Below are 72,089 nucleotides of genomic sequence, written 5' to 3'. Positions count from 1 at the left end.
GTTTATCATCTGAACAAGAGGAGCTGCATATATAATGCTCATACTGTCCCTTCTTATTCTCAACATCCGCAGCATATTTTTTTGTCTGAAAAAAAATGAGGTCATAAACTCTTACGACTAAGCGAAAAAAGTAGAATTGAAAAATTTAAGTGATAATAATATGATCAAAGAAAAACAAACCTTGTCATCGATAGTTCGATGAGCTAGAATAGTCTTCAGTACTTCATACAAGACAGTGGCAATCTGAACATTCGTAACCATCCCCTCCCTTCAAGAGAAACATCAGAAGAAGAAGAAGAATAAGACATTGTAAAATCACACAACCTCCAAGAGCAAGTTTAAGAAAAATCAAGCCTTACGGTTCTTTAGTAAATTCACCATCCCTGATTCTAGTCTCGTAGAAAGTTTGGTAGTAATTCAGTAGCTCTCGGGGATCAGTTCTGTTAGTATGTTTCTGTGTTATCTCCTCTTCCTACAACCATGAATGTTAATCAAACCACTTTCAAAATATGAAAGAATTGCGAGAAATTAAAATTAGGCTGTGTACCCTTTCGACCTTGCGCAGTAGATTAGTCTTGAATTGTCGGACGCCATGGCCACTTGATGTTGGATCAATTGTATGAGCCTTCTCAACTGCATACCAGCGACCTGTAATTAGTTAAGCAAAGAAAAGTTATTGATTAAGCAAAAACAACAACAGCAGCAGCCAATGGAAAAAGAACTCACAAAGAAAGGCAACTCTAGGATTCTCCAATTCAATACTATTGGCAGCTCTAAGAATAGGCACAAGAACAGCAAGTGAAGAAGGAACAATCTCACCATCCATAATATTCTCTTCACTGGTGCTACCCATGTTTCTACCACCAGAAACACCGAAACCAATGCAAGTTTATATTTTGAGAATTGGGGGATGAAACTTGCATGCAAAGGAAAGCACGTGGAAAGTGAAAAAAGATGAATGAAAAAAGGAGGTTAAGGCATACACTCACACATCACATTGCTTTTTTGAGAAAAGTTTTGTCTTTTGGAATTGAAAATAGGATTAACGAATTGGGGATGAAACTTACATGCAAAGGAATGTGAAGTGCTTTGGAGGTTGAAGTTGCTATCACTTTATTCTTTTCTTATGTATTAAAAAATATTGAAAATTCTATTCATTAAAATGACTTCTTTAAAGAAGTTACATTCTTACAATTCAGAATTATGTCATAAATCCTAAAATGCCACATAGGACTATATCATAAAGGTCATTTATTGTACAAAATGTACAAATTTATGCAGGTGAAATGAGGTATCAAGGTGGAAACTGAGTGGTATTGAGTCAAGGATTTGTAGAAAATCTGGAGGAGAATTCTGATTAAATTTTAGCAGCATAACAGTATATTATTTCTCCCCCTCCTTTCTCTGCTGTGGATTAGCTGTTATATAGGCAGAGATAGGTGAGAAAATTGTGAGCAAAAGAGAAGGAATTTGAGTGAGATGAGAGGGAAAATCATAACAGAATTCTGAGTTTTTTTGGAGAAATTTTGAAGGAGTGAATCCGTGTGAAATGTGAGGGGAATTCTAAGCCTTTGATTAAAGTAAATGGAGGGTTGAGATTGGTTTGAATTCAGAATTTTGGATGAAATTTGTTTTGTTGAAGCTATGTTAACATCATGAAGGAAAACGTGTTTTGCTGAATGTGTATAAAACGTAATTTGCTTTCTGCTTGGACCCACCTTGCCATTTTTGCAATTTCTATTTTTATGTCATAAAAAATAAAAGAAAATGGTAGTAATAATAGAAATAATAAAAGAAAAAAAATTAATAACAATTGGAATAAAAAAATAACAATAAGAAAAAGAAAATGATTTTATATTAAAAATTAATCTAAATTTTAATAATAATTCAAGTTAAAAAGATATTTTAATTTTGAACGAAAATTAAAATTAAGACTAACAATTAATATAAAATCATAAAATGGTGGAGAATGGAACTCTAAACCTTCAGTTTTGAATGGACCCAAGATATTGACTTTTGCATTGACTGCTTCGCCTCATCTCGCAAACACCCTGATATTCTTGGTTCAGTCCCTGTCTAACAAAGATAAAAGAGAAACAAGACATATTTTTGTAATTTTGAATAAGGGTTAGTAAACATAAAATATAATCTGATGAAATGCATGATGCAAATGAGCTGGAATCGTAGGGTAAAAATCAAGGTACAACAAAGAGTGCAGGGTTTTATTGAAGAAGAGGGTTCTGATTTGTATAGAGTAAGAGTAAAAGGGTTCTGATTCTCAGTTGATAGTTAAGATATGGCATTTTATAAGGATTTAGTAAAGGTTATTGAAAAGCCTCTGATGTCATACTTTAGGTCCTTGATGCTTGAGATCCCTTGGGTACTCGTTGCGTTGGCATAGAAAAAATGGTAATGAAAGTAGAGCCTGAGAAATGTCTTGCGTTGATTTTAAATAAAATTGGTAACTTTCATGATCACCCTTTTCTCCTCTTTCTCCTTCTACAATTTTTTTCTCGATGAGTACTCATTTATGCTTTTAATTCAAATCTTATTTCCCGAGAATCTGTCGTGAAGTGGCTTAAATACCTTTAGGAAGAATCACCTAATGTCATTTTCAAGTGCAGCACATAACAATAATGATCAAGCGTGTGATGGAAATCTTTTAAAAAAGTCAAGCCAAGTATTACTTTGCTATTGAATGATTATCTTGGAGATGAGGCACAACTAGAACTATTGAAGAATTATTCAAGAAGCTACGAGGTATTAGAAGATCGTTTTTATGTGTAATGTTAAAAGATTACCTGTTGTCAATATTTCTACTGTCAATTTAAGTACATTCGTACATGAAAGTTGCTTACATTTCCTTCTATTAACTGTCTAATAAATTGAAGAAAAGTGTTTGTGTGTCATTAACTGCATTAAAATCCCCTGGCCTCCATTGTAACTCACAGATTCTACACTTTTGGGTCTATTACATGGATGCTTGAGTGGTGGTTCATTAGAAAATAAGTGATATACGAAAAACTCTAGATAGATGGTTGTCATGATTTTATGCAAACCTGAAAGTTGAGGGAGTTGTGATCCATCAGAATTACTAGATATTCATGCTCTAAATGTGTCCATGACAATTTGTATTGATTATGTTCACTTTTACTTTTAATTCGTGATATGACTCATGTATCATTAGATACTGTTAAGTGTTAACCATGGGTTGTTTGAATCCTTTGTTTCTCTATTTTACAATGTCATAATTACACTTTCATATGCATTTTGGGTGATCAAACACTCTAAGTGGCTTTTAGTTACTGTTGTATTTTTATAGCATATAAAGTTATATCTCCTTGTCATTATGTCGGGTTCCAGTGGCCATGGTTGCTTTCTGGTACACTAGCTAGAATGCTCTTAATTTACTATGAGCAAAATAGTAGCCATTTTTCACGCATTCTTGTTCCTATCTTTGAATTCTTGTGTTGATTTAATTATACTATTAGTTTGTTTTATATTTTCAGCCTTCTATTCAATATACTTGGATAGACAACATTTCAACCTAGGGCACTCAATATGTCGGATGATTGTTTTGAAAGATTTTGTAGTGTGAGTGCTGCATTAAACATAGAATTCTGATTAGTGAGTGCAGTATCACTTCTGTCATATTTTTTCATGACTATATTGAATCAACAACATCCTCAAAAGGAAAGAAATCAGATTTATATTATATGCCCTTCTTCTTATCATGACCACACTGAATTAATTGATAAGTAAATAAACCGTTGGCAGAAGAATACTATATATATTATGTCTTTCCGAGATTAGTAGTACCGAAGTTCAAACATGGTACATACATCTTAGCAATACATTCCATATTCAGATACATATTGACTCTAGTTATAGCTACTTGAAATTATTTTATTTTGTGCACCTATTAGTTGCGTAATTTTGTTCTTGACTCTTTGCAGGTGAAATGGCTAAATAAGCTCTTGAGAAAACTTTGGCCATTTGTGGCAGAAGTGAGTATAGTATAGATTTGTTGCTAGATTTATTTTCATATGTTATGTGTTAGAACTTAGGAAGGGTATAGAGGGGTTTGAATAAGTGGTTTCTTTTTGCAATATAAAAATGACACAATATTTTTATCTTGGTTCGTTATAACTCAAATACTCCAGTCCACCCGCCAAGGTTATTTTGCCTCTCTCAGTCGAGGACTTAAATCCATTAATCAAAAACTGATTACAACAATCCACGAAGGCAACAGCCAACGTCTTATTGAGAATCATAACCACAACTTGGTTACTCAAGAAACAACTACAGAGAGAATTTCTATCAAGTGATCTTAAGATCTTCTTAATCTAAGCTGTATCACAACTGTGATTTTTTACTAAGTATATGTAACTCGGTGAACTGACTTTTATTTTTATAAGCAACAATGTTGCGGTAAGCATGAGTCGCCACCGACTTTTATTTTGTCCAATGTTAGGAAAGGTAAAAAGTACAAAAAAAGACCTTTTGAAAAAGAAAACGGGCTCGGGGGGTAAGTTATGAAAAGGGAAGGTGTAAGCACCCTTTTCATCCGTAGTTATCTACAGGCTCTTAATTTGCTTAGCTCATGTTTGTTTGTTTGTTTGAAAAGAGGCATAAGGACTTTAGCGTAAATGCGTAGCCTAAGTTTTTTGAAAAAGTATTGAAAAGATGTTTTTTAATTGAGCTAGGCATATTAAGAGCACTACCCTAATAGTTGGTCTTTTTCTATACCTTTTAAAATTCCTAGGACTATCCATACTATATAGAAGTAGGTAGTCCTTGTTTATATTGGACGTGTGTGTCATCGAGGTCGTTTGAAGGTAACAAGTAGAGGGACACGACCTTATAATCGAAGACAACCAAAGAGGGGCGTACCCTAGGGGTGAGTGAGGTGCAAGTGTATTGGATTCGATTATATTATTTATCTTGGAGTTAAAAGTGATCTAGCGATTGATTATTATCTTCCCATACAATTCTAAACATACATCTAACAAGTATATAGTGTAGAAAGTAAAAAGCAGAAAATAAATCCTAATTATTACAAGGCTTCGGGGATGGGGGATTACAATTTTACCAAACGGGGGATGAAACTAACTATAAATTATTACAATAAACTCAGATGAAAATTAAGATGGAGATAAAGAGAATAATATATACAAATTTTATAATGAACTATAAATATCCGCAAGAAAATCCAACGCCTCAATGATAGTACCTTCTGTATCTCCATTCTCACAAATTTTAAGAACAATAACTCCATAATAAATCCGGATCTGTGTCGGCGGCAGTCGGTGGTGTTATTGGTGGTTGATGCAAATTGGAGGCGGGGCTTCAGGTGCGGTTGTCGGTTCTCCGTTGGTCCCGTCATTTGCGCAGAGGGAGTGGATCGAAAGTTGTGTGGCGGTGTCGTTGTGTTGCTGATTTGCAGATCTGTTCCCATTCGTTGAGGCTTCCATTTCTTTGTTTCACTTCTTCCTCTTTCTTTTTGTATGTTGCTTTCTTTGATAACCTGTAAACAAATCAATATTTTTTGCAGTAAAAGTGGCGTGAAATTAAGGTTAGTGTATGCGAGAATTTTTTTTAGAGGCTCATGTGTTTTTCCTCTTGGTCAACAATAAAGAATTTGTACAAAGTGGTGATTTGGTTTTATGATGAGGTTTATGGACACCAAGATGGAAGATTGTTAGAAACAAGGTGATTAGTTTGTATATGAGTTTTTTTTAAGGTTAGATGGTTATGGTGATGTTTAAAGTTTGATTTATTTAAAGAAAAAACAATGGAAAGATGGTGGTTATGTGTAGTACTAGTGAATATGGTATTAGTGTTAAGTTTAATGATGAAGGTAGGAATTTGATGGTGATGAAAGCATGGTTTTATAAATGATTACGAGTTTAGAAATTATGCATTGTTGGAAAAAGGTTTTGTGTTTGAATGAATGGTTATGTTGTTCTGAGTTTGTGTTTGTGTGGTTAGTGTACTGAAAGTGGGATGGTGATTGTTGCTTCACGTGAGAGAGAAAGAGTGGTAAAAAAAAGGTAGGGTTGATTGTTAGTACTGTACGTGTGGTCAGTGGGAATGGAAATTGGTCTATTTTACCATCAAAAGAAATAACCAACCTGAAATCAATTAAAAACACAGATTAAATGTCATTATGTTTTGGTATTCATGTGATTCTTACTGTTGGAACATTGCTTTGGAAAGAAATAAATTGCTTTGGAAATGTTATTGATGTTGTCGGGCATGTGTTTTGGAAAAGTTAAAGAGATTGATTTGTGATTTTATGGTTAAATGATATTTAAAATAAAAAACTAACTTCTAGAAATAACCTAATATTTAAAAGATAATTAGCTAATACATATATATTTTTTAAATAATAACATAATGATAATGCAAGATAAAAAAACCAATATTTACAAAAGAAGTAATAATAATAAATTCTTTTTGTTATTTTTGATATTTAATAATAATATATATTTCCAATAAAGGTTAAAATTTAAAAAACGAAAATTAATTCTAAATTGATAAAAAAAAGTATTTTTGTGATTTTTTGAATAAAATAAAGTTAGAAACAAATAAAAGGAAAAATGTCAACTATGGGATTTGAACCCGGAACCTTGTTCTTGCAAACCTTTCCTCCTTACCATTTGTGCTATGTTATTTGTTCAAAATGAAATGCCAATTGAAAGCATATGAAGCATCGGCCAGTATTTTGCTATTTATAAAAATATAAATAATTTAATAGTAAACTATTATATTTTAAAAATAGACTTTAAATCGAATATTTATAAAATTTAGGATGTCAATGTAAATGAACTCAATATTTTATAAAAATCCAATTTTGAAAAGAATTTTGAATTTTTGAAAAGTGTGGGCAAATTTTGGGGTACAACAGTTGCCCCTGTTCAATCTTCTTAAACCTGAAGAGGTAGATTGGCTCGCTTGCCAATTGTGATCTGAAGGTGTAAGAGGATTGAACACTAAAGTGCCCAAAAATTTGCACTCGCCGGTGCAGGAAATAATATTGTAGATTGCTTGCATCGAGAATGGGCTTAAAGATGCCATTTGTCGAATTGACAGAATGTTGTCGGAGGTGGGCTTAAAGATGCCACCAGTCTTTTGATAGTATGAAGGTCAGAGGGTAGTCGTACGTTAGACTACATCTAAAGATGATGAGTATATGAGAACATCAGAATGAACCGTTCGTTAGGCTATATCTGACTTGATTATCCTCAATCTCCTCTGAATTGTTGGCTCCATTGCCGAAGTATTAAGATTAGATCGTTGACTCCATTGTCTTGACCACCTCTTGTTACTAAGAATCGAAACTATATTGGTGGCTCCATTGCCTTAACTCCATTGTCATGATCACTTTGACTCCATTGTCGTGATCAATTATGAATCCATTGTCGGTGGCTCCATTGCCGTGATCATTTTGACTCCATTTTCATGATCAATTTGTGACTCCATTGTCGGTGGCTCTATTTCCGTGATCATTTTGACTCCATTGTCTTGATCAATTGTGACTCCATTGTCGGTGGCTCTATTGCTGTGATCATTTTAACTCCATTGTCATGATCAATTTGTGAATCCATTGTTGGTGGCTCCATTACCGTGATCATTTTGACTCCATTGTCATGATCCATTTGTGACTCCATTGTCGCTGTATGAATGGGCTTAAAGATGTCATTCAGTGAGTTTGATAAGATGTTGTCGGAGACGAATTTACGGATTCCGTCTAAAAGAGATATTTGTCAGAAGTCTGGAGCGACATGCTTTCCAAAAGGTGTGTCTGACGTAGAGGTTCAGAATATTCGGGGTTCAAGCGTCCATAACGTATATGGCCTAGAGGTTTAGAATATTTGGGGTTCAGGCTTCCGGAATGTGAATCTGAAGAAGATCACTGCCAAGGAGCTAATTTAAATATCATTGCCAGGGGACTGATATGATAAATAAAGATGTAGATATCACCGCCAGGGGACTAATGTGATAGATAGAAGTAGATATCATGGCCAGGGGACTAACATGATGAATGGGAACCAACTAATCGTTACCAGGGGATTGACAAGATGAGAAGGATTTCAGTTACTTCCAGGGGACTGATGTAACAGATAAATGTAGATATCACTGTCAGGGGACTGATATGATAAATGAGAACCTACTGATAACTGCTAAGGGACTAACATGATGAGAAGGAAAATTGTTACTGCTCGGGGACTGATGTAACATATCATTGCCAGGGGACTAACATGATAGGAAGATAACTTACTGTTGCTCGGGGACTAATACAATAAGTTGTAGGTGTATATCATTGCCTGGGGACTAACATGATAGGAATAGACATTGGTTACTGCCATGGGACTAACGTACCAAAGAGATGTAGCTTCATACCACTGCCAAGGGACTAATGTGATAATGAGATAACTTATTATTGCTCGGGGACCAATGTAATAAGTTGTAGATTGGTGTACATCACTGCCGAGAGACTAACGTGATGGGAGTTTGATGGGAGCGCTTATTAGAATGAATCTTCGTCTGGATTGAATTTGAATGATCCGTTGATAACGTTTGTGAGTTGCCCTGAAAAACAGAGTTCACTTTTTTGCAATGTCATGATGTATGAATTGCATGATGAATTTTTCGAAATGAATGAGAATGTTATGCATATTCCATGAGGTATATAATGTATGAATGCAGAATGTTGCTAATGACGATTGCAAATTATAGCAGTGTTTTGCGGGGGGAAATAAATCCTTGACTGTTCAGCGCCTTGGAGAGATTATTTGAATCTTGACTTGAATGCCCCTGATGAATTGGACAATAACATGTCATGCCCCTTGTACATATTGGTGTTTTAGCCAACTGGGTCATTCGTAGGAAATATTTTTGCTTTTCGAGCACTTATGAAGCATGCCTGTCGGGAGGGCTTCATGAGATTTGTGTTGTTATAAGCAACATGCCCCAATATCATGAATTTAGGAACAATGGCCCTGATTGATCCCGGTCGACGGTAGTTTCGACTACCCTTGGGTGAATGCCCCTGGTTGTTCAACAGTTTTGAGAGATCTCGTGATTGCCCCAGATATCTGAACACATACTCAATGGAGTATTTCGACTGCTTTTATGCCCCTGAGGGTGATCAGAATTTGAGATATCCTCGCTCGAAGTCAATGGAGTTCTGAAGACAAATTGTCCTTCTGGAGGATTAAACTTTTCTTCTGCAGTTCATGATGGAAGCTTTCCTGGTGTCAAGTACTTGTTCATATGCAAAGAAGGTTTATTATGAAAAACATAATTCTAATCCAAAGTTCATGTTTGTCTTGCAATTTTTTTTTTTAAAAAGAAATTTTTTGAAAGGATGTCAAAATATCGATTTTTTATGAAAGGTGGTGTGATACCAACTCAATGTTTTAGCAAAACTCCTAGGAGTCGGTTTACCGTAATCTCGTTACAGTATGCTTTCGAATTAACCCTACTTCAATTAGGACTTTTGAGGGTTGTAACGTGGCCATGTTCACGGTTTTATAAAAAAGGATTTTTAGGCTCAAAATTTTATTGGTGCCCACCCCCCTTCGTGATGTTTTTCAACCTAAGTTCAGTTAACTCGATGCGAGTATTCGTCCTTCAAGAGGAGCTTAAGACGATTGAGGAATCGATGGGTGTTTGGACATGGTGGTCACTCTCCCTTTTGAATTTGGTGTCTGATCATACGACTTTGTTCTTTGACTTGATTGTCACACGACCTCGTCCTTTTGCTTTTGCCTGGACAAATTCTTTTGAATTCTGGTTTTGACGTCCAACGGGATGCCCTAATTTTTTCTTAAGTCACTTGTTTTCAAGTCGTTGACTTAGCGGGCATTCTTTTCTCTTTTTTTGGTTAATTTTTTTTGAACAAGTCGTATGAACCCGAGATGTCTTTGATTCGTTGGAACGATTGTGACTGCCTCATTCCTTTGCTGACGAAGGATAACCATTGCGGTATTGACTTTCTTCAACCTTTGGAGGATAACCATTATTGTGTCCTTAGATGTGTACTCCTGATGAATTTTGAATGCTCGATCAAGTTAACTGAACACTACCCTGCCCCTGGGTTAAATGTGAGGGTTTTCGTATAAAAAAGAAACTCCCACTTCAAGGCTCAAAGGGGTTGACAATGGATTAACTTCCTTATATCTCAAGTGTTTAGGGATTTGAAACAATGCATGTACATCATCAATAGGGTTTTACTCGAAAGCACACCAATTGAGGTTATCGGCATTATGTGCTCGTCATTCTCCCTTCAGAGTCATCATGCTTTATCATTGAGAAATTGGTATCACAAGCAAGGAAAAACATATTAGAGCGAGAGCGAATGAATTTTTTCAAGGAAAACATATACAATGCATTATTATTATAGTTCAAAAACAAACAAGTATTGCATATAAACAGTATTGAATCAAAACAAGAAAGGTTACGCATGAAAATGCATGAAGATATAGAGATTGCCAATGTTGAGGAGATTCTCTCTGTATGGACTTATCGCTTCAAAACACCCATTGAGTCAAAGGAGAACTTCAAATCTAGCTTGCAGGTGTGAATGTGATAGCCTTTGCATCAATCAGGTCTCGAACCTTGTCTTGGAACGGCTGAAAATCATCAATCGAATGGCCAAATGCCTCATAGTATAGAACAATCCAAATGTTCGTATCTGAAACTGCAGATTACTCCCAGGGGAAGATACCGATGAAGCCACACAGGAGTTATAAGTATCCAGCTTTAGAGATTTGAGGAAGAAGATGAGAAACTCGTTGTTTGGAAATTTGTTATGCAATGATATGTATGTATGCAGATGCAATGTTTTCAAGGATCTTTTATGGAATCTAATTTGCAACATTAAAACTGAATTTGTTCGCAGCTTTGTCTGAAGAACTTTGGCTTTCCTCTTTGAACGTTCTTCTATAAGAATCAAGCTCACCATATCAAGTGGGTCATAGCCTCTGATTCAGGAGACCGTAGTTTCGAGTTTGAAGGCATATGGCTAGAGGAAAATAAATCCTCTTGCTCCTTGATAGGAAATTGGCTTTTGATAATCTTTCCCCAATAGCACTTGAAATTGTGCGTCCTAAATCCATAAGATCCTTGAAAAGGTTAGTCAATATGCTATTTTATGATGTCATGATGTTATGCATTAAGTACAAGGTGGCGAGGACGAGTAAGTTTTACAAATAGTTCAAACAAAATCCTGCAAGGAAATCAAATTGTTAGGGTATAAACAAATCCTGCAAGGAAACCAAACAGTTAGGGTATAAACAAAATCCTCAAGGAAACCAAATTGCTAGGGTGTAAACAAATCCTGCAAGAAAACCAAACGGTTAGGGTATAAACAAAATCTTGCAAGGAAACCAAACAGTTAGGGTATAAAAAAATCCTGCAAGGAAACCAAACGGTTAGATAACAATCACGTTACGCAAGTGTCCTTAAGTTTAAAGGATTGCATGGAGTCCATAGGTAAGTACCCTCCCCACTGAAGTTTAGTTGGCTCAACCTGTCCTATATAGAGATCGGGTTCTAGGGTGCTCATATCATTGACCTTTCTCGAAGGCGCTTATCTCAGTTCGGCAATCGAATCACCAACCGAAAAGGTCTTGAAAGTCCAGTCCATATGAGTGTAGCTTCGAGTATCAAACAACTTCAGTCGGAACCAAAGCCAGCCATCTCGCTACTTTATAAAAGGCCAAATTTTAGTTCAACTAAGGTTCTAGGGGCGAATTAGTGCTTAATGACACCACGCAGCAGCCAAGTGTTTCCTCGAGTCGGGTCCTAAGGAACACCAGGACACACCAATGTGTCACACTAACGATGGCCACCATATCAACCACATTAGTATACGCTGTGCAGTCTCCTTGGTCTCATGCCATTTACCTAAGGTACTCAGATCCGGGTTAGGATCTTCCACACAAGTAAATACCTAAAACAGCCATTAAGAATAAAGCATACAAACAAACAATTAAAAACATTTTAATGAACTAAGCCCTAAGGTAAACCCTTCTTAAAGACTCCCCAGCAGAGTCGCCAGTTCTGTAACTCGGTGAACTGACTTTTATTTTTATAAGCAACAATGTTTCGGTAAGCATGAGTCGCCACCGATTTTTATTTTGTCCAATGTTAGGAAAGGTAAAAAGTACAGAAAAGACCTTTTGAAAAAGAAAACGGGCTCGGGGGTTAAGTTATGAAAAGGGAAGGTGTAAGCACCCTTTTCATCCGTAGTTATCTACGGGCTCTTAATTTGCTTAGCTCATGTTTGTTTGTTTGTTTGAAAAGAGGCATAAGGACTTTAGCGTAAATGCGTAGCCTTAGTTTTTTGAAAAAGTATTGAAAAGATGTTTTTTAATTGAGCTAGGCATATTAAGAGCACTACCCTAATAGTTGGTCTTTTTCTATACCTTTTAAAATTCCTAGGACTATCCATACTATATAGAAGTAGGTAGTCCTTGTTTATATTGGATGTGTGGGTCATCGAAGGGTCATCGAGGTCGTTTGAAGGTAACAAGTAGAGGAACACAACCTTATAATCAAAGGCAACCAAAGAGGGGCGTACCCTAGGGGTGAGTGAGTGCATGTGTGTTGGATTCGATTATAGTATTTATCTTGGAGTTAAAAGTGATCTAGCGATTGATTATTATCTTCCCATACAATTCTAAATATACATCTAACAAGTATATAGTGCAGAAAGTAAAAAGCAAAAAATAAATCCTAATTATTACAAGGCTTCGGGGATGGGGGATTACAACTTTACCAAACGGGAAATGAAACTAACTATAAATTATTACAATAAACCCAGATGAAAATTAAGATGGAGATAAAAAGAATAATATATATAAATGTTATAATGAACTATAAATATCCGCAAGAAAATCCAACGCCTTAATGATAGTACCTTCTGTATCTCCATTCTCACAAATTTTAAGAACAATAACTCCATAAGAAATTCAGATCTGTGTCGGCGGCAGTCGGTGGTGTTATTGGTGGTTGATGTAATTCGGAGGCGTGGCTTCAGGTGCGGTTGTCGGTTTGCTGTTGGTCCCGTCATTTGCACAGAGGGAGTGGATCGAAAGTTGTGTGGCGGTGTCGTTGTGTTGCTGATTTGCAGATCTGTTCCCATTCGTTGAGGCTTCCATTTCTTTGTTTCACTTCTTCCTCTTTCTTTTTGTGTTTTTCCTCTTGGTCAACAATAAAGAATTTGTACAAAGTGGTGATTTGTTTTATGATGAGGTTTATGGACACCAAGATGGAAGATTGTTAGAAACAAGGTGATTAGTTTGTATATGATTTTTTTGAAGGTTAGATGGTTATGGTGATGTTTAAAGTTTGATTTATTTAAAGAAAAAACAATGGAAAGATGGTGGTGAGGTTTAGTACTAGTGAATAATGTAGTAGTGTTAAGTTTAATGATGAAGATAGGAATTTGATGGTGATGAAAGCATGGTTTTGTAAGTGATTACGAGTTTAGAAATTATGCATTGGTGGAAAAAGGTTTTGTGTTTGAATGAATGGTTATGTTGTTCTGAGTTTGTGTTTGTGTGGTTAGTGTAATGAAAGTGGGATGGTGATTGTTGCTTCACGTGAGAGAGAAAGAGTGGTAAAAAATAGGGTTGATTGTTAGTACTGTACGTGTGGTCCGTGGGAATGGAAATTGGCCTCTTTTATCATCAAAAGAAATAACCAACCTGAAATCAATTAAAAACACAGATTAAATGTCATTAAGTTTTGGTATTCATGTGATTCTTACTGTTGGAACATTGCTTTGGAAAGAAATAAATTGCTTTGGAAATGTTATTGATGTTGTCGGGCATGTGTTTTGGAAAAGTTAAAGAGATTGATTTGTGATTTTATGGTTAAATGATATTTAAAATAAAAAACTAACTTCTAGAAATAACCTAATATTTAAAAGATAATTAGCTAATACATATATATATATATATATTTTAAATAATAACATAATGATAATGCAAGATAAAAAAACCAATATTTACAAAAGTAGTAATAATAATAAATTCTTTTTGTTATTTTTGATATTTAATAATAATAAATAATTTCTAATAAAGGTTAAAATTTAAAAAATGAAAATTAATTCTAAATTGATAAAAAAAAGTATTTTTGTGATTTTTTGAATAAAATAAAGTTAGAAACAAATAAAAGGAAAAATGTCAACAGTGGGATTTGAACCCAAAACCTTGTTCTTGGAAACCTTACCTCCTTACCATTTGTGCTATGTTATCTGTTCAAAATGAAATGCCAATTGAAAGCATATGAAGCATCGGCTAGTATTTTGCTATTTATTAAAATATAAATAATTTAATAGTAAAGTATTATATTTTAAAATAGACTTAAATCGAATATTTATAAAATTTAGGATGTCAATGTAAATGAACCCAATATTTTATAAAAGTCCAATTTTAAAAAGAATTTTGAATTTTTGAAAAGTGTGGGAAAATTTTGGGGTACAACAGTATAGTATATTGAAGATGAACTTTAAACTAATACTTTGAACAATAATATTTTCCTTTAGTATAAGTGTTTAAGTGTGAGATTATAGCTCTCTTGTGAGATTATGAGCTCTCTTGTGTTATCTCTTTCTTTTTTCAAATGATCTTCTATTTATAGCGTTTTGAAGATTTCGTCCGATGCTGGATAATAGGCTAGCATAGCCTTTCATGTTTGCGTGTTATCTTGGATAAACTTGCTTTCCACGCTTCTTGAGACTTGTTACTAAATCTGCTTTTAGCCGTTAATAATCATTATGTCTCCAACAGTAATCTTTCTTATGTCAGAGTATTTTATCTTTGTATTTTTTTCAAGAAAACTTCTTTCTGACTTTGTAGAGATAACGTCTATCAGAATTATGCTTCAGCGGTTGATGCTTTAAGAAGTTTCTTCATTAGATTTTCTTTAGACTTCAGCGTGACTTTCTTTCAGCATTTTTATGTAGTCCAAGTTCGGATGGTACTTGTTTTGCTTGAACTTCAGCATATGTTTAGAACTTCTTCTGAAATAAGAGATATAATTATAGTATCATATTTACTTATACAAAATTTATTTAATTGTTATCATCAAAACACTAAGATAAGATTAGAACCAAACTATGTTCTAGCAATCTCCCCCTTTTTTATGATGACAAAACATTTACGTTCTGATCAAAAAAATTTTATATAAGAGAAACAATCTCCCTCTGAGATGTATAGTCTCCCCCTGAAATGTATAATTAGAGAGAATTGTAAAAGATAACATGAGATGTTATGAATTATGATAAATTGTTCCTTAGTGAATGCATGACAATGACGTATGATGTTTTATTTGTTTTTGAATTGTGGCACCCTTGTTTTATGTTTACTCTGATTATTATTATACTTGCCGCGGGGGTTTAGAAGCGTGTTACTGTTCTTGAAGGATCCTTTCATAAGTGATTTGAAAGGTAACGACATAATACTTCCAAACGATATCAACCTTACTATAGATCAAAAATCAGAATATGAATTCACTACAACACGGAAGACATACAAAAGCGCTTATTTTGGGCTTTAAAAGCGCTGTCAAAGGCAGCGCTGGCGTAGGTAACAAAAGCGCTTTTGAAAGCGCTCTGGTAGACCCCCCTATAAGAGCGCTTTTTCCAGAAAAGCGCTCTTGTAGACCCCCCTATAAGAGCGCTTTTCTAGAAAAAGCGTCTGGTAGCTCCCCCTATAAGAGCGCTTTTTCCAGAAAAGCGCTCTGGTATCCCCCCCTATGAGAGTGCTTTTTCTGGAAAAAGCGCTCTGATAGCCCCCCTATAAGAGCGCTTTTCCAAAAGCGCTTTCGTAGGTTGCGTATTTTTTTATTTTTTATGCCTTTTTTTTAATCTTTAGCAGCGCTTTTTGTAACAAAGCGCTTTCGTATGTGGCCCTTTTAGAGCGCTTTTTAAAAGCGCTGTCGTTGCTAAATGAGGTATTTTAAAGTGCAGCCTATAATTTGAGCCTCCCAGTTCGACCTGTAATATTTTCGACCTGTAATATATTTTCAACCTGTAATATTTTCGACCTGTAATATATTTTCGACGATATATTTTCAACCATCGGTAGGACAATATATATATATACTAATATAATACCATTATAATTAATATCCAAAATTATATATATATATACATCATTATAATTCCTGTCAAACAAACTAAATCTGTAACATCAACAATATAATTTGATATTTCAAATCGACCATATATCCTAGAGTACTATAATTTGATACTTCAAATCGACACAAATCCTACACGAAAAACTGATGAATATAAAATTGACACAAATCCTCTTTGATTTCTTCCAACTTAAGTCTCGTGTAAGAAGCAACGCAGAATTCGTCAAAGTACTACAGAACAAAAACATAATATGAATGATTTAGTTAAATGTAATAAATTATAAGAAATTAAGTTCACTAAGTTATAAGTCCATACCGTGATTGGAATTTCTAATTGATTCGTTTGAATGATTTCTTTCATAAACCTCAAAACATAGTATCCGCAGTCTGAACTGTTTCGCTGTATCGGACACTACATAGAAAAACAAACAACATTTTATAGTTGTACGTCTTGTTTTATCAAGTAGCATAAATATTATAAGCAAAATTGTGAAAAATAATGTACCTGCACTTTGATCCAAGTAATGTTGTTTGATTTTGTCCGGGATACCTGTGCGTCTCGTTGACTTCAGAACACTTGTATTGATCTAACAAAAATATAAAAGCATATATTTAGATCAATCTCACAAATAATTAAATATATAAATATACAAGAATATTTAGAACGATCCCACTTACAAATCAATCATTTCCTTCATAGCCGGATAATTGTTCCACTCACCATCTACCGAATTCAGAAAATATACAACTTCTCTTATCGGGTTGATAGCAAGCAACAACCAGTGTGCTCTATAAATTAAAACAATAGGTTATATGAAAATTTTGCTACGCAAAAGAAACAAAGATTAGATGAACCAAGAATGAGAAACTAACCCTACTGGTCGGGTATTATACGCCCAAAGAATCAGACTTTCTGTATTGCCGGAGGACATGAATCTATCGACTAAGCGCTGTCTAACTGATTTTGGTTCCGAAGCAATTGTCATTCCGCTGCAACTATAATGAGATCCTATAAAGTGTGAATAATAGAATGTTATGCAACTATAGTACAAAAAATATACTATAGATAGGAAGTTACAGTTGTCTCGATTGTTTGAGTCTCTAAAAGAATACAGTACCTTATTTCAGCCTACCCCCGATTTCTTAAAGAAGACATTACCTTATTTCAAGGTAATATAAGTCCACAAACCAAAAAACTGATTGAGAGACACTAAATTGAAATTAAATAGAACCATAAACAATAAACTACAAGCAGAAAACAACAAACTATAAGCAAGAAGAAAGGGCTAGTAACCTGAGTTGGACTTGATGTGGGAGACGGGTAGGTTTGAATCGGCGTTGTACAAGTAGAAACCAGAGGCTTCAAAGTAACTGTAAAATTAAACACACACACGATGCTGTTAAATATACTACTACTAACACAATATCAAAAAAACCCCAATCTAGATTGAACATATTAAAATTAGTTTCTATACTGCGAAATTCATCATAATACCAGTAATTTGAGAAAGAAATTTACCTCGGATATTACCGAACTCAAGAAAACGCCAAACGTCGAACTAGGTCGGGAAACGATCAAACTTTCACTCTACACAAGTTACCCCTATAGCAAATTCACAAAGTTAGTAACCACTAAGACAAAATTGATTGAAAGATTCTAAAAGAACCTACATCCTAATAGACACATGAAATTCAGTCCTTCAAATTCTAATTTAAACATATAGAAAAGAAAACATAATTCTCATATCTATATATTAAAGATGCTTGCTTGAAAATCACACACACTAAATACAGTGAAAATATTAGTAACTGAGACTAAATTTGTGGCGCAGGACACAACAAAACACATACTGTCATCGCCATAGCAGCGCCATTAAAAAAACTATCTTATTTAACTTGGTTAATGTCCTAAGCTAACAATGAAGAATACGAAGACGAGAGAGAAGATGAAATAATGGTCATTGAGTCATTGCAATTTAGCTTTGATACGAAACAAGTTGCTACAAATCACTTTTCAAATTCAAATAAAATTGGGCTACTAATTCTCAGTATTATAATGCTGATATAATATATCATTTTCAACACAGGACATTGGTGGAATCATGACAAGACCAAAAATGGGTAACAAAACTGTTCTGTTTCTTTCTACTAATAATAAGTTCTTCAGAGGCTAATTAGTATCAGTTTTCATTCGATTCTGCAAATTTATGGCTTCTGCAAATTACTAATAATAGGATTCAATAATACAGAAAACCCATTCATTAAAACCTAACACAAAACCCGAAAGAACGATGAAGAAGAGAACAGTGAGGGCAGTGAAGAACAGTGAGAACGATGAAGAATAATGAAAGACAAAACGCGTCTGTTTTAATTTGTTTTAAAAATTTTATTTTTAAAATGACCTACGTCAGCGCTTTTCAAAAGCGCTTTCATAGGTAACCCCTATACCAGCGCTTTTTTGCTAAAAGCGCTTTCGTACCCTATTCCTATACCAGCGCTTTTTGAAGCGCTTTCATATCTACCCCTATATCAGCGCTTTTACAAAGCGCTTTCGTAAGGTGGCCTATGCCAGCGCTTTTTCCAAAAGCGCTTTCGTAGGGGTGCTGCTAAAAGACAAATTTGACATAGTGATTAATGAAAAGAGATTTAGAACAATCGTGATGAAAAGAAATTTGACAGATTGATTACATGTCCAAACTCCAAACTCAGGAATTGAATAAAAATAAAATATTTTTGTAAAAGTTTAAGAAAATATGAAATAAAATGTTGAATAAAATTTAAATACATATAGCAAAATGACTAATTAAAAAATAAATAAAACTTTAAACACCAATTCATAAGAAGGTTAAACTTCAAATTCTGACAAACTTAACTTTGTCAATATTATTATAATATTTCAAAATTTACCTGCTCATGTCATATCTTTATATGTCTAATTAAACTAAAGCTACATCCTTTAATTTTTTGTTAAAGAAAGCTGCATCCTTTGTTTGGCGTGACTGATAATCTTTTATTATTTTAATTTGCCCCTTCTTAAAAACCCATATGCTTCCAAACCAATCAGAGTTTCTTATATCATACTAAACCTTAAATAAAACATTTAGCAGTTTATACAACTTTGATAGAACTTGGTTATTATTATCCTAGTAACAAAAGCACTTTATCACAGAGTAAAACTAAGTATATACCTTTGTCCAGATTCTGTGCTTCATAATATAAAAAGTTAATATGCATAGTACAAATTTTGTTTCTTTTTACAAAATGTAATAAAGCAAAGTATAAGAAAATTACACATAGCTGTTATTTACTTAGTGCTTGACATCATCAAATCATCACCCTTGAGATTTAGATAGTTCCTTCAAAGCATTATCAATCTTTTCCTCAGATGGTTCACTAATGCATGCCACAAGAGGACTCTCATCTGGTACTACATCATCGCTTTGGTAGCTTCCTGTCCCTTCTTATTCTCAACATCCGCAGCATATTTTTTTGTCTGAAAAAAAATGAGGTCATAAACTCTTACGACTAAGCGAAAAAAGTAGAATTGAAAAATTTAAGTGATAATAATATGATCAAAGAAAAACAAACCTTCTCATCGATAGTTCGATGAGCTAGAATAGTCTTCAGTACTTCATACAAGACAGTGGCAATCTGAACATTCGTAACCATCCCCTCCCTTCAAGAGAAACATCAGAAGAAGAATAATAAGACATTGTAAAATCACACAACCTCCAAGAGCAAGTTTAAGAAAAATCAAGCCTTACGGTTCTTTAGTAAATTCACCATCCCTGATTCTAGTCTCGTAGAAAGTTTGGTAGTAATTCAGTAGCTCTCGGGGATCAGTTCTGTTAGTATGTTTCTGTGTTATCTCCTCTTCCTACAACCAAGAATTTTAATCAAACACTTTCAAAATATGAAAGAATTGCGAGAAATTAAAATTAGGCTGTGTACCCTTTCGACCTTGCGCAGTAGATTAGTCTTGAATTGTCGGACGCCATGGCCACTTGATGTTGGATCAATTGTATGAGCCTTCTCAACTGCATACCAGCGACCTGTAATTAGTTAAGCAAAGAAAAGTTATTGATTAAGCAAAAACAACAACAGCAGCAGCCAATGGAAAAACAACTCACAAAGAAAGGCAACTCTAGGATTCTCCAATTCAATACTATTGGCAGCTCTAAGAATAGGCACAAGAACAGCAAGTGAAGAAGGAACAATCTCACCATCCATAATATTCTCTTCACTCGTGCTACCCATGTTTCTACGACGTACCACCAGAAACACTAAAACCAATGCAAGTTTATATTTTGAGAATTGGGGATGAAACTTTTTTTTTTTTTTTTTTTAATCAAGATATATTAAAAGAACCAAAAGTTCTACAAGAGATTACAAAAGAGCGAAGAGCTCAAACCGAAAGAAAATTACCCACCAAATACACCCTAAGAGAGGTAAAGTAAAGGATCTTTACTAAAATCATAAAAGTTATAGTTGGTACGAGTAATTTTCCCAATATAAGACCACCTCCAAACAAGGGTCTTAATACTCCAAACGGTGTCGGAAACACTCCACGAATCATTCCGGAAAATAATCTCATTTCTACGCTTCCAAATTGACCAACAAATAGCCAACCATATAGTTCCTTCTCTACCGGATTTCACCTTCTTGGATTTACAAAAATTACACCACTTCAAGAAACTACCCATGATACAACCATAATCAAAGGAAAGCACGTGGAAAGTGAAATAGATGAATGAGATATGACAATGCAATATTTGCATGTTGATTTCATTTTCTCTACTAAGTTTCTCCAAATCATATTTTTCAAAAAAGTTAGGAGTTAAGGCATACACTCACACATCACATTGCTTTTTTTGGGTTAACTTTTTTGAAAATGGGATTAACGAATTTGGGATGAACCTTACATGCAAAGGAATGTGAATGTGAAGTGCTTTGGAGGTTGAAGTTGCTATCACTTTAGTCTTTTCTTGTGTATTAAAAATATTTGGTTTATGGTTTATTAATTTGCTCTCATTAATTATTAATTTATGGTTTATTCATTTTATAACTTGCTATGATTATTGGTAATGGAAAAATTAAAAATATTCTCAGATTTCAGAGATACATCTCCATACGCACCCAAAATACAACGTTTCAGATTCAATAGTTAGATTCTGGCTTTAATTAAAAAAATTACGAAGATGCATCTCCGGATACTTTCGACATCTAGATTTTACATTTCCTACTTACGAAGATACATCTCTTATGTTTTGCACCTAATGAAAAGAAGGTTTTATTGTATCAGTTTTGTTGTTATTCATAATAAATTCTTCATTTTTTTCCATTTATCCTTCCAACACTTCATTAACAAAAATACTTTTTGATGTTTACATTACAGTTTCAAATCATTTTTTCTTTGTGTATATTTACTACATTAAAAATTGAAGAAATTAAATTTGAGACTGAATGTTGCAGAAGTAACAAAGGAGTCTTAAATGATATCCAGAATAAATAAAAAAATTAGAGTGAATGATACATTGAAATCAATCCTTAGTATATATTTACATAAAGTTAGCCAAAATAATTGAAATAAGCAAACTACTTAACAACATATTGTAGTTAAATACTAACTGAACTAAAATTTTGTATTGTTTTAACTAGGTGAGAGTCAAGCTAGATCATTATTCAGCAACACTATTTCATCATTTGGGCTAGAACTGCCGGCTACTTGAGGTTGGATTTCTTTCACATCCTTGAAACTTTGTAAACATTGGAGCACAGATTCCATTGGAGACAAGAAAGTGCTAACTCGGCAACCCCATTAATCATTTGCTTTACCATGGAATCTGTATCAAAACTGAGGGTATGATCCACAATAAAATACTTCTGCACTACCTCCATTTCCTAGTTTTTTGTCAAAGTGGTTTGTCGCCTTGTAAAGATCTTTATAGATGAAGTGTTAGACTCCGAAGTTTTGACTTTTACGAATGCGTTGACTATCAAGTCTAAAAGGTTGTTAGGAGAGGTTGCGAGAGTGTATATTATAGCGCTTATAAAAGTATATGGATGTGATGACAGCGAGTGTTGCCAACACAATTAAAATAACACCTTCCATAAAACATAGGAAGTGTAAGTAATTATATTTGTATATAAAGTATCTACATGTAAAAAAAGATGAAATATATTAAGGAGAGTAGAATTTATTACCAATGATGATTTTCTTTTTCAAATTCCATGTTCCTGCAACAATTAGTTATAAAAGCAAATATGAGTTAGAGTTGTGATGATTTAAAGAGAATATTGAGTATTCAAATAGAATATTTTACTTCATGGACCTTTTGAGGCGGAAGATCTCTTCAAGAGACACATAAATGAATTTTCTACTCTTTTGTATCCACATCTCCCTCCATATTTTGTACAAGCACGGCACCTGTCTTTCCCAACACCGTTCCATCTCACCTCAAATCCTTGGACTAAAATACCCTCCATAACGCGTGATTTGTTTGGCAAAGATTTCTTTTTTCTAGGTACTGTGATACTATGCTTGCAGTTCACCGCATTAAAATCAGTCAATTTAGAACTTGAAATTACGTATCTACTATGAAATTTTCCGTCGATATAACAACCAATTACTTCAAAAGGAATTTGAAACGAGGGAGTAAAGTATGAATTTGGAAGATCACCACACTCATACAATATAGTATACATTTCATTGTTGGAAGTGTAATAGAAGAAATGGGAATCTATTTCCACATTACTATAATGTTTGGGACAAGAAAACTCATTTCCAGGAAGAAAACTCCATAAATCGTCTCTTGCAATCCTCAAAACTTGAGAGGATTGATTTATATGAAGGATGTAAAATTTTTTAGACATCATTTCCATAGTCAATCTACCATTTTGGCAGTCAAGATAAACTCAGGGCGTCCACAGTAGCTAGATTGTGTGTTAAGGTTCCAGAAAGGATAGGTTATATTGATGAAATTAACGCAGCTAAAAGGTGCACAAGATGTGTAAATTTCATCTGCGATAACGTGAAATTAGGTTAAGAAGAGTGGGAGAAATATAAAAGTGTTACTGGTGAAAGAAAAAGGTAATGATATTTGAGAATAATGTTTCTCCATAATGACTTTGGTAATCAGAAAGTGCGACAAGCAACCTGAAATTGAACTACATTTGTTAATATACCGAAAGAAATAGGATAATTTAAGTTACTCAAATATTGAAAAGTATACTTTTATAATTATAAAAAAAATACACTTAAAGTATTCATCCAAGTGATTTACATAGTTTAAAATGAAACGTTTTCTTTCTCTAATCGACAAGTTCGTAAAGTTTATTTTTAAATCTTATATACATGAATGTAAATTACTATGAATTGATTTTTAGATTGAGATTATCATTCTAAAACGAATGAAAACTCTAACATCCACAAACAAGAGTTTAATAGCCTAATTTTTCAAAAATGAGATTTGTTAAGAATTTACCATCAAAAGGTTTTTTTTCTTCCAGATTTATCATGTAGAGGTTAACAATCATTCATAATCTCTTTTAATCTACACAAAATTCGATTATCAAATTTTTGTCTCTATCTACCCAATGTAAAGCTGTAAACATCAATATAACATATCATTCAATGTTATCGATACTAATATTTAGTAATGTATCTGCTAAGAAAAGGTAGAAAATATTCAACAGCTGGTTTTAAAATTACATGTGATATCAGTGTCTTTGTATGTCTAAAACACTTTTATTTAATGATTCAAAGCTTGTTATTAAATTGGTGCCAGAGCTATAATTAAAAATTAAAATTTTCAAATCACTATGACAAAAGTGGATTGTGTCATTTAACGTTTGAAAGATAACTTATGAAAAAGAGTGAGACAATTGGAGAAAAATTGAGAAAGAAGAAACGATAAGTTATAGGTATTGCATTGGTCTCAAAAAATAAGTGGAAGCATGTTAACATGTTGAGAGGGGAGTTTGAACAGATTTCTTCACATTGCATACCGTCTCATTTTGTGTTAGTAAGCCATGCATTATCTTCTATTTTGTTGCTTGCCTAATTTGAGAAATGAAGAATAAGCCAACTTTAGCATCAGTCTTCTAACTTTACAGATTATTTTATTGGTTTGTATTAATGGAACTTTTGTTTTTTATGCTCTGCATAAAATAAGAGCATCTTATACTACGTACGGTGGTCTTATAGTTATTATTAACTCCAAACATAAAATAAGAGCATCTTATACCAGCACCATTCCTTTTCAAAGAACACACACATACACATGTTGCATGCCAAATGAAATGGCGCAAACCCTTAAAATTTAGGGCAAGAATATATTAGCCAAAGCAAATGGCGCATAAGGCCATGTCCTAACACATAGGCGCCATTTCATCTGGCTCCTATGTGTTGGTTTTTTTTTTTTAAAAAAAAAAGACAACACCCTTTGTGTATTTTCGCGCACCATTTTTTATTCCAGTCTATTAATTTCCGAAAAATGTCTGATAAATCGATTTCAGAAAATGCGTAGTAACCCTAAATAACATTTGCATCGTCGATTTCGATTTTTTACTAAGGCACACTTTATTGATGAAGGAGTGAGAAAATGTTACAAGAGGTGGCAAGCGAAAGTGATACATTGTCGTAAAAAAAATACAGAGCAGATTAAACTTGCGACGAGGTCGAGCCACGATTAGGACATCTTTTTATATTGTGCCCCACTTGACGACAAATGCTGCATTTTCTTTCCATTTTGTCGTGGACGTCCATTTCGGTTCTGATTCGCGTACTATTGGGGCGACCCTTTTTCTTTCGCCGCATTGCGTCATTTTGCCAAACTACATCCCTATCATACTCAGGCCAGTAATCCTCCTTCGCAACCACTGGAAATGCAACGCTGTAAACTCGGAGCAATGTCTGAGTCTTGTAAATTGGAGACAACAATGATATTGTGTCGCGGTGCACAAATGCACATGCCGCTATGACATGTGAGCAAGGCATATGGAAATCTTGAAACCTTCCACAATCGCACCAATTCTCGTCTAGCAGAACCCGATATTGTTGTCTTGGCAAACCCTCATTGTGGTCAATTGTTTCGCGAACACTGAAGGTGCGGTTGAATCGGTCGAAAGAAGTTACCTAATGAGTGTTTGCTTTTGCCGATTGCTCTTGCATAAATTTCATGCAACTATCACTTAGCATTTGACCCGATAACAGCACCCCACTTCCTTCCTCTCGTTGAGAACAACGAAGCCAACCTAAAGTAGGTTGCCTCCACTAGTGCGGTGACAGGAAGGTTACGAATGCCTTTGAAAACTCCATTCATGGATTCTATCAGATTTGTCGTCATGTGGCCCCATCGCACGCCTTTGTCATAAGCTCTTGTCCATTTCTCCCTGGAGAGGTTATCTATCCAATTTCCCACATCTAGATTTGTCAGTACAATCTCACTCCGATAATATTGGAATGTGGGTTGGGTTAATGCATAACCAGCATTGACCAGGGCCTTCCTGAGCTGCCTATCCTTGATCTCCCGCATGAAGTTCTGGGCGATGTGGCGAATACAATAGACGTGAGTCGATGGTTGGTCATGCCATCCGTTTGCTGGATTGTTATAAGCACTCTCAATGGAAGCGTGCCTATCAGAGATTAAACAGAGGTCAGGTTGAGGAGCAACATGCTATTCGAGATCTTATTTTTTTCGAGTGTGTAGTCTTATGCACACAAGAAACCCTAATTTATAGAGGGACGGACGCCTGGCTTGCGGTCTATAGCATAACTAGGGTTTCCACCACAAGAAAAAACAGAAACCCTAATTTTCAAAAAAAAAGTAGGGTTTGCACTAATGTGCCAAATGGAATGGCGCATAGGTTATTTTTGTCTCCTGTAAGGCGCCAAATGGTTTGGCGCATATATGTTGCATTTGAATGAATGTGCCATTCCATTTGGCGCATATGTGTTGTACATGTGGTCCCCACCTGGTCCCCACCTGTTAACATCTTAATAATTTCAGGTTTTCGCATGCGTCTGAAACGATTCCTGCAACTTCGCATGCGTCTGAAACGATTCCTGAAACGATTCCTGAAAAGATTCCTGCAACAATTCCTCCTAATACTGCATGCATGCAACCCTATCTGGCACCTAGTTCTGCTCTACATGCATGTCACCATGTCTTGTCACCGAAAGTTATGTTGCATGCATGCCAACCACTTCTGCACAAGCAACACCTAGCAACATTGAATGTATTGACATGTCCTGCATGCAGGTTGTTACCGTTTCAGCCTCATCACTATATATACTACCTAGGCCTATGCAGATTTCTCATCACTTTCACTCGTTTACTCTCACAATAATCATTTTGCTTTCAAATTCCATATTTCCAGTGTTCAACCATGTTTCTCTTAACAATGGGTGATACGCACCGAGGAACCCCCGAGAACATTGCATCCTATGTAAGTATTTTACTATTACGTTATTAACATGCATCTGTCTATTATGAAATAACTGAATACTTATGCATACATAATTATTTCCAGGACCCTTACCGTTTCCGGACTCGGAGTCACTCGATCATCGCTCCGGACGACCGCATAATACCCTACTTTGAAGTTGCTAGTTTCGGACCAATTAGGACCATCGCTAAGGCTTCCATTGATCACAAATTTGTTCTGGCCTTGCTAGAACGCTGGAGGCCAGAGACACACACTTTCCATCTTCCAACAGGGGAGTGCACCATCACCCTGGAGGACGTTCACATGTTACTAGGCCTTCCAGTTGACGGTAAGGCAATTAATGGGTGTGTAATGCAGGCAAATTCCCTATGCTTTCAGGCATTGGGCATAGACTTGATAGAGGGACAAGTTGGTGCTAGGGGACAGGGTATTAACCTTAAGTGGTTAAGGGAATATTATGATAATTTTCGGTTTGACGACGAGTCTCCCCAAGAGACCATACTTCAAAAAACCAGGTGCTACCTTATCTTGCTAATTGGAAATGTTTTGTTTCCAGATAGTACTGGTAACACTGTTAATTTTATGTATCTTCGTTTATCAATGGATTTTTCTAGAGTCGGACTATATAGTTGGGGGTCTGCAGTGCTGGCTACGGTGTACCAATCCCTGTGCAAGAACGCAAAATACGATTCTTGCACATTCTATGGGTGCACTTTGTTGGTCCAGGTCTGGGGGTGGTGGAGGATGCCTATAATGGCCCCGATTAACAGAGCCAGTTGGACCTTTCCGTATGCAATGAGGTAACTTTTTAACATACCATATTTTTCATGCAGAATTAGTGGATTATAATTTACTCTAACTAACACATTTACTTTGCGTTTTAGATTTTGCGTGAAAAAAATGGACTTCACAAAAAATCTGCGGTTAAACATCACAATGTACCGCCAGCTGATTGATCACTTGCGACCCAAGGATGTATTATCCCTAATCTTTTGCTCTTTTATATGTGTATTTTTTATAAATATTTTCCCTAAATAATGTATAACTCTTATGCATGCAGTTTAAATGGAGACCGTATCTCGATTGCGAACATGAGCCTAGAGGTGCAGATGCGGCCATTTGGACTATAAAATGTTGCTTGATCCGGTACAACATCATCGAATTTCATCATAGTGACTGGGTCAAGCTACAGTTCGGATTGCGTCAAGGTATACCCGACCCTCCAGTTAACTTGGGAGTGTGGCACCTCAGACGAGTCAACCATCAGTGGAATCACCAAAACTGGAAGGATTACGCACCCGAATGGCGCCAAATATGGAAGGACCGTCGCCAATATGTCCTCAACTTCCCCGTGAGTGATCATGAGATGAAACCGTCCGCAGAATATATGAGTTGGTACCGTACGGTTACCACCCCTAACTTATTTATTGCAGATCCGTTCTACTTAATACACCCCCGTGCTCACAACTACATCCTACCCCAACAACAACCTGAAGAGGAACAACAACAACAACAACGGCAACAACAACGGCAACAACTACAACAACGACAACTACAGCAGCAACAACAACAAGGAGAACAAGAACAAAATCAAACTACCGACAACCATATCTGTTCCAATCACAGTCTCAATCTTTCCAAGAAGCTGAAGACCAACACCATTCCGCTAGCCAATATCATACCCAATCACAACCATTTGGATTTGCAGCGTTCGCAGGGTCCACAAGGTTGTTCAGCCAAAACATTACACCCGGTTCGTCAAGCCTACATCTAAGTCCCGACGATGGTCCTCATGGTGAATCCTCTCACCGCGGCACCCCTTCAAGCTATGCAACACCGTCGAACCAATTTGGCTTTAAGCAAGGTAGTTCTAGTGCTGCTGGGTACTACCAACCTGAAGTCGTTCCCCTACCAACTCCCCCACCACAATTTAACACTTATGAGGGCTTGGGTAACCGACTTTACAACAGTCAGTTTCCGGAAAATTATGGTGGCGTGGACGAATTCATAGACAGCGACCAACAGAACAACCCACTTCCAGGCCCAGTTACACAGACCCAGCAAGAAGCACGAAGGGGTAGGGGTAGGGGTGGTGCTAGGCTTCGTGGCGGCATCAACAAACGCGGTAGACGTGTGATAACAAGACCTTCGTGCGGAACAAATGGCTATCTTGGTGATGGACGCCATTAGGCATTTTGTTATGTTTTCTTTAATCAATTGTTGTCGATGTATCGTTTCTTTAATCAATTGTAACCGATGTATTGTTACTTCCGGTTTTTATATATAGGCCGTTGTTTCGATTTCGATTACCAAATGTCAATATACGTTTTCTACATTAAATTATAAAAACTAAAAAAAAAATATTGAAAAAAAAATTATATAAAAGCACTTAACTAATAAAAAAATGAAAAAATAAACGAAAAAAAAACCCTAACACTTATGCGCCAAATGGTTTGGCAATTAGGGAAAAAACATGACCTAATGCGCCATTCTATTTGACGCCAACTTTTAGAATATTAGGGTTAGCCATTTCAAATGGCGCATGCACCCTAATTTTACACCTATGCGCCATTTCAATTGGCGCATCCACTTAACCGGGTACCCAAACCTAGACATTTTAGTAAATAATTTGAAAACATGGTTTTTTTTGTAATTTTTTTAATAAACCTGGTTATTTAAGTTTTTTTTTCAAATAAATCCTCTTCTCCAATATGATTACTCTATTTTCTGAACGTCGGCTCGACTGGTGTTGCTATAGATTGCTTGCAGCAGGGGCTGAATAATGTTAAAGCCGGTAGACACAATCAGAAAAACAACAGAATTAGCGGAAGGTGGGTGAAGGAGATAAGGGAGTGTGAGAGGAGTGGATTTTGAGTGAGACATAGTTGAATTTATAATGGAATGGAGCCAGAATCAAACCACTACTTTTTCTTTAATGTCTATAGGCGATAATATAGTACTACTTTTTTTTTAAATTCAAGATGTTGCCAGCTATAATATAGTACTACTTTTTCTTTAAATTCAAGATGCTCCCAGCTAATCCTTTGTACCATTCAATACTTTTAGCACATTAGTAAGTTCGGAAGAAAATGTCTTCAGCTAGACTTTATTATTTTAAAGAAATAAATATTTGGAGGTGAAATTTTATAGAGAAAATTATCCAACCCTATTTTAATTTCTACGAATTCCACAAAATCACTCTGTTTTATTTATCATAGGTTTCAATTGGAGTGTAATTTTCTTTTCCAAGATTTTCCTTATCCTTTAATAAACGAGTTTAAGAACTTTTGTTCTCCTATCAATATTATCTTGCTTTAAAAAAATTAGTATATATCAAAAACACAATTCTTAAAAAATTGTTTGAAATTGATGAAAGCTAGTATACTTTCAACCTTTTCATTGAAGTAGCAAGAAAAATAGTGGGGGAATCGATTCTTACAATTTTACCAAATATGATAGAGCAAAAGTTAAAAGAAACAACGAAAACTATACCCCAAAATATGTAGTCACATGTCCTTAAAAGTATTTCAAACACTCTCTTAACTGTCTTAGAGTTTGGAAAGCAAGAATACCCAGGATAATGTCAGCCTTACTCGAGTCTACACAAGACCGGTGAAGAACTCGAATGCAAGGAAGAGTGTCTGGAATAATGAAGAGGATTTATTGTTTTTGTTTTGTTTCATTTTGGATTCATAAATGTGTATTTATAGGTCATGCATGTGTTGTTTCATAAGTTTGCAACTCTGGATGAAACAACACCTTTTCACCATATATTGCAATGGTTCATCTATAATGACACAAGACACCCCTTCATGAAATGTTGTAAATTTGAATTCAAAAAACAAATTTATGCAACAACAAAAAATCTATTCCATTTTTTGTCTTTAATGTAAAATATCTTGGAAATAATAAATAATTATATTATTTTATAAATAATTAGATATTTTAAAATTAGATGAAATGTTGTGATTGATTGAAAGTGAACTTCCCAATTTTTAATAATTGCTCTACTAGATACATCATCAAACATCAATATCAAAAGCATCTCTTAACAAAACAACAACTTTTAAGTGCCTTTATTTTTTACTCTCCTGAAAATTTCTATTTCTTGAATATTTTCTTGTGATGTACTATAAGGTAAGACATCTTAAATATGCATTCATTCACATGTCATTTTCAATGAAAGCATCTAGGTAGTCAATTGCTACATATGTGATGTCAATCACAAAAAATGATTTTGAAGCTTTAAATTATTATGGTCTGTTTGTCGTTGGCTGGTTTGAAATTCAAACTTTGAACCTTGTTATGTTTGTTACTTTCATAAGATTTATTATTCAGTCTTGTGCTTCTTGTCCAATCAATGTGTTGTCTAATCTAAATCCAAAAGTTTTTGCGGGTTAGAGGGTCTAGTTCTCAATGATTACCTTATGCATTATGATTTTAGATTTTGGATTAGATTTGTTTATGACTAGTTGTAAATTTATTATCTATATTATTTTTAGTGTGTTTGGCTAGTTTTGTCAAAGTTGGGTACTATTTGTTTCAGAAAATTGTATATTTTATCGTTTTTTACTAATTTTATTATTAATATAATTATACTGTCTTTTTAAAATTAATTAAATAAAGTTTGACTCCTATGATTTTTTTTCTTCTTGAATATTTTGCGGGGCTAAAAACCTCCATTATAAAACCTCCTTAGATAAATTGTGCGAATCATATAGGCGGCGGATTTTAAAACTGCCACAAAATATTTTGCAGAGGTCGAAAATTTCCGCTAATTGGTAAAATAACCCGCTATTTAGGCGTGATTTTTGTAGTGCAATATTTACAAGAGGTGAGAATGGAAAGGATGGAATTGTTGAAAATGTAGTTAGAACTAAATGTCGCGATAAGAAAAATACTCGAGCGCACAAACACTCGAAATACAACAGATTCGCCACTGAGTTTATTTTTTAAAGGGAAAGTGTCAATAAAACACTAAAAAACATTTTTTAGGTCGCATTGAGTGGTTAAACATTATTTGTTACTCGTGCTTGGAAGCTGAAGTGTTCGATTATTTCGTGTCGAAATTAATAAAGCATCAGTTATTTGTGAAAAGGTTTTGTGTCTAATGGCATGAAGATTTCATTCTAATGAATTTTTGCATGTTATTTATCATAAATTCTTCATTCCTTTGTTACATCATTACCAAAAAATATTCTATTGATATTTACATTATAGTTCTTAACAGGCTTGGCCTTGAAGAGCAGTAGGCTCTACAGTATAGAGTTTTAAATTTTGGAGGGCCCAAAGTTTTAGAAACTTTAAACTTTTTTACATTAAAATCAATAAATATAAAAATATTATAAAAATATTTAATAAATAAAAAATGTTATGATAAAGATTCAATAAATAAATAAAAAAAGAGATTGATCAATGTTAAGATAAATATAATTAAATATTTTTTATTAATATTTAATTTTATTTTTGATATTTTATTTTAAATTATTACAATACATATTTTTTTTTTAAAAATTGGATCCATTTTTTAAATTAAAACGGAGCTTCCAATTTAATTGAACCAACCCAGGTTCTTAAATAACTCTTTCTAAAGTAAAAAAATAAATTGTTTTTGTGAATTTATTTTTGTTGATAAAATGTCATCATGAAGATAGATCACTTGAGATGAAGTAGTAAACTTAGTGTTCCTTACAATTTAACTCATTTGTATATTACGAATTTATGATACTCATTTTCTTAGTGGCTAGCTGGACAGGCTGGTGCCTAATTATCAAGCCCAAATTCTTCAAAAATGGAGCGTTATCTTTGCTATAACTCATGTCAAGATGAAATTTGTCATCCTAGTATGACTTGCAAATATTTTGATCCATTCTCAGTTTTTTTTTTTTGTCTGTTATGTAGTCTCATCATTCTTAGTTGAACTTCATTGGTCACAATGACCTCCTAGTCTAAATGCAACATCACCCAAATGATTTTCCACTACTAGTAAATGACAATTGGGTTGTGGGCCTAGAGACATCATGGTTGGTGATGCTATCATTACAGAAAGTGGTATTGCACCTTTAGTTGCATACTAAGTGGTCTAGAACTGGTTTTTTATTAACTCTGAAGACAAATATTAATAATGGTGTCTCACCTCATAGCCCACCCAACTAGTGTGGTTTTGAAAAGATTTATTTTAATAACAATTTTTTTTTAGAAAAATACAAAACAAACTCATATTTCAAAAAAATTATTTTAACAATTCCCGCTCCTATTTTTTAAAATTGTTTCTAATTTCCTGCAGATTTACATGAGAAATAATTTAATGTTTGGTCTGCAGATAAATCCGTAGGAAATAGTTAATCCGCATGTAACTGAAAATTTTTAAAATAAAATAGGAGGCGTCATCCCATGTGTAAAACACTCTTAAAAAAATAGTTATTAAGGTAATTTTTTTGAAATATGAGTTTGTTTTGTATTTTTTTAAATTGATTATTAAAAAAATATTAGTGAATTATACAATCTATACAATCCGAATATAAAAAGGTCAATCAATTGTGTTGTCCTTAAATAAAACAAAAATAAATTTAGTTTAACTTTATACAGATATTCCGCTTATGTGGCAACACTGTTGCTCATTTTTTTCATCTATTAAAACTAAATTTAGTTTCATCTTTTATCGTATTATTCAGCATATATGCTTCACAGCTCATTTTGCTCTCTTCCTAGCTTTGTTGTGTTATGTGTTGCTTCAAAGAAACCAAGCAAAGCAATAGTATTGAATGGAACATATTCGGCTAACATGAAATCCGGTCTTTTCTCGTACAACTTTTTATCATCACAAGCTACTACTTTTAATTAGCATGTGATTCCACTAGTACACGATAAACAAATTCTGACTTATTTTGTACAAAATTCTTCAGCTATATGTCCATGATCATTGAATGAATATGTTCTTCTTAAATTGCCACTCACTTTTTCTCTCTTTATTAAGCTTAAATTTTGATATCTTTCTCACTCTCCTTTCCTCTCTCTTTCTCAATTTTCCTACATCTTCTCCCTCCTTCGGAGAACGAACAGAATATTGAAACAAGTAGTGCCACAACGTGTTCTTAATAACGGAAGGAAAGTGTACAAGGTAGTAAGGTCCATATTCTTTTAGTTAGATAATAAATATTTTGTTTAGTAAATAAATGTTTTATCTTCAAAATATTTATGTTTAATAAGCTAAGTAGTTGATTTTTTTATAGCAAATCATGGATATTAATCAGATGTTTTGTTGTTATTTGTAGTTTCTACCAAGAATTAGTGGAAAGGTTACATATTTGTTTTTCAATGTTTCAAAATCTGTTCCGGTTCAACAACTACCAGAAGAAATCGTAGCTGAAATTCTAAAAAGATTACCTGTTAAAATGCTGGTCCAGTGTAAATCTGTATGCAAATCATGGGCTAGACTCTTAAAGAATCCAATTTTCATAAATATGCACCTTCGTTTCAATTCTCCCACGCATAACATACTCTCTAATCAACACTATATACATTCCTTATTTATATCTTTACCTCTTAACCCTAACCCCAACTCTGTTCTCAACACTCAACGACTTCGCCCTCCTCCATGCGAATGTAAATTCTCCATCGAATGTTATTGCAATGGTTTATTGTTTATATCAGTAATCCATGAAAAATCTGTCATTCTTTGGAACCCTTCTATTTCACAATACAGGGTGCTACCACCCTCACCATTCTTTGAAAATCATTGTTCTCGTGGGTTTTATAGGTATTTTTGTGCAATTGGTTATAATTCTTTTGAAAATGATTATAAAATTATCACATATACTACTTTTTTAATCGCACTAAGAAGTTGGACCTTCTATCTTTAAATTCCAATTCTTGGAAGCAGCTTCCCGATGCAGAATATGCTCCTTAGAACATGGAAATGCTTCGTCAACGACCTGTATCAATAAATGATGCCATATATTTGATTGCGTCTGATAAGGCATCCTATGAGGTGTTGGGCGAAGTTTTCAATATGATTATGCGTTTTGATTTATGTCAAGAGAGGGTTTTAGTCGTGTCACCACCACCAAATGATACTGGACTAAATATATATTGGATTGGTGATATCAACCAATCTCTCTGCATGCGTTACCATAGTAATAAGAACTACTTTCATATATGGTCTACACGCGATAATATCAATTGGGTAAAACTCATCACTGTTTCAAACATCCCTGAGCCTAATCTCAGGGATCCAATACTTTGTTATGTTCCTTTGTGTTTCAATGAAAATGGAGAACTACTGATAAGTATTCGTAGTTATGATACTTTTGATCGAAGGCGTGGTTTGGTTGCTTTTGATCCAAATGAACAAAACTATTGAAGATTTGGTTTGGAAGAAAACACAATATGGTGGGAACAAACTATTTACAGGGACATTTTGGTTTTTCCTAATGAACCCTCAAATCAAACATGTTCTCATTATTTTTCCGGTTCCCTTAAGAAAATGTTGCTCAGATTTTCACACACCATCTTGAGTCGTTTCGCTTGTAATGCTACCTCTAGGATGAGGTTGTGAATCAACAAAAAGAATCACGAGGTTGAACATGACAAAATCACCCTTGTCAAATCCAACAAAGATCATCAACGGTGTAATGCTGCTACCTCTAGGATATTGACTTTGTGGAATTATTTTATCAAACCATGTTGTTAGTGAAGTAAGAGTATATTGCTATTTTCTTATAAGAAGTTGTACGTGAGTTGCAGTCAACCTGTGCCATTGGTTTGTATTTTTAATGTAATGCAATATCATGACTTTTTCAAATCATATACTTCCTCTTAGATACAAATCCAGCAACTGCAATTGTCATAATTTTTGTTATAAGATTTACAAGAATATAGATCAAAATAGCATTTATTAAAACAGCTATTGAGAATTAATCCAACAGAAACTCAAAATTAAATTTAATGGACATTCTTTTAAATAACTTATTTATAAAGATAGTACATAGTAATTTTTAATTGTGGTTAAATTTAATGGACATTCTTTTAAAAAACTTATTTATGTTAAGAGATGTTGTTTCATATTGATGCTAGATGGTCCCCACTTAAAGGTAGTGCATTTTCTATCTAGCCATGCAAATCCCCTCTTATACCAAGTGTAAGAGTCCGTTCAGGTTTTCCTTGTCATTTGGAATTTGCATTTACTCTACATCACTTAAAGTGTCTAGGTTTGCCTTTAACGAAAACAATTTCATTATAATTTTATCATGAATGCCCACAAATTTTCCACTTACTCTTACTACACTTACTCTTAATTATATTATTATTATTAAGAAGAAGTTATTATTAGTGTTTTATGAACGTTATGTTTTTTAAAGATTTAAAAGTTAAATATTAATAAAAATGACATGTGAGTGTGAATGAATTCATATTTCTTATAGTACATCACAAGCTGTCACGAGAAATAGAAATTTCACAAGAGTAAAAAATAAAGGCACTTAAAGGTGTTGTTATGTTAAGAGATGTTGTTTCATATTGATGCTAGATGGTCCCCACTTAAAGGTAGTGCATTGTCTATCTAGCCATGCAAATCCCCTCTTTTACCGAATGTAAGAGTCCGTTCAGGTTTTTCTTGTCATTTGGAATTTGCCTTTACTCTACATCACTTAAAGTGTCTAGGTTTGCCTTTAACGAAAATAATTTCATTATAATTTTATCATGAAAGCCTACAAATTTGAACTCTTTATCCTTTAATGATTGGCTTCAAAATTCTATCATGTGTTTTAACCAATAGTGAATCAAGACTCTTGGTTTGTCCTTCATGCGTTCAGTAGTTTGATGTCGTTTCCTTGAGATCTTGAATCAGATTTGGTGGCCTTGATGTTAGAGCTCTATCTTGGTTCTGGTAGGGCGGTGTTATGCTACGTGGAGGATGTGGGTTTGTGAGTTGTTTAGTTATTTGTAGTTTTTTCCTTTCTTCATTTCTTTTGTTCTTTATTTATATTGTCTTCTTTTGCTTGCTTTTTTCTAGTCCTTGTGTCTATAGACTCTTTTTGTATTTTTTATTTATTTATAGGGTTAAATATGTTTGTGGTCCTTATAAATATGTGAACTTTTTGCTTTTAGTCTCTCTAAAATTTCCCTTTAAACAATTGTCCTCTTAAAGTTTTTCGTCCCCAATTTTAATCTCCGCCGTCTATTTGCTCTAACGGAAGCTGACATGTGAATGTGAATGTCACAAATTAATGGTTGGAAGCGAAATAACTTATCCTTAGCTGGTAGGATTACACTTGCCAAGAGTGTTATCGAAGCTATTCAGTTATAACCGATGACACAACTGAGAAGAAGAAAATTCATGTTGTTGCATGGAGAAATGTTACTAGATAGAAGCACTTGGGCGGCACGGGATTGAGGGATCTTTGTACCCTGAATAATGTGTGCTTGATGAAGTTGGGATGGAAGCTGTATTCTAATGCAGAGAACCTGTGGTGCAAGGTTTTACGGAAAAAGTATAATGTAGAAACTGCTAGTGATTATTTGAAAGTGAGGATGTCCAACTCTGCATTGTGGAAAGATATTTCTAGAACACTTCCTATAATGCTAGATATAAGTATGTGGATAGTGGAAGATGGCACTAGCATTAAAGCTTGGGAAGACAATTGGCTTGGCAAAGAGTATTGCTTGGACAATTATGATGTGTGTATTCCTCAAAATCTCAGGGGAGCTAAAGTGTGTGACTTAGTTAATGAGAAAGGAGAGTGGAATGTAACATTACTGAACTCGTGGCTGCCTAAGTCGTGGATGGACAAGCTACTATCGTGTGTTCCTCCAAGTGTGGAGCAATTTCCTGATGTTTTCTATTTTGCAGGTATAAATCATGAGCAATTATCAGTAAAGTCAATGTATAAGGAATTGGAAGGAAAAGACGAAGATGTTGATGACGGGGAATGGGTGAAAATCTGGAGAGCAGTTGTTCCAGAGCGATGCAAGACTTTCGTTTGGCTCCTAAAACATGATCGTCTTCTTTCTAACCTTAGTAAGAGCATAAAGGGGCTGGGCAATGTAGGATGTAAATTATATGGGCATGTTTGCGAATCTACTCTCCATGCAATCAGAGACTGTACAAAATGCCTTCCTATTTAGAAAAGCATGGTTCCTAGCGATTTGATGACAGAGTTTTTTGCGGTTGATATCAAGCATTGGATCACGCTAAATCTAAATTACAGTGGGAGAGGAAATAATGAATGGAGCAGTACATGGATGATAGCCTGTCATATGATATGGACATGGAGAAATATGGAGGAACATGAAGAGCACTTTGTAAGACCTCCTAATCCTATTTGGCATATACTAAGAAGATGTAAGAACTATGAGGAGGCTGTTCGGCTTACTAAGAGGTGTCAGTATGAGGAGATTGGTAATGAATACATAGGTTGGAAACCGCCTACTTCGAATATGTTAAAGCTCAATACAAATGGGACTAGCAAAGGAAGTATGGAAGCTGGTTGTGGAGGAATTATTAGAGACCATAATGGTGAGTGGATGGGAAGCTTTTACAAGTACTTGGGGAGATGCAGCGCTATCCTTGCAGAATTTTGGGGAGTATATGAAGGTTTAAATTCACTTTGGCCTTGGGAGTTAGGAGGGTTCACTACTACATTTTTGGCCTAAGGCCACGTTAAAATTTTCCATGGCCCAGAAACTGTGGCCACGTATATGATTTGGCCAGGGTTTTCAAAGCGTAGAATTATGTTATAAAATATTGAATCCGGAGTATGAAACTGTAGCCTTTACTTCAATTACCACAGTTAGACAACAGCAGATATTTTTAGCCGCAAAGGAAAACTGCGGCCTCATAATTTTCACTTCAAACTGTGGCCCAAGCCTAAAAAAATATATCCCTCCAAAATTTCCCTCTTTTTTTTTTGGTTTCCCTCTTTCTCTTGTTATATATATATATATATATATATATATATATATATATATATATATATATATATATATATATATATATATATATATATATATATATATATTTAAGATTAAAAAAAAACTAATATACATAAAACATAATCTCTTCATTTCAATCTCTCTTCCTGAAACCTCTCTCATCAGTTTCCTCTCTTCCCGTCAAACCACCTCTCTTCCTCCATTTCTTCTCTTTGTTAAACCCTTTCCTCTCTTCCACCGTTTCAATCACGCTTCCTTTCTTCATCTACGAGTTTCCTCCATCAAACCCTAATCTTCTCTGTTTCTCCCTAAATTTTCTCTGAAAAAATTCCTAATTTTTTTCATCCCAAAAAATTGTTCGATTCTTCTTCATCTTCGCCATCATGTGCCGTCATGTTTTGATAACCCCACCATTGATTCGCCACCTTTAGCCATCGATACACCACCTTCTTCATTTGTGTCTTCGATTCACCACCTTCTTCATCTGTGCCATCGATTCTCCCTTGTCAGCCATCGTAGGAGGCGCCACCGTGACCGAGGAGCTTATTCGAGGTTTCAAGTTTTCCCGTTGCAGTTACCTCCAAAGCCTTTTTCCGGCCAGAAGTTATCAGTGAACTCGATCTGGCAAAGCACAGATTGAAGCTTCTGAAGAGAAATCCTTCGTCGTTTTCGCCTTGTCTGGATGGTTCAAGATATTACAGCTTTGGGTTTGTCATTTATGGTTCTCTCTTTTCTTTTATTGTACATGAATTTGTTTTTCTTAATTTCATTTATATTCTTGTCTCTACAAGTTCTAATCAGGACATTATGGGGTATTATTCTTCATGGTTTGAAAGTGAACAGTGTACATTCAGATGGAGATATGTGATCATAATTTATCCAAATTCAAAGACTCTGAGTTATTATCATAAGGACAACTCTTAGAAGTTTTATATCAGGTAAACTTCCTTGTGTGACTCTGATGCTTATATTTCTACATAATCTGTTGAACTTGTATTATTTGTTCATACATATAAACTTGATAGTTAAGTATGAAATTGATATAACCAAATATGCTAAATATGAACTTGAGAGTATATCGGGATTTGATAACAATGATGCTAAATATGGAGAAACTCTTAATGTTTCCTTTCATTTCCTTATGTGGAACTGCCGGAGAATATATTTGTTAACCGGCATTCTTGGTTCTCTTTTGTTTATTGACAACATGATTTGATTCATAGAGATATTCTTGTGTTGTGGAGAAGTTTAATATTTATATATCATTTGTTGGAAAAGTTTCAGGTAAGATTGGCTGCTGATGCTATATTGCAAGATGCGAGTGCTGAACGGAAGGAGAAAGTCTCAGCTTAAACTGCTGATCGGAAACTCGAAAGTATCTATGTTTTAATCTTTTAAGTCACCCTCCTTGAAAATTATTCATTGTTTTTATATATGAAAGGAATGCATGTTTATCTAATCATCATTTTAATATATGAAAGGAATCTGTAAGTTTCGTAGTTTTCTCTGCAAAAAGACGTTACCTTGGTAGAAACTAAGAGAAACATATCTGATTGGCACATATGATTGTGAATTCTTCTAAACTTGGGAGCCTTTATTGTGAAAGACTTGTCTTTTCTGTGTCATATAGAGGTGAGTTATACATTGTTTGATTCTATAGAAAAGACTCAAATGCCTGATGTAAGGCAGTTGTTTAAAAATCTAATCTTACTCAAATGTGAGGTTAATTTCTCTATGCTAGGTTTAATAAGGTGAAGTGGTTTTTTATATGCAGTCTGGACCTGATGAGAGAAGTACCCCTGGTAATACTGTTTCTATCCAAGCAGACATGCCAATTAGCGGACTTACGACTTTTGTAGGTTGTTCCACATATCACAGATGCCATCCAAGTGTGGATAGAGCGTGTAGCGAAAACTGCGGTTTATGGAAAAGAAGAATTGAGTGGTATATAAGATATAGTATTAGTGTAAAGGTGTATTGAAACATTTAAATTCTACTATTCTTAACACCACTTTATTTTATAATGATATTATCAACTACGTGCAAATCTTGGTATCTTTTATGAACATCCTAAATTGCAATTCTATTTCACAATCTGTCATTTGTATAAGGCTTTTTTCCATGTGCCCTTCAAAGAATAACTTAAGGTTTGTTCATGTCTTATCTCCATCTTTGTATTCTTATCTCCATTTCACTTTATATCTCCCTGTATATTTTTTATCTACGAGTAATATTCTTGATCTGCAGCTTGCTAGGAAGTGGAACCATTTAATTGATGTTGCGCTTCTTGAGGAGTAACTCCATCAGATGCTTCGAGAGTGGATAGCCAGGATCAATCTCTTTTGCAAAGGCATATGGAAAAGACGCTCGCATCCATGAATGTGAAATATCAGAAGAAAGTGGTAACATTCAAGTCAGATCCACTAAGTTTATTCAATTTTTAAAATCATATTATGTGTTTGTGGAAATTTTTAGTGAGTTTTATTATTGTTATCATTATTGCATAAGGACACATTTTTGGTGGCAAGATAGCTCTATAAATTTATAAAATCTGAAGTTTGAACAGAGCAATCCATTTTCTGTTTGTGATAATTACCTTTTAACTCATCTATCATGAAAAGATACACTTTTTTTTTGCTGTAGCATGATAAAGTTTTATGTAGAGATTGAAGCTCACACTTGGAGGCAATGGTTTTCTCTTGGCACTACCTTCCTATTTTAGATCTAGTTTATTTTATATGAATAGTTATAGTATTTTATGTGATAATGGAAGCATATATGTTTTATCACTGTCCTTATGATTATTCTTTACTTATTTTTTCTTGCTTTCAAATTTAATCACTTCACATAGTTAACTTCTTTTTTTGTTAATTGCATAAATAAATGGCTCAATAACAAATAACATTTGTTAATTCTGGCAACGAAAGTAAGTAAATCTTTATCTACCATAAGGTGCATTTTTATTTCTAGTTGACTCACATGATCTATTAGTAACTAGAGAAGAGAAGACAGCTATGGAAACTTGTTGGTTGGTAGGTAGAAAATTGATTTTGTTATTTTATGTTTCTTATAAATAACATATCTTTTGTTCTAAACTTGAGTGGTAAAGGATTTTGGTTTGTTTAGAACTTGTTCATTTTCTTTTGTTTGTTTAGAACTTGTTCATTTTCTTTTTCTTTTTTAGAACTTGTTTATCATCATTATATTATAGTTTGACTATTGTCTTGTTGTTTATGTAGGCAAATCTTGTTTACAATATGAAAATTTTCCTGTACTGGATCCAAAATTTGTGTAATAGTTGATCATGACAAGTAATACAAACTTCAGTAATCTAACTTTTATAAAACACTAACAGTTTAATGTGATTATCTATGATGGCTCATGTGTATTGATGACTGAGTATCTATGACTGGGTATTATGAATGAGTTGTGTTTCCAGCAATAGAGCCGAATACTTTTCTGGAGGAAATAGAACTAATCTTTGAGCATTTCATTTTTTTATCAGTAATTTCAGATCAACATTATTCCATTGTAAGTGTTTTAGTTTCTTTGTTTATTATCTTGCTCATAAACTACAACTCATTCTGCTAGAGATTATAACAGCTTTCTCACAAACTACTTCAAAGAATCACGTCCTCAAGCTGAAAAAATCATTCTTCAGGTAAATATAAACTCTCCACTCCTTAAGTACTTTTTTAAAAATATTTTTTTATTTAGAGTTGATTGATGGTCATACTTAGCAAAATCTAAATTAATGGTTTTATGTTAAATAAATAAATGTGTTTTTTTTCTTCTGATAAATATCATTTTTCTGATAAATAAACCACTACTCTTATTTATACAGTTTTAGTGGATGATGCAAATCAAATATTGATCATTCATTCAATATTAATTTATCATTAATTGAATTGTTTTTTTGTTGACAAAATCATTAATAGAATTTAAATTATTGTTACTATTAGTTATTGATTAACTTTTGGATTTTATCATTAATATTGATCTTTTATTCTATTTATTTATCAATAATTGACTTTTTTTGTCAAAATCATTGTTATTATTTTTTCAATTCATAGTTTATAACTTTTGAATTGTATTACTTGATTTTTCATTTTTGATGACAGGTATTGCAAGAATGAGTTGGAAGAAGGATGGACAATTGCATGAATTAGTTGGAAAAATATGGACAAAACACTATCTCACAATAGGACTGATTTCAATTTTGAATAAGTCGTAATAATATTATAGATTTGAATATTTCTAAATATTATAATAGTTAATTTTATTTAATATGATAGTTGAGTGATAATTAACTACAAATTTTAAATTGTGAATGATTTTAGTGTGGGCCAGTAAAATAAATAAATTTTCATAGATTTTTTGGGCTTAAAATCAAATTGAACTAGTAACTTGTTAACCGAAAAAAACGGATATTGTTAACCGAACCATTCTAATCCGAACTCGAAAAAACCGATAAAAAAAGCGGTCAGAATTTGGGCCCAACCATCTCACCCGTGGATTGGTTCGGTTCTGTAGTTTGGGCCCGAATTCGAACCGAACCGAACCGTTGTCCACCCCTAGTGGCTATATCTTGAACCAAAACTGTATGGTAAACGTTAAATTGAAACAGTGGCTTACCATATGGCCACAGTTCTGTAATCGTGACAAATATAAACCGTGGCCTTAATCAAACTACCTAAATTGTGGCCTATAAAAGCCACGGTTGTTAAAAAAGCGTGGTATATACCAAAAAACCGTGGACTATACTTTAGGTCACGGCCGCATATCCCACAGTTGGATTTTCGTGGCCAAACCGTGGCCTCAGCGTTACGCCACAGTTATTTTGCATATAGCCTCGGTTTCTTGGGCGTGGCAGGAGACCTTTTTTTTGTAGTGGTTGAGGTGAATATTGACTCAAAGGAGGTGGTCATCGCCATTGAAGAAGGGACAACATGAGTCGTTGAGTGTGTCGCTATCCTTCGTAAGATTAAGGATATCATGGGTCTTCATGAGATCGTTGTCATTTCACATGCTTATAAATCCACTAATATGTGTGCGGATGCTCTTTCTAAGTGCAGCTATAGTGATAAGACTTTCACCGTTCATAAGGAGGCGCCTATTTTCTTAAGACCCCTTATGGCGGCAGACTCTCTAGGGATTAGTAGTTCTCTGCTAGATTTGTTGTAGTTTCTTGTTTTTCGGGCTTCAGCCCTCCCTATTATAAAAAAAAAAAACATTGACAACAAATACTATAATTTTAATAACATTGATTACAAATACTATAATTTTAATTTTAATATTTTCATGATAGTTTAATATGTTCAATAGGATGATAGTCTCAACCAATCAATATTGAAAAAGAAAAATGAATGAGGAAGGGATATTAAAATATATATATATATATATATATATATATATATATATATATATATATATATATATATATATATATATATATATATATATATATATATATATAAATTTATCATTTGGATTTTCAAGTCGTATTTTTAATAAGTTAAGATTGAAATTAGGATTTTTCTTAAAATCATATGTTAGTCTTTCGTTAATAAAATAATTTCATTTATTTTAATCAATTTATTTTAGTCAATCCGTGTTTATGAAAAATGATCTAAAATAAAAAGTTATTTTATAAGATGGCTTATATTAACATGTGATGAAGTAATTAATTAAAACAAACCTTCACAAATTAATATACTTTTGGTACATAAAAGTATATTGCAAATGTTTGTTTGTATATAGCAACCTAGCCTATATAGACTCCATGTAACAATGTTTTTGCCTGACGCTAGAATTTACATTTCATCAATCTGCTTAAAAATAAAACTCAAATAAATATGAGGAATCAATTTTTATTGTGAGTAATCAATTGTAAAATGATTAATTATTTTTTAATGATATTCTATTAATTAGTAGATAAGTAAATATAAGATTTTCAAAACTTTTTAGATTCCAAAAATTTGGATTAATAAATTTTTCAAAGTTTTTGTAATTTAAATATTCAAAACTAGTACTGAAAAGTTTTGAGTCATTTTTCAAAGTTTTGAGTAAAATAGGCACAAAACAAATAAAAGCCTAAACATTATTCTATAAAGAAATCTCTTATCCTTCATGAACAACCATAACTCAAATGAAATACTAAAACACCAAGAGACAAACACAACAAATAATTAATGGAAAGCAGAGACAAATAATTATGGTTTGTATGGATTTTTGTTGTTGTCTTTTCTGATTCAAGATAAGGTAAGTCTTACTTTTGTCTTTCTTTTTTCTTTTGAAAATTTTGCACTCTCCTCTCTCCTTTTCTTAACGTGTATTACTGTTGTACCACTTTCTGATGCAATTTTATTGTTGTGCCATTTTAGGAAATTCTTGGATAGCAAAGGACATGGTAGGGCAGCAACATTGAATGGTTATGCTTGGTGATCTGGACAGCAATAATATTACTCTATATGTGTTTGGAATATCCTCCTCTGTAGCCATTGTGGCTCTTTTTTTTTTGTTACATTAATTAATATTATAACAGTTAAACTACTTTGAGAAAAACGGAAGTATGGTTTCTCACCTATCACAAAATCTATGGTTAGTGTCTCGGTTTTTATTTTATTGTTTTGACATTTCTAGTGGCGTTGCAACTCTTTATATATAATTTTAGGATGGACTTGAATCTAACAGTTAAACTACTTTATCAGTACCTTGTTTGAATCATGTTGACTTTAACACATCAAAATATGATGTTGCAACAAGACTGTTATTTTTTCAATTAAGAAACCGATGATTGGTTAGATCTTCCGATCAGTTTTATACTCATTCAATCATCACTCTAGATTTCATTCAAAACTAAAATTATAATCATGCGAACTTAAAGAGGAAAAGTATAGCTTTTCCAATAAAATTAAATTATTACACAAAATAGAAGCCTAACAATAAAAACTAGTATCAAACCAAATGTAAAACAGTTAGGCGATAGTAAAATTTGTTTTACCTTTGTGGTTTAGTATGACAAGCATTAATAGAAATTGATTTTTTTTCAATAAATTGCACTATGTTTTGCACCTAATGAAAAGAAGGTTTTATTGTATCAGTTTTGTTGTTATTCATAATAAATTCTTCATTTTTTTCCATTTATCCTTCCAACACTTCATTAACAAAAATACTTTTTGATGTTTACATTACAGTTTCAAATCATTGTTTCTTTGTGTATATTTACTACATTAAAAATTGAAAAATTAAATTTGAGATTGAATGTTGCAGAAGTAACAAAGGAGTCTTAAATGATATCCAGAATAAATAAAAAAATGAGACTGAATGATACATTGAAATCAATCCTTAGTATATATTTACATAAAGTTAGCCAAAATAATTGAAATAAGCAAACTACTTAACAACATATTGTAGTTAAATACTAACTGAACTAGAATTTTGTATTGTTTTAACTAGGTGAGAGTCAAGCTAGATCATTATTCAGCAACACTATTTCATCATTTGGGCTAGAACTGCCGGCTACTTGAGGTTGGATTTCTTTCACATCCTTAAGACTTTGTAAACATTGGAGCACAGATTCCATTGTCGGTCTCATATCACCGGAACTTTGGAGACAAGAAAGTGCTAACTCGGCAACCCCATTAATCATTTGCTTTACCATGGAATCTGTATCAAAACCGAGGGTATGATCCACAATATCATGCAAAGTGTGATCTTGAATTTTTTTAATAGCCATGTCATATAGATTGACACCATCATCCTTTTTGTTGCGATCATAAGCACGCAAAGATGTTATGAGTTCAATCAACACCACTCCAAAACTGAACACATCACTTTTGTAAGTAAGTGCATTAGTCTGATTGTCCTCGGGGTCTACATAGCCTGATGTCCGTTGTGGAATTGTTAAACCATGACTTTGATCTTTAGGAAAGAGGCGCGAACGTCCAAAATCAGCTACTTTAACATGGTATTCGGCATCTAAGAGAATATTACTTGTTTTAATATCCCTATGAATGATATGAGAAGCATGAAGATGGTTCAATGCATCTACTGTCTCCACGGAAATCCTCATCCTAATGTTCCAAGGAAGTTTATTAGGTGTATCTTTGTCACCATGAAGATGATCACTCAAAGATCCATTAGGAACATACTCGTAGACAACCAAAGCACGACGACTTTTGAGTGATGTTCAACCATATAATAAGATGAGATTACGATGAAAAGTTCTTGCTAGTATATTTATTTCGTTAAGAAATTGTTGTTCATTATTGACGCCGTATTTAAAAAGCCTTTTCACTGCCACTTCACGCCCATCTGGTAGTTTTCCTAAAAATAATCAAATGATAGAAAATATTTGTTAAGATTATTAAAAGTTAAAAAAAGGCAATAGATGCAGTAAACAAAATAGACTCAATTTCTTGCATTCAAGGTTTCCCACAGTCATTGCAACCATTTTATATAAATTGTTGGATATACACCAAACAACTAACATCACAAGTTGTCCATTTGAGATTTTGGAGTCTTAGCCATTTGATCATGATCAATGGCTGAAATCAGTGATTGCAATGACTGTTGACCTTAAGGACTATATTTTGACTATAAAAGTGTTATCTGTTACCATAAAATACTTTGCATTGCCTCCATTTCCTAGTTTTTTGTCAAAGTGGTTTGTCGCCTTGTAAAGATCTTTATAGATGAAGTGTTCGACTCCGAAGTTTTGACTTTTACGAATGCGTTGACTATCAAGTCTAAAAGGTTGTTAGGAGAGGTTGCGAGAGTGTATATTATAGCGCTTATAAAAGTATATGGATGTGATGACAGTGAGTGTTGCCAACATAGTTGAAATAACACCTTCCATAAAACATAGGAAGTGTAAGTAATTATATTTTGTATATAAAGTATCTACATGTAAAAAAAATGAAATATATTAAGGAGAGTAGAATTTATTACCAATGATGATTTTCTTTTTCAAATTCCATGTTCCTGCAACAATTAGTTATAAAAGCAAATATGAGTTAGAGTTGTGATGATTTAAAGAGAATATTGAGTATTCAAATAGAATATTTTACTTCATGGACCTTTTGAGGCGGAAGATCTCTTCGAGAGACACATAAATGAATTTTCTACTCCTTTGTATCCACATCTCCCTCCATATTTTGTACAAGCACGACACCTGTCTTCCCCAACACCGTTCCATCTCACCTCAAATCCTTGGACTAAAATACCCTCCATGACGCGTGATTTGTTTGGCAAAGAGTTCTTTTTTCCAGGTACTGTGATACTATGCTTGCAGTTCACCGCATTAAAATCAGTCAATTTAGAACTTGAAACTACGTATGTACTATGAAATTTTCCGTCGATATAACAACCAATTACTTCAAAAGGAATTTGAAACGAGGGAGTAAAGTATGAATTTGGAAGATCACCACACTCATACAATATAATATACATTTCATTGTTGGAAGTGTAATGGAAGAAATGAGAATCTATTTCCACATTACTATAATGTTTGGGACAAGAAAACTCATTTCCAGGAAGAAAACTCCATAAATCGTCTCTTGCAATCCTCAAAACTTGAGAGGATTGATTTATATGAAGGATGTAAAAAATTTTAGACATCATTTCCATAGTCAATCTAAAACGAATGAAAACTCTAACATCCACAAACAAGAGTTTAATAGCCTAATTTTTCAAAAATGAGATTTGTTAAGAATTTACCATCAAAAGGTAATTTTTTTTTCCAGATTTATCATGTAGAGGTTAACAATCATTCATAATCTCTTTTAATCTACATAAAATTCGATTATCAAAGTTTTGTCTCTATCTACCTAATGTAAAGTTGTAAACATCAATATAACATATCATTCAATGTTATCTATACTAATATTTAGTAATGTATCTGCTAAGAGTATAATTTAGTACACATTTTATAGTTTTGTATTAATAGGACTTTTGTTTTTTATGCTCTTGGAATTTATACTACGTACGGTGGTCCACTGGCGGATCTACATACATTCATATGTGGGCTCAAGCCCCCACCAATTAATTTTCTCTCTACTTGCAATGTTAGTATTTTTTTCTATGCATGTGAAGTAATTAAGGAGATGCTTGCCCCCACAATTTTTGTTGTTGTTCATATTTTCTCCACTTTCTCACTATTTATTGTATTCTAATAATTTTCTACTCTTTTTTCAAATATCAAACAAATATATAGAAATTTCATGTTGTTTACCTCTGACATTTTCCTCCATAAAATCTCGTTTTAATTTATTTTTTAAAATAAAATGGAAGAGAAAAAATCTAACGACTCATATCATAATATTAAATTATTAATATATATTTTAAAAAATTTAAAAGAAAGTAATTATTTTTAGAAGAAAAAAATTCTAACGACTCATACTGTAATATTAATTTATCAATATAATATTAATTTATTAATATATATTATAAAAAAATTTAGAAGAAAGTAATTTTTTATCAATTAAAGTAAGATTAATAGTAATTTTACATTCTAAATAAAATTTACTCAACTGCATTTTGCCCCCAATAGACAAAATGTCTGGATCCGCCACTGCGGTGGTCTTATAGTTATTATTAACTCCAAACATAAAATAAGAGCATCTTATACCAGCACCATTCCTTTTCAAAGGACAAAACAAAATGTTTATTAAGAAATTTCGGACTCAGATTTTCTTATAATGTTTGTATGTTCGACACGTGGTGGAAAAAATGGTTTAAAATATAGTATTATTGTATGTATTATAATCTGACCAAATAAAAGTTGGACAGTCATGGAAGTAAAGTAGAATAAGGCACCTTATCAAGGTTTTCCTTTTGTTTTATAAAAATATTTTTCAATTCTATAACACGAAACTTCTCCATCAATTTTTAGTAAACATTATTTACGATACTCAATTTATAAAATTGACATTTTATTTATAAAATTCTTTGATATCCTAACAAACTTCAATTTTTAGTATACATTATTTACAATACTCAACCATAATTTATATCCCGAATTACATTGAAGCAAAAAAAAATACTTAAACTATTTAAATGGTTAATAAACTGAACCACATATTATAAATAATTCAGTTAATTAAATTTAAATTTATAAACCGGTTTTAACTTATTTAAAATTTTTACCCTTTTATATGCAGTCAATTATAACTTTCCAAATTGCAAGTCTCTAGTTTTAATTTAAGTTCTATGGCCACTTAAAATAATAGTTTATTTTACGGAACCTAATAAGATTTATTTTTTTTATTTTTTTATTGTGAGTAATCAATTGTAAAATGCTTAATTATGTTTTAAATAATCATAATCTCATATTATGAAGTAATCTGTAAAGTTTGTTTCAGCAAGAAAATCTGGGATAAATAAAACTTACTTATCGGGTGTGTGCTATACATATACTATAAACTAGTAGATAAGTAAATATAAGATTTTCAAAACGTTTTAGATTCCATAAATTTGGATTTTCAAAACGTTTTATAACTGAATGAAAATTGTTTTATTGAAGGAATAAATATATTTATAGAAGGAATAAAGAACAAGATGAGCAAAATAACTAAGAAGAGGAAAAAACACAGTAAAAGATACCTCTTGAAGAATCAAAATAAATCCTCTTCTCCAATATGATTACTCTATTTTCTGAACGTCGGCTCGGCTGGTGTTGCTATAGATTGCTTGCAGCAGGGGCTGAATAATGTTAAAGCCGGTAGACACAATTAGAAAAACAACAAAATTAGCTGAAGGTGGGTGAAGGAGATAAGGGAGAGTGTGAGAAGTGGCTTTTGAGTGAGACATAGTTGAATTTATAATGGAATGGAGCCAGAATCAAACCACTAATTTTTCTTTAATGCCTATAGGCGATAATATAGTACTACTTTTTCTTTAAATTCAAGATGTTGCCAGCTATAATATAGTACTACTTTTTCTTTAAATTCAAGATGCTCCCAGCTAATCCTTTGTACCATTCAATACTTTTAGCAGACATTAGTAAGTTTGGAAGAAAATGTCTTCAGCTAGACTTTATTATTTTAAAGAAATAAATATTTAGAGGTGAAATTTTATAGCGAAAATTATCCAACCCTATTTTAATTTCTACGAATTCAAAAAAATAACTTTGTTTTATTTAGCATAGATGGTGAGTGGACCAATTATCCGGCTATGAAGTCAATGATTGATACGTAAGTGAGATCGTTCTAAATATTTGTGTATATTTATATATTTAATTATTTGTGAGATTGATCTAAATATATGCTTTTATATTTTTGTTAGATAAATACAAGTGTTCCGAAGTCAAAGAGACGCACAGGTATCCCGGACTAAATCAAACAACATTACTTGGATCAAAGTGCAGGTACATTAATTTTCACAATTTTGCTTATAATAGTTATGCTACTTGATAAAACAAGACAACTATAAAATCTTATTTGTTTTTTTATGTAATGTCCGCAACAGCGAAACAGTCATGATTGCGGATACTTTGTTTTGAGGTTTTTGAAAGAAATCCTTCAAACGAATCAATTAGAGATTCCAATCACGGTATGGATTTATAACTTAAGATAATTTCTTATAATTTATTACATTTAACTAAATCATTCATATTATGTTTTTGTTATGTAATACTTTGATGACTTCTATGCTGCTTCTTACACGAGACTTAAGTTGGAAGAAATCAAAGAGGAGTTGTGTCAATTTTATATTCAGCAACTATTCATATAGGTATGAATACATTATTGTGTGAAAAGTTTTATGAATACATTATTTTGATAATTACTTTGTGTTTGAGTTTCTTTGGTGGATGTTGGTTCATTTTGCTTAATATTAGTTGACGATGATGACGTTGTTATATGAATCAAGTTTGTTTTTGTTGTTGTTAAGTGGTGCTAATAGTTTGATTTGAGACTGGATTAATGACACATTACATTGGTGGATTGAGTTGCAAATCACATAAAATTGTTGCTAATAATATTGTTGATGTTACTGAATGACAATTTTTTTTCTTGGAAAATTTGAAGTATAAATGTTGGAGCCTTTAATTGACCGTGTTGTTCTGTTCATACTTTACAGGACCAGGACTGTGCGCTCGTCGGATTTTTTACATTTCGGGCTTATATTCAGATTTAGTTATTGTTAGAGATGAGTTAGTTATATGTATCTTATTTAGTTTGTTTGAGATGAGTTAGTTACATGTGAATTGAACTAAAATGGTGTATATATATTATTTTGGATTATAATGGTATTATATTAGTATATATTGTCCTACCTATGGTTGAAAATATTACAGGTTGAAAATATATTACAGGTCGAAAATAAATATAGGTTGAAATATTACAGGTTGAAAACATATTACAGGTTGAAAATAAATATAAATTACAGGTCGAACTGGGAGGCTTAAATTACAGGTTGCGCTTTAAAATATTGCGTTTAGCAACGACAGCGCTTTCAAAAACGCTCTTAAAGGCCTACCTACGAAAGCGCTTTATAACTAAAAGTGTTGCCTAAGATAAAAAAAAAGCATAAAAGATTAAAAAAAAAGTGCAACCTACGAAAGCACTTCTGGAAAAAGCGCTGCTATAGGGGGGGCTACGAGAGTGCTTTTCTGGATAAAAGCGCTGCTATAGGGGAGGCTACGAGAGCGCTTTTCTGGAAAAAGCGCTGCTATAGGAGAGGCTTCGAGAGCGCTTTTCTTGAAAAAGCGCTGCTATAGGGGGATACGAGAGCGCTTTTCTGGAAAAGCGATGCTATAGGGGGGCTACGAGAGCGCTTTTGGAGTTTCAAAAGCGTTGTCGTTACCTATGGCAGCGCTGGCTTTGGCAGCGCTTTTAAGCGCTCTAAAAGCCCAAAAAAGCGCTCTAAAAGCCCAAAAAAAGCGCTCTAAAAGCCCTTATACGGCGTAGTGAATTAGATGAAATGTTATGATTGATTGAAAGTGAACTTCCCAATTTTTAATAATTGCTCTACTAGATACATCATCAAACATCAATATCAAAAGCATCTCTTAACAAAACAACAACTTTTAAGTGCCTTTATTTTTTACTCTCCTGAAATTTCTATTTCTTGAATATTTGCTTGTGATGTACTATAAGGTAGGACATCTTAAATATGCATTCATTCACATGTCATTTTCTATGAAAGCATCTAGGTAGTCAACTGCTACATATGCGGTGTCAATCACAAAAAATGATTTTGAAGCTTTAAATTATTATGGTCTGTTTGCCGCTGGCTGGTTTGAAATTCAAACTTTCAGTCTTGTGCTTCTTGTCCAATCAATGTGTTGTCTAATCTAAATCCAAAAGTTTTTGCGGGTTAGAGGGTCTAGTTCTCAATGATTACCTTATGCAATATGATTTAAGATTTTGGATTAGATTTGTTTATGACTAGTTGGAAATTTATTATCTATATTATTTTTAGTGTGTTTGGCTAGTTTTGTCAAAGTTGTGTACTATTTGTGTCAAAAAATTGTATATTTTATCGTTTTTTACTAATTTTATTATTAATATAATTATACTGTCTTTTTAAAATTAATTAAATAAAGTTTGATTCCTATGATTTTTTTCTTCATATTTTGAATATTTTGCAGGGTTAAAAACCTCCATTAAAAAACCTCCTTAGATAAATTGTGAGAATCATATAGGCGGCGGATTTTAAAACTGCCACAAAATATTTTGCAGAGGTTGCAAATCTCCGCTAATTGGTAAAATAACTCGCTATTCAGGCGTGATTTTTGTAGTGCAATATCTACAAGAGGTGAGAATGGAAAGGATGGAATTGTTGAAAATTTAGTTAGAACCAAATGTCGCGATAAGAAAAATACTCGAGCGCACTCGAAATACAACAGATTCGCCACTGAGTTTATTTTTTAAAGGGGAAGTGTCGATAAAACACTAAAAAAAACATATTTTAGGTCGCATTGAGTGGTTAAACATTACTTGTTACTCGTGCTTGGAAGCTGAAGTGTTTGATTATTTCGTGTCGAAATTAATAAAGCATCACTTGTTTGTGAAAAGGTTTTGTGTCGCACTGAAGCAAAAAAAGATAGTTTGATGAGTGAAATTGTTTTTAAGTTGAAAACGAGTATTCAAACGATAAGCTATAAAGCTAATATCCAAATACTCTGAGAAGAAAGATACCTACACCTAATTAATCCATTTTCATTCAAATTTATCGTAAAATATGTGAGGTAAATTGAGTCACGGTTCCTTAGAGAAGACGAGTATTCGAACGACAAGCTATCAATTTGAATCCAAATACGCGGGAACAAAAGAGACATACACCCAATTAATCTTTTTTATCCACAATGGACTAAATTTGGTTAATTATCGTATTTTAGAATGGAAGACGAGTATTCAAACGACAAGCTCTACGATTTATATACAAACACTCCTGAAAATAAGAGATATACACTCAATTCATCTTTTGTATACTCATATGAATTTATTGTAAATGAAGAAGTATAAAATGTAATTTTTTATCTCTCGGTTTTACATAAGCTTGATATAGTATTCGTCACATTTTTTATTTCAAGGACTTTCAGTCTATGATTTCATGGAATTCTTACTACAAGAATTAAAAATTAACAAACACTACAAGAAAATCAACAATTAACTACAACAAAAATCGCAGGTAATCTGTAGCTAATCTCTATCTAACAGAGTTAGCTAGAGATTAGTTGTGGATTAGCTATGGTCTTTGCCCTAGCATGGATTGAGTGGCTAATTATCTAGTCTAAACTTTCCTAGCAAAATTCCAACTAATAATTATAAATTCCTAGCTAAACCAAAACTGAAATGTAGCAAAAATATCAGACTAGAGTTATATTTCCCAACTACATAGCTACAAATTTGCCACAATAATACCACAGTAAATCTCAAGCTAAATAAGACTAGTTAAATTTATTTTATAATTAATTTTTTTGTCAAAACTATAACTGTTGTGAATTCAATGCCAAGAACAAAGTATAAAACAAGGAAGAATAAAGGACAAGGAAGAAGAGGAACACAATAATTGGTTATAACTGCTATTCTTTCACTTTCTCTTAGAACAAGATTACAAGTTTACAAGAATAACAAATAACCTCTCTCACCCTAAATTAGGATTTGCAGCTTAGCAATGATGAGAGACTAGTATGCTATTTATAATAAAACCTAACATACTAACTAATGGGCTTTTTCAGCAAGGCCCATTACACAAGCCAACTTAATAAACAAGCTAACTTAACAAATTAGGGTTTAAACACTAAAACCTAATTTAACATGCTAACAACTCTAGCATCTTCGACATCTGCATGCTCGACCCATCTTCGACTACAACATGCACACTTCGACACCAGCATGTGAGCAACCTTCGACGTCATGCTTAACCATGTCGAACTGTCGAACCAAGAAGCTACCCTTCGACCATACTAGAGTTCGATCCATGGCCTTCAGCCATTCAGTCTTATTTCGACTCCTCATAACTTGTAGTCTCTAGGTTCTTCGTCTAGAACCTCACTTGCAGAGATTAAGGCATAAGCTATAAGATCTGCATACCCAAGTCTCTGAGGTGCCTTGATGACTCTTCTCGACCTATCTCTCGACAATAGGTAGTCATCGTCAGTTTCCTCAACTTTCTCAACATCTTCTGCTACTTCTTCGACATCATCAGGGATATGCAATTCAGCATCAACATGCTCCACCTCAACAGGAATCTCTACCTGTTCCAGCTCTTCGTCAGATGTTTCTGTACTTCGACCAACATCATCACTTTTCTTAAAAGCCATTTCAGTTTCATTGAAAACTACATCTCGACTTGTGATACACCTCCTGTGACCTGGCTCTAGGCACCATAGCCTATAAGCTTTGACTCCTTTTGGGTATCCCATGAACATGCATTTCAGAGCTCTAGGTTCGACCTTGTCTTGCCTAATGTGAGCATAGGCTACGCAGCCAAATACTCTCAGTTTGTCGAGATCTGGTGGATGTCCCGACCAAACTTCTTCAGGTGTCTTCATATCTAACGCTGTCGAAGGACATCTGTTTATCAGATATGTTGCTGTCAAAACAGCCTCAGCCCAGAACACCTTCGTTAACCCCGCACTAGTCAACATGCATCTGACTCTCTCCAAAATAGTTCGATTAAAACTTTCAACCAACCATTTTGCTGTGGAGTACCTGCAGTAGTTCTATGCCTTGCAATACCAGAGGCAGCATAAAAACTGTCGAATGCCTCATTGCAAAATTCAAGGCCATTGTCGGTTCTCAACCTCTTGACCTTTCTGCCAGTCTGATTTTCAACCAGAGTCTTCCAACTTTTGAAATTCTCAAAAGTTTCATCCTTAGTCTTCTGGATGAATACCCATAATTTTCTGGAATAATCATCTACTATGGATAGAAAATACCTTGCTCCTGAATGTGATGGACACCTTGCAGGCCCCCAAAGATCAGCATGGATGTAATCAAGGGATCCATGTGTTCTTTGTCTGCCTTTGTTGAACTTCACTCTGCAAGATTTTCCAAGTACACAGGGTTCACAAAACTTCAGCTTTTCGACTTTGTCTCCACCAAGCAGATTTTGTTTCCCTAATTCGACCAGACCCCTTTCACTGACATGGCCCAATCTCATGTGCCAGATTTCTGTTTTCGACAAAGGTTTCGTGGATGCAAGATTTGTCGAACCACTTACAACTTCAGCCTCAAGGGTATACAAGCCTTGTTTCTTCACGCCTCTCAAGACTTCCTTCGAACCCTTCATGACTCTTAGGATACTTTTCTCTCCTTGGAAAACATATCCTTTCTTGTCGAATTCACCAAGAGAAAGCATATTTCTCTTCAAATCAGGAACATACCAGCGATTTGGTCATATACAAACTTTCAAGTTTCACCCATAACCCTGATGCCGTCGTCTCCTTTGATACCTGTCGGAGAACCTTATCACCAGGCTCAACAAAATTGCGATGTGTGCTTTCTCGATCATATTCGTCTTCTCCGCTACGGTCAATTCTGCATTCATGGCTGCCTCTCCCTTCAACACTTCCAAACAACCCTGCTGAACCAGTAGGGCTTTCATCTTCAAGCGCCACATACCGAAATCATTCACTCCGGTGAACTTTTCAATCTCATACTTTGTTGAAGGCATCTTCTCCACGCTCACCGCACCAATTTGTTGTGAATTCAATGCCAAGAACAAAGTATAAAATAAGGAAGAATAAAGGACAAGGAAGAAGAGGAACACAATAATTGGTTATAACTGCTATTCTTTCACTTTCTCTTAGAACAAGATTACAAGTTTACAAGAATAACAAATAACCTCTCTCACCCTAAATTAGGATTTGCAGCTTAGCAATGATGAGAGACTAGTATGCTATTTATAATAAAACCTAACATACTAACTAATGGGCTTTTTCAGCAAGGCCCATTACACAAGCCAACTTAATAAACAAGCTAACTTAACAAATTAGGGTTTAAACACTAAAACCTAACTTAACATGCTAACAACTCTAGCATCTTCGACATCTGCATGCTCGACCCTTCTTCGACTACAACATGCACACTTCGACACCAGCATGTGAGCAACCTTCGAAGTCATGCTTAACCATGTCGAACTGTCAAACCAAGAAGCTACCCTTCGACCATACTAGAGTTCGATCCAATATCTCACAATAACTAATTAAGGCTAATTTATATATAAAAAAATCATAAAAACTATTTTTGAAAATATCAAAATTATCTAAAATTAAGCATTGATTTAAAAGAACAAAAATTACAATTAAAAAACTAATAATAGAATTTTTTTCATTTAAATTAATAATTAATTACTAAAATGAGGATACAATAATAAATCAATTTCATAATTTATTATAGTATTTGTAATTACATCTAAATTACAAATAAATTTTGCAATTATTTCCAGGTCTACTGATTTTTCTCTGTGAACTACTCCTGGGTCTAGTTTCCTCTAGTTGCTGCTCCCCATCGATGTAACGATCCACAACCATACTTGAAAAGTTGCTAGAACAAGTAAAGTTCCCAGATGAGTCATGATGGGATCTTGAAGAACTACTAGCAGGTTTCTCACAACTCTGGGAATTTCGGAGAACGGACACTGCAGATTGTGTTAGCTTATCCCTCTTTTCGAAATTTTGAGTCTGGCGACTGATGCATACACAGAAAGTGCGACAAAAACAAATATGTGCTAAACGTAACTAATAAAATACAATGTTATAAACATCACAGTTCAATCAATATGTTCAAAAGTTATATTCTTCTTTGTGCATATTCTTTTTTGTGGGTTCTTTTACTATATTCTACAAATGAATATGTCTGAAGTCCGAACACATGAGAGACTGTGTTCCCGATTACTATGCACATACAATTCAGAGATCGGTGCATGATTCAGAAGAATGAGATACCTATATTTCTGGAAGTATTACATCACCAAATGAAAAGGCAATGGTTCCAAGAGCATTGAAGGCTTTGAAGGACTTCGACGCATAACTACCCTGCAAATTGTAGTTAACTGATGTTCTATCAATCTTCTTACCTAAAAGATGTTACAAATCAACAACTCAGTATCTTATCAATATGAAATGAATCAGCCAGATGCTAAGACATTGATCGATCACGAGCTTACCATTGTAAATTGTAACACCAATGGTTGTACCGGCAAATCCAATGGTACTAAAAGTGCATAATGCATTAACCCATCTGAGTGAGTGAATATCAAGAATTTGAGAGAGAAATAGTTCAAAGACTTCAAAGAAAATAATAAAATATTGTAGGCTCAATTTTCCATCTGAGTGATAATGCTTGTAAACTGCCTATAAAGAAATGGGAAGAAATGAGATTTTGGAGATTAAAAATGATAATAATGAATAGGAAGAAAACATGTAATATATTTGTCTTATTATTCCATGAAATTTGATTTGATGCATAAATAACCTTAAGGTTGCTCCCAGCTGCAATCTGGATAGCTATGTTATTTACCAGAGAAGCAATTTGCTTGAACAAGGCAATAGACCAGTACCCCTAAAATCCTTTAAAAATATTGCCAAAATTTAAAAGAATGTTATAACATTTATGGACAATTTTTACCTATTTGATACTCACTACTATGTAAAAATAAATTCTAACCTGGTTTTGTTGATTCTGATTTTTTAGGGTTTCTAGTTTTTCACAACAATTTTTTTTCACAACAGTTTGTTGCTTCTGATTGTTTCTAAACGTAAGTATAAGTTCAACACACATTTTTTCTTTACTAACTTGGTTTTGTGATTTTTTTTTAATCAAGATTTCATTAAAGAACCCAAAGTTCTAACAAGGAGATTACAAAAGGCGGTGTAAGAAACAAAAACCCCGAAGAAAATTACAAGTCAAATATACCCTATGAAAAATACAATAAAGTGGCATTTGTAAATTCATAGAAATTATAATTGGTGCGGGTAATTTTCCCGATGAAGGACCACCTCCAAAAAAACTCCTTAATGCTCCAAATAATATTGGAAACACTCCAAGATTCATTTCGGAAGATGATACCATTCCTTACCTTCGAAATAGACCAACAAATTGCCAACCACAATGTCCCTTCCCTACCGGATTTAACCATGTAGACTATGCAAAAATTGTGCCAATCCAAAAAACTCCTCCAAATATCCTCATACTTATAATCTTCAAAACCAACCTACAAAGCCACTTCTTTCCAAATCAACGAAGAAACCTTACAACTAAATAACAAGTGATGCAAAGATTCCTTCTCCAACCCACACAAGCAACAAGAATCTAAAGATGAAATAGAAATCCCTCTAATAAGAATAAGGTCCCTTGTGGGCAACCTATTTAACAAACAACGCCACCCGAAAGCCTTGACCTTTTGAGGCACCACAATATTCTGATTTATTAGGGTTTCTAGATTTTCACAATAGATTATTTCTTTGTTAATGTTTTCATGTTTTCCTTTTTGGTTCTGTAACACGGTGGGAGAACTGACTTTAATTTTCGCAAGCAATGTTGCGGTGAGCAAGAGTCGCCACCGACTTTTATTTTGTCCAATTATTAGGAAAGGTAAAAAAGAACAGAAAAAAGACCTTTTTTAAAGAAACGGGTTCGGGGGTAAGTTATGAAAAGGGAAGGTATAAGCACCCTTTTCATCCATGGTTATCCATGGACTCTTAATTTGCTTAGCTCATATGTTTTGTTTGAAAGTCAAAATGTGTGTGTGTGTGTGTGTGAGTTAGATTCGAGTATCTTATCTTGAGTTAAGGTTAGCTAGCGATTGAAGAAAATAATTAGTGTGAAGAAAATAAATAATCAGTGTGAAGTCAAAATGAAAGAAAGAGAGATGTGCGTTGTGGATCGATTTGGGAATTGAAGACACTGTGAATCGGTGAAAGCTTGGGAAGGAATCGTCGAGGATGAAATCGAGGGTGGAGTTCGTCGCGGCAGAAGTGATGGCGTTGGATCCACGGTGGCTAAGCGGTGTTTGCGATGCTAGACGAGACCGGGAGCGGTGAGTCCATGGGGTATCCGGAGACGGCGCCGTGGTTGCTGTGTTGAAGGTGCTCGCGGCTGGTTTGCGGCGATCCGTATGGTGGTCGGAGGGATTTTTTTCTCTCGCTGTTCCATGATTTCTCTGTAAAACAAAATTCAACAAAAAAACAAGCAAAACAATGATTTTGAAATTTATTTCTTTGGGCTTCTGGAAATTGTTTTCAATCTTGTGAGGATGGTCCTATTATGTTGCAATTTTATGAGTTGATTTGAATATATGTTGTGTAAAGATTTTGAAAGTTTGATTTAATGGAGAAGAGTTAGTATGTATGGATTGAGAAAAAGAGTTTTGCACCAAGATATGTACCTGAACGTGAATTGAAAGTTTAGGGAATAAACTCTTACAAAAAAATAAAACAACAAAAAGAATTTCATCATAGATAATTCATCATATGGTTTACACAAAATAAAAATTATAAAATCGGGAATCAGAAGAAAAAGGCGAATTAACTTTGAAAAGAGATTTTAAAAATAAGATTGACAAATTGTAAGTGCTTGTAGAGAATGTGAATGGTAAATTGTTGGCTTTAAAAAATAAATACCATCAGACGATCATCATTTGGTTAAAAACTAATTAAAATAAAAGAGGGCCTCATATTGAAATCATCGGCCAAAAACTAAAAGATAGTGAAAACTTAAAAAAAGAAAACAAGATTAGAAAGAAAAAATGTTAGAAAAAAGGTTTAAAAATTATTGACAAAAGTGTTAGTTGAAATTGTTGATGAGAAAATAAGAGAATTGTTAGTAGAAGTGTGATTTTTTAGAAAATTGTTGGTTATTGTTGATGAAAAAGAGAGAGTGTGGAGTGCTCTATTTATAGAGTGAAATTAGGTCAAAATAATCCTAAAAAGGAAAAGATCTGATCCAGAGGCCTATGGACCTTCCTTGATGACCAAGATTAAGAACCTAGACGTGCTTGTGTCCAGGTGCGCCCTGGTGCAAAAAAAGATAAAAAAATAGTTTAAAAAACATGGAAATGCACCAAGCGGGAATTGAACCCGTGACCTTTTGTTTGCAAGCCTTACTTCCTTACCAATTGTGCTATGTTATTTGTTTGAAATAAAAAGCTAATTGGAAGTATATGAGCATCGGCCAGCATTTTGCTATTTATTAAAATATTAAATATAAATAATTTAAGAGTAAACCATTATATTTTAAAATAAACTTTAAATCGAATACTTATAAAATTCAGGATATCACTGTAAATGAACCCGAGATTTTTATAAAACCCAATTTTTAAAATAGTTTTGAATTTTTGAAAAGTGTGGGCAAATTTTGGGGTATGACAGCTGCCCCTGTTCAATCTTCTTAAACCTGAAGATGTAGATTGGCTTGTGTGCCTGTCGGAATCTGAAGGTGGAAGATGATTGAACACTAGAATACCCATAAATTTGTGCTTGCTGGTGCGGGAAATAATGTTGAAGATGGGCTTAAAGATGCCATCCAGTTGTTTGTCTAAGATGGGCTTAAAGATGCCATCCAAATGTTTTAACAAGATGTTTGTCTAAAGCAAATTCTCTTCAGACTGGATCATATGCATTGATTGTATCTGAAGGAGAGATTCATCAAAATGAAGTGATGTCTTACAGAAAACTACCTGGAGAGGTTCCTGAATATGGTAGATCATTGACTGATGTAAAGAGGATTGGGCTTTAAACAAAGCTCAGGAAGAGCTGTCTTAGAGAAGACTAGCTAAAAGCTCCTTGAAAGGGCAAGAAATGTCTTAGAAAAGATTGGATAAATATGTTTAAAGAAGATCACCTAAAGAGGTTGAGATATGTCTTAAACAAGACTAACCTAGAAAGGCTCCTAGAAAGGATATGAAACGTTTTAAACAAGACTACCTAGAAAGGCTCCTATAAAGGATATGATATGTCTCAAACAAGACTACCTAAAAAGGCTCCTATAAAGGATATGATATGTCTCAAACAAGACTACCTAAAAAGGCTCCTAACAAGGATACGATACGTCTTAAACAAGACTACCTAGAAAGGCTCCTAGAAAGGATATGATATGTTTTAAAAAAGACTACCTATAAAGGTTCCTAGAAAGGATAAGAAACGTCTTAGAAAAGACTACATAGAAAGGTTGATAAACGTCTTAGAAAAGACTACCTAGAAAGGTTCCTAGAAAGGATGATAAACGTCTTAGACAAGACTACCTAGAAAGGTTCCTAGAAAGGATGATTAACGTCTTAGACAAGACTACCTAGAAAGGTTCCTAGAAAGGATGATAAACGTCTTAGACAAGACTACCTAGAAAGGCTCCTAGAAAGGATGAGAAGTTCTTTGATTGTTTCTGAATTATCTTTGAAGAAAGACCCGGAATGAAACATCAGAATTGTATTTGTGTCTTGAATGAACATTAAGATTGAATCGTTAATACGATCGTCTTTGCAGAGTATCTGAATGATAATGTTCTTTTGATTGTGAATGACCTGAAAATGCAAAAATTAGTTTTATGCACTGTCATAAGGCATGTATTGTGTAATGAGGTTCTCGAAATAAACGAGAATGCTGTATGTTATGTATGTAATGTGAATGAGGTTCTCGAAATAAACGAGAATGTTGTATGTTATGTATGTATCGTGAATGATGCATGGATGGACTATATAGTGGAAGCATATTGGTAACTTTGTATCGCAATTGCTGGTTGAGAAAATAAATCTCTGTATGCTGTCGGAGATGATGACAAGGTGATTGTGTTGAGAATTCCTGTCTTCCATTTAAGGATATCCAGCTGGGGATTTTTATTACCGCTTGGGGAAGAAATTAGCTTGAGTGATTTGATCCTTATGTGCCCTGACTAGGGATAAGAGAGATGGATAACTGACCAAGTTTCCACTGTGAGTGTAAACTTTACTGGGAACAGTGAGTTTGAATAAACCCTGTTGGAGAAGGAGATTGTGTCGGAGAACCGACAGTGTCAGAGATGTAAACTTCATTGGGGAACCAAGCCTCTGTTGGGAAGATATTATTTGAAGCTAACTTCTCGAGGATTACTCTGTGGAGATATTTTGTGAAATCAACTCTGTGGGGAAGATTCCCTGAGGTTTCAAATTTTCATTGCCCCATGTCTTCAAGTATTTCGTCACTTGCTGTTGGAAAACATTTTCTTGACCATATGTGGCCTTTTGCATGTGGGAGTCTATCTGCCCCTAGGATCAATAGCCTGGTATGCTTGATACTTGAAGTTACTGGATGAGAGAGTGATACTGACATCATCGGATACTAGTAGCTAAACGGCTTTTGCAGAGATTGGTGACCTATGCAACATGCCCCCAGTGATGGACTAGCATTTGTGGTTGTTCAATGCCTTCGAGAGATTCTATGAATCGTGACCAGATTGCCCCTGGATGCTTACTCAACAGAGTATTTCGACTGCTTTTGTGCCCCTGAGGGTGATCAAAATTTGAGATATTCTTGCTCGAACTCAACGGAGTTCTGAAGACGACTTGTCCCTTGAGAGGATTAAACTTTTCATCAGCAGCTCATGATGGAAGCTTTCCTGGTGTCAAATAATTATTCATATGCAAAGAATGTTTAGTATGAGAAATATAATTCTAATGCAAAGTCCATGTTTGTCTTGAAGTTTAAAGAATAATTTTTTTTGAAAGGATGTCAAAACATCGATTTTTTTTGTGAAAGGTGGTGTGATACCAACTTAAGCTTTTAGCAAAACTCCTAGGAGACAGTTTACCGTAGTCTCATTACAGTATGCTTTCGAATTAACCCTGCTTCAATTAGGACTTTTGAGGGTTGTAACGTGGTCAGGTTCACGGTTTTAGAAAAAAGATTTTTAGGCTCAAAATTTTATTGGTGCCCACCCCCTCCGTGATGTTCTCCAACCTAAGTTCAGTTAACTTGATGCGAACATTCATCCTTCAAGAGGAGTTTGAGACGATTGGGGAGTCGATGAAGTGTTTGGACATGGCCGTCACTTACCTTTTATTCTTGGTATCTGATCACACGACAACGAAGCTCCTATGTCATCCATGTTCAAGGACAGATGGGACAACGAAGCTCCTATAGTTATCATTGAAAGGCATGATGAACCTGCATACTGTTACGAGATAGCTACTGACGAGGTTGAAGCAAAACCATGGTTTCATGAAGTAAAAAGATATCTCGAAGCTCAGAAATACCCTTGTAACTCGGTGGGAGAACTGACTTTATATTTTGCAAACAATGTTGCGGTGTGCAAGAGTTGCCACCGACTTTTACTTTATCCAATAACTCGGAAGGGTAAAAAGAACAGAAAAAGACCTTTTAAGAAAAACGGGCTCGGGGGGTAGATTATGAAAAGGGAAGGTGTAAGCACCCTTTTCATCTGCATTTGTCTACGGGCTCTTAATTTGCTTAGCTCATGTTTATTTGTTTGTTTTGAAAAGAAGCGTAAGGACTTTAGCTTAAAAGCGTAGCCTTAGTCTTTGAAAAGAGAGGTGTGAAAAGCTTTTTAATTGAGCTAAGCATATTAAGAACATCACCCTAAGTTAGTCTTTTTCTATGCTTTTTACTCTTCTAAGAGAGATGGGGCTATCCTTACCCTAAGTTAGTCCTATTAATTGGATGTGCGGGACAATCGAAGGGTCATCGGAGGTCGTTGAAGGCAACAAGCAGAGGTACCTTTAACAAATTCGAAAGGACAATCATGGTTTCGTAGGCAACCATTTGAGGGACTAGATCATATATTCGTAGGCAATATCGAGAGTCATCGAGGGACTTATGATCTTTGTGATGATTTTTAATCGTCGGGACGTTTGCTAATGGATACCTCTATATTCGAGGGACACAACCATTATTATTCGTAAGGCAACCAAGAGGGGCGTACCCTAAAGGTGAGTGTGTGCATCAATCATGTGTGTTAGATTCAGTTATGTTATCTTGTATTAGGTGAACTAATTCGATTAATTATTGTATCACTCCCTATTTTACTAACCGCGCAGTTAATATATTGACGGAAAATAAAGTGCGGAAAGTAAATGTCCTACGCTATTACATGGCTTTGGGGAGGGGGATTATAATAAAAACCTGTCGGGGAGATGCGGAAAGTAAAGTGCGGAAATAATAAAGTAAAAACAAATTAGAATGAATTATACGAGAAAGTCCGATGCCTCAAGTATAATACCTCGCAATCAAAATAAAAATGTTTTTACCGCAAAATAATATATGAGAAAAGCGGTAGAAATATGGACAAATATTAATCGAAGATTAAACAAAAGGAATTAAAGTTAATATGTGAAACAAATATTTTTGGTATTTTTATATAAAAGAAATAAAACTCTAATTACTAACATGTTTTTGTATTTTTGTTTTTATCAAGCAATTAAAAAAATTTAAGAAGCAATAAGCACATAATAAACTAACAAAAGACATGGGCTAAAAATCATCAAATATGGGGTGCTGGATAGCAATTCGTGTGGGCCCATTGAGAAAATCAACCCAAAGTGAATAGGAAAGTCTGCTAGGGGAGCGAGAAATCGGAACAAGGTGCAAATAAGAATATGGGCGCTAGGCCCATTGTAAATCCAAACAATTACTGCTCAGGAGAGGGTGTACGAGTGGTATATAGGTACGGATGGCAGTCAAATTGGGCTCATTTGGCAATTAGCCCAAAATAATAAAAGAATTTGGAAAAACCCTAAACTAAGTGAGTGAGGCCCGCCCCTCTTTCTCTCTGTCTCTTACTTTCTTCTTCTTTTTCACATTCACGTGAAACAGCCCCTTCAATTCTCATCTCTCTGTTTCTGTGTTCATGTTTATTGACAACAAACAATGGCCCTCTCCATCTCTCACTCACTTATCCAACCACACAAACACTTAAATTAACACCCAAGTCTCTACAGCATAGCAAATCGGTTCAACCAGAAGAAAGGATCAAAGGAGTAACAACAAACCAATGTGTAATGCGATACTAACAGCGATTCAACATGACAATGAAGGCAATCAAACACAAGTAAGCAGTACATCGAGACTAACAAGTGCGTAAATGGAAATAAGGAAACGTTACCGAATCTTCTTCTTTGTTCTTGCGTACGAATCATTGAAGGACCTTGCGCGCTTGGATTGCAGATCCGTTGAATTGGATGCTGAGTCCTTGAATCGGTGAAGGTGTGCTATCAATTCTTGCGCGGGCCAGTCCATACAGAACTTTGTTCTGGATTTAAACGGGGCCCCCACTAGTGGACGGTGGGATTGGTCCCTCTTGGATTAGTCGGTCGCAAGGCCGGATACCAAGATTTCCAAAAAAAAAAAAAAGTATGGATAAAACATATAAAAATTGAAGAATTGAACCCTCAGGTATCATCACATGGTTAAAAGAATGATCAAATTAAAATTACAAGAAAATAAATGGGGCCTCATATCACCGGCCAAGAATATTGTAAAAACTATTATGAAAAAAGGAGGGCCTCAGGCGTCATCATTGGTCAAAAAGAAAAAGTTTTTAAAAAACCTAAAAGAAAAGCTTTGTAAAATTGATTGTGAAATTATCAGAATAAGGGCTAGAAAACTGATGATTGTTTAGAAAATTGTTGATGAAAACTGTGAATGTGGAGGGCTCTATTTATAGAGTGGAATTAGGTCAAGACCGATCCTAAAAAGGAAATGATCCAACCCAAAGGCCTATGGACCTTCCTTGATGACCAAGATTAAGAACCTGGACGTACTTGTGTCCAGGTGCAAAAAAGATCAAAAATACAAAGATTTAGTTTCTCAAACTACTCCAAACAGCATCAGTCATACATCATATACATCACATACATATTCATACATTGCATACATTACTTCATGATAAACATACAGGTTTCTCATTTATTTTTGAGAAACTCGTCATATGATACATGCATCATGACATCGCATAAAGAATAAATGTACCTATTTCAGAATACAGGTACAAACAGATAAACAAAATCTCCAATCTTCCAAGATCTAATTCAGTTACTACGAACAGTACTGACACGGTCAACATTCAAAGATCTAATTCTATCATCACGAACGGTGTAGACACGATCATCCTTCCAAGGTCTAATTCAGTAACTACGAACGGTGCTGACACGACCAATTCTCAAGGATCTAATTCAGTTACTACGAACGGTGCTGACACGATCAACCTACAAGGATCTAATTCTATCATCACGAACGACGTAGACACGATCATCTTTCCAAGATCTAATTCAGTTACTACGAACGGTGCTGACATGATCGACCTTCAAAGATCTAATTCTATCATCACGAACGGTGTAGACACGGTCATCTTTCCAAGATCTAATTCAGTTACTACGAACGATGCTGACACGATCAATCCACAAGGGTCTAATTCTATCATCACGAACGGTGTAGACACGATCATCTTTCCAAGATCTAATTCAGTTACTACGAACGATGCTGACACGATCAATCCACAAGGGTATAATTATATCATCACGAACGGTGTAGACACGATCATCTATCCAAAGATCTAATTCAGTTACTACAAACAGTGCTGACACGATCGACCTTCCAAGATCCCATTTACCATGAACGGTGATGACATGATCAACATTCAACAACTACTTCTCAACACTTCAAGTTCAGATATAGTCTAATGTACGACTCGTTCTAACTTTCAAAACTTAACAAGACAGGTGGCATCTTAAAGCCCACTTCATATCTCCAACATTCAGATGTCATCTCTAAGCCCATCCCCGATGGTACAAGTTTCTGGGTACTCTAGTGTTCAATCCTCTTCCACCTCCAGATACCGATTGGCATACAAACCAATCTACATCTTCAGGTTTAAGAAGATTGAACAGGGGGAGCTGTCATACCCCAAAATTTGCCCATCCCATTTCACCTTTCAAGGTCATACCAAAGTTCAAAGACTCAGAGACATATTCTCCTAAACAATGGCTCAATGAACTAGGGTTTTGAATTCTATAAAGAAAATCAATGAATCAAAGTCTCCAATGGATTTCATATGGCCTATGATGCTTCAAACTATCTCTATGGAAAAGTACAAGCTTCAATTCTAAGGATTACCCAGTCAATTGCTCATAAAGTCAACAGTCGACTAGTTTGACCTAAAAGTCAATTGTGGTCAAAGTGCAGTCAAAACTCCTGATTTTTTTTGTCAATATCCTTATTTTGAAGTATAATTCATCATTTGATCAAGGATTGATCATGATTCATCAAGGAAAGTTCAGAAATCAACAAAACCTAAAGTTTCTAAATAAGGGTTTTTTGACCTAAAGTCAAATGAACTTTGACCAGCCATAACTTTCACATGGAGCATCAGAAATTTTCCACCCAAAGCTCAATTTGAAGGAAATTGAAATCTCTACAATTTTGTCTCTGACAAGCCAATTCTAAAAATGCTTCATTTGAGAGATATAGATCAAGAGATTATAGGTCCTTTTTGAAAGTCAACCAAAAGCAGTTTTTTGTCAAAGCCAATATCATCAAGATAAAATACTCAAATGGAAAAAAGCTTCCACAGTGGCCTGTAGGGGACATCTTGAGGTTTCCAAAACGTCCTAGAACTCTTCCATATCTTAAAAATTGAGGGAGATAGGCCTTGTCAAAGTTGGACAATTTTAAAGGAAAAAATGTGAAATAAAAGGTCTTAAAATGGATTTCTTTGCAAAGAGGCCCAAATTTTTTTGATTCAAACTTGATCCCTAAGTCACTAAGAGTCTCCAAATCCACTCCCACGCCCATGTGATTTTTATCCTATTTTTATTGAATTTTTTATTCATTAAAAAGAAGATTTTATCAAATAATTGAAGAAAATATTAAGAGATTTGATTTGATTTTTATTCCAGTCAATTTTAACCACCTAAATATCAAATATATGAAACAATTTTCGTGGCAAGAGAGATTGGAAAGAGATGAGCAAGATTTAAGCCAAGTTTAAAAACTTTCAATATTTCATTAAAACCAAATTCCAATCTCTTGATTGATGGAGATTTGATTCAGTTTCTTGACCTAAAATCAACCTTCTATAAGAACACAAGCATTCCAGACCTAAAGCACAAGGATTGGCAGCTGTAAAGAACCCTAACCCGAGCTCAAAAGTTTCCAAAAAAATTGAATTCGTTTTTTGTGATTGCGGTCGATTCAAAGAGTTTCAAGGATCCCAACACATTCTTGGAGCATCACTGAACTAGTTCAGATCCTCACCAAGCCTCGAAGCATCAAGAACACGCGCATAACACCCCACAGTTTGTGTTTTCTAAAAACCTTCGATCTCAGTAATTCATGCATCATTTACATGATCTAATTGCATATTTGTGTTTTATATGGTGTTCTGTGTGTTTCTGGAAATTTAATTACGTTTGTATGGCCTTATGAACAAGATGCCATGTTAGGGTTCCAAGCTTTGAAATTGGGGCTTTGCGTTTAAAGCAAAATTAGGGGAAACCAATGTGGTTTTTGAACTCAGGGTATCTGGACGATCGTGTCTATTGGGGTCGCAAAAGATTTTCGTGTTGTTTTGTGGTTTTCACGTTTTCATAGGTGTAGAAGACTCATGTTTTTATAGCGCTCCTGTAAAAAGCGTTGTAAAAAACGCATTCTGAATTTCTCAAGGAAGAAGACGATGACGCGTCTCCCCCCTATTGGTTCGTTCGCGCGCGCCTTTTTATTTTTGAATCAGGCAGATTCGCTGCTTCTTGGCTCGCGTGCGCATGATACATCACTCTCGTTCCAGCCGTCAGATCTCCTTCTCAAATCCAACGCTCACAAACTGACAGTCCACCGTGATCCCTCTTGGTCATACCACACTGGATCCAGCGTCAGGTTTTTTATAATTTTTATTTATTTATTTGTTTTGTCTCCTTATTTTTTTGTCTTATACCCTTTATTTATTTTATTTTTTTTTCAAACCTTTTTTTTCTCTTTCATAAACAATAATAATAATAATTTTTATTTTAATTTTTTTTAATTTAGTTGATTTATTTACTTAATAATTAGTTAATTTAATTAGGTAATTTAGTAAGTTAATTAGATAATTAACTTAGGGAAATTTGTTTTAATTAGATAATTAACTTAAATAATTAAAATTAATTAATTTAACTAAAATAGGTTAAATAGATTAGGATTAATTGTTTAGTTTGATTTAAAAATTAATTGAGGGTTCATTAAAATAATCAGGATTAGTCGAATTAAAATTAATTAGGATAAAAACCAATAATTAATTTTTAGGGTTTGTCTAGCCTTGACTAATTTAAAACCCTAGTAGCCATAGGGGTCTTAGGTAGATGTTGTCCATTAACTATAGCTCTAGGTTTCCTCCCTTAAACCTTTTAGCCACTAATTTATTTTTAAATTGTTTTTTTGTTGTTGTTAACTTTGTTTTCTAACCATCAATTTATTGTCTGCCAATTATTTTGCCTCTTTATCTCTTAATTGCCTTATCATTGCAGGATTACAATATTATTTTCTTGTGGTTTACCCACAAGTCTATTTTTCCTTATCATTGCAGAGTATCATCTATTTAATTTTTTCTTATGGTTTGCCCACAAACTGTTTTGCCTTATTATGTAACTGCTCCGAGGTTGTAATAGTTAATTAGGGTTTTATCTTTCTGCCTTATTTTCTGTATGATTAACTGCGTGGTTAGTAATTTAGGGCGTGGAAACCTTGAATTGAATTTAGAATCATTAATTACAAGATAATATATTGGAATCTAATCACCTGATTGTGCCACACACACACTTTTGGGTAACCCCTCTTGTTGCCTGTTGACGTGTGATTTGTTGCCTTGTTTTGTTGTTTATTACAGAATAGTCAAGTCCCTCGGATACGAGGATGCCTCAGCAAATGTTGCCATCAGTTCATTATCATTATTAAAGATCATAAGTCCCTTCGATGCTGCCTCCGGTTATATGATCTCGTCCCTCGAGGTTGCCTACGATATGATATGATAGTCCTTATCGATTGCTGAGGTGTCCTCATTGGTTGCCTAAAATGACTATTTCATCCTTCCCTTAGACTGTCTGCCCTCTTCATGACAGGGTCAGTCTTATGGCGAACGATACCCTCGATGACCCTTTTTCATCCAATAAAAGGACTTCCTACCCTCCTCTGGTATGGATAGCCCTGAAAGGCTAAAAAACATTTTTTAACTTAAAGGGTAACTACCTCCTAATTGCTTGCTCTGGTTTAAATTCAGATTTTTCTTTCTTTTCAAAACCTTCAAAAGGCTACGCTTATTTACAAGCTAAAGTCCTTATGCTTTTTTCTATACAAAGCAAACTTCTTTTTGAAAACAAATGAGCTAAGCAATTAAGAGCCCAAAACCAGGGATACAAAGGGTGCTTTCAACCTTCCCTTTGTATAACCTACCCCCCGAACTCAAAGTCTTTTAAAAAGGTTTTTTCTGTTCTTTTACCCTTTCCTTAAATTGGATAAAATAAAAGTTGGTGGTGACTCTTGCTCACCGCAACATTGTTTACTAAAAAACAAAAAGTCAGTTCACCGAGTTACAACGTGTAAATTTATGAACCTCAAACTTCTGACTTATATCCATTTTTTGACTTTCTTGTCTCGACGGATAAGAAGTGGGTCCCATAGATTGTACATATTATTCAACATAGTTAGTATTGACTCCTATAAAGATATATGATTACAATCACAAGGAGTGTTGCCAACATAACATAAATAACACCTTTCAACGAAATATAATGTAAATCACTATATTGTGTTTATAACAAATCTACAAGGAAAAATGTGAAAAATATCGATAAAAAAATGAATTTATTACCAATAAGGAGTTGCTTTTTTGAATTCAACCCTCTTCCAACAACCAGTTAGGAAAGAAAATATGAGTATCCATTGTGGTAATTCAAAGATAATATTATACTTCAATATTCACATAGAATATTGTACTAGACAGACCTTTTGGTGTTATGGATCAATTTGAGATATATGTAACTACATTTTTTGATTTTTTAAAGCCACATATCTCATCGAATCTTATGCAAGTACGACATTTTTCTTCTCCCACATTACTCTACTTAACCTCAAATCCTTTATTAAA

General features: G+C 34.1%; 3 protein-coding genes and 1 long non-coding RNA gene across 8 annotated transcripts in view; 1 reads left to right on the top strand and 3 right to left on the bottom strand.

Annotated features, from left to right (window-relative positions):
* The window catches only part of LOC131639636 (callose synthase 7-like), a gene marked incomplete at its 3' end in the record, with an annotated part of 885 nt that extends 2 nt beyond the window's left edge, over positions 1-883 (bottom strand). Inside the window, exons 1-5 of the mRNA XM_058910121.1 lie at positions 727-883; positions 548-648; positions 360-472; positions 181-268; positions 1-85 (exon numbers count right to left, since the gene is read on the bottom strand). The exon at positions 1-85 is cut by the window's left edge and continues 2 nt beyond it. Of these exons, the coding sequence (XP_058766104.1) occupies positions 1-85; positions 181-268; positions 360-472; positions 548-648; positions 727-853 (514 nt within the window). The remainder of the gene's footprint in view (positions 86-180; positions 269-359; positions 473-547; positions 649-726) is intronic.
* An 18,446-nt stretch (positions 884-19,329) lies between these two features.
* Positions 19,330-20,446, bottom strand: LOC131639632 (callose synthase 7-like). 2 transcript variants are annotated; one of them, XM_058910118.1, is made up of 5 exons: positions 20,289-20,446; positions 20,110-20,210; positions 19,923-20,035; positions 19,747-19,834; positions 19,330-19,651 (listed from the first exon to the last, which is right to left on the bottom strand). In XM_058910118.1, exons 1-5 carry the CDS (start codon positions 20,413-20,415, stop codon positions 19,586-19,588), a joined length of 495 nt encoding a protein of 164 aa, XP_058766101.1. In that variant the 5' UTR covers positions 20,416-20,446; the 3' UTR covers positions 19,330-19,585. The 2 variants fall into 2 exon arrangements, with proteins under 2 accessions (XP_058766101.1, XP_058766102.1); XM_058910119.1 differs by having other exon boundaries at positions 20,119-20,210.
* An 18,209-nt stretch (positions 20,447-38,655) lies between these two features.
* On the top strand, positions 38,656-43,609 carry LOC131639633 (uncharacterized). 4 transcript variants are annotated; one of them, XR_009295000.1, is made up of 5 exons: positions 38,656-39,476; positions 39,817-40,170; positions 40,313-42,069; positions 42,142-42,199; positions 42,660-43,609. It is a non-coding gene; the product is annotated as an uncharacterized LOC131639633 (long non-coding RNA). The 4 variants fall into 4 exon arrangements; XR_009294999.1 differs by having other exon boundaries at positions 40,313-42,199; XR_009295001.1 differs by lacking the exons at positions 42,142-42,199; positions 42,660-43,609 and having other exon boundaries at positions 40,313-40,685; positions 40,786-41,113.
* A 2,282-nt stretch (positions 43,610-45,891) lies between these two features.
* LOC131639634 (LEAF RUST 10 DISEASE-RESISTANCE LOCUS RECEPTOR-LIKE PROTEIN KINASE-like 1.2) lies at positions 45,892-47,810 on the bottom strand. The gene is made up of 4 exons (XM_058910120.1): positions 47,619-47,810; positions 47,491-47,523; positions 47,159-47,391; positions 45,892-46,866 (listed from the first exon to the last, which is right to left on the bottom strand). The coding sequence occupies exon 4, from the start codon at positions 46,610-46,612 to the stop codon at positions 46,004-46,006; it is 609 nt and encodes a 202-aa protein (XP_058766103.1). The 5' UTR covers positions 46,613-46,866; positions 47,159-47,391; positions 47,491-47,523; positions 47,619-47,810; the 3' UTR covers positions 45,892-46,003.
* Positions 47,811-72,089: the final 24,279 nt, after the last annotated feature.

The sequence above is a fragment of the Vicia villosa genome, unplaced genomic scaffold (genome assembly GCF_029867415.1).
Source record: "Vicia villosa cultivar HV-30 ecotype Madison, WI unplaced genomic scaffold, Vvil1.0 ctg.002718F_1_1, whole genome shotgun sequence".
Taxonomy (NCBI): Eukaryota; Viridiplantae; Streptophyta; class Magnoliopsida; order Fabales; family Fabaceae; genus Vicia; species Vicia villosa.
This window is presented reverse-complemented; position numbering and strand designations above follow the sequence as displayed.

What these genes read in the sequence shown, in the direction of transcription:
- LOC131639632 (XM_058910118.1), bottom strand. Translation starts at nt 20,415, where the DNA reads ATGGGTAGCACGAGTGAAGAGAATATTATGGATGGTGAGATTGTTCCT. An exon ending in TCCTAGAGTTGCCTTTCTTT is followed by an intron (nt 20,211 to 20,288) that starts GTGAGTTGTTTT and finishes AACTAATTACAG; the next exon opens with GTCGCTGGTATGCAGTTGAG. An exon ending in ATCGAACTATCGATGAGAAG is followed by an intron (nt 19,652 to 19,746) that starts GTTTGTTTTTCT and finishes ATTTTTTTTCAG; the next exon opens with ACAAAAAAATATGCTGCGGA.
- LOC131639634 (XM_058910120.1), bottom strand. Translation starts at nt 46,612, where the DNA reads ATGAGGATTTCCGTGGAGACAGTAGATGCATTGAACCATCTTCATGCT.